This window comes from Callospermophilus lateralis, chromosome 16 (genome assembly GCF_048772815.1).
Source record: "Callospermophilus lateralis isolate mCalLat2 chromosome 16, mCalLat2.hap1, whole genome shotgun sequence".
NCBI lineage: Eukaryota > Metazoa > Chordata > Mammalia > Rodentia > Sciuridae > Callospermophilus > Callospermophilus lateralis.
Window position 1 is genome coordinate 70,212,825 of NC_135320.1, and position 72,089 is coordinate 70,284,913.

Below are 72,089 nucleotides of genomic sequence, written 5' to 3' on the forward strand. Positions count from 1 at the left end.
ATATACCCCAGGGGAGAGAATCCTGCTAGATTTATCCACCATTGCTGCTTCAGCACCAAGCATGTTGCTCAGCACAGAGTAGCATTCAGCCAACGTGCCTTGAGTGAATTAATCCAAAGTTTCTCCACCCTAAGGAGGGCAGACCTCGGGCCAGTCTTCATTTCCCTCACCTGCACTATTTGCTCTTTGCCATTGGGAAATTAAACAGCCTCTTCTGGGCCCAAGTTTTAATATATAACAATAGACAGGCTGGGCCAACATTTAAACTTTCTCATTTACTCAGATGACACAGACTAAAGGTGTATTCCCTGACCAGAAGAGTTCATGTTTTAAAAATATGACCTAGCTGATTTTATGCAATGCATAAAGAGACTTCAGAATAAGACTAATGGATGACATTTGCATAAACAGGCTATCAATATTAAAATAACATGATGGAAACTTTAAATGTAACATTAATTAGAAACCTGAACTAATTTCATTATTAGCCATTAATACCCTTGGAACATGATCACATTTCTTGAAGTACTGAAATGAAAGTTTATTTGGCATCTTTTGTGTGCAGCATAATGTGACAATTTCATAACATAAAGCAATATTTTATTTTAAAATTTGTACTTTGTTTTTAAAACACATTTCACACTGCCATTTTTATAGCTTTATCCAGGTATAATTTACATACAACAAAAGTTCCCTTATTTTAAGGGTACAATCCAATGATTTTTAGTAAATTCACAGAATTGTGCAATTGTAAATTCACATTATAATTTTAGAACATAAGGTGTTATTCCTGATGTGCTTCACATACAAGGTTCTTACTTACCTTAATTTCTCAATTCATTAAAAAGCCACAGAAAGGACCCTGAGATATTAGGTATTACTGATGAGGAAATTGAAAAAAGAACTTTCATTTGGTATTGGCTGGTACAACTAGCTGTGAGGAAACCTCCATTCTCACACCTGTTGGGTGCACATCTTCATTATATTCTTGACAAGCAAGTGCCTGGTTAATTTCAACTTGATAGAAAATGTTCAAGGTAGAGGAAAAGAAATGGAGGGATAGGAATGGGTGTAAAGACCAACTGGTTCTCATGAGCACATTTCCCCACAATGGTGTCTTTGCAGGCATTGAGACTCACAGAGAACATTGTCAGAGGATAGACCTGATTTGAATACTCACTTCCCTTACAGTAAGGTATGGTCTAAGAGGGAATTGCAATTTTTGGCCACAAGATGAGCAGAGGAAAGGATTATGGTAATCTTTTACCATAAGAATATTATATTAGTTAGGAGAGGCTAGTTTATGATGCAAAAAACAAGCCACAGATCTCAGATGCTTACATCAATAAAGATTTGCTCTCTCTCACGTTAGGTCAGTGAAGAGACTGATGATTCATTGTTATCATTCAGGTACCCAGGCTGATGCTGGCTCAGTTTCTACTTATAGAAAGGGGGTCTCAAATTGATATTTAAATATCTCAACCAGAAAGTAATTTATGTGACTTTCATTTCTAAAACCACTAGGCAGAATTAGCACCATGACCATATCCAATTTCCAATCTCAAGGAGGCAGAAAATTTTTCCTGTGTTCATAAAGAAAAGAAAAAAAAAGAATTGAAAATCAGTAAATAATTGTAAAGATTGCCATATATGTAGCATTATTTAATGAAATGAGGAAAATAATAAGTTGGGATACCAACATTCTAACGTCAGAATTGTTTTTAGTGAGAGAATCCTTCATTTGAGAAACTACCTTGATAGATATCTCAATGAGAGTTTTGAGAACTAACACACAGGGCAACAGAAGATTATCAAGAAATTATGCCAAGGGTCTAAGTTTAAAATTTTGTTATGGTGTTTAGAGGGAGAAAAGAGAAAAAAAATAAAAAGAATAAAGGAGTAGAAGTTGGCAAGATGGCAAGACTGAGATAAGTTGGATGTGAACCTTAAATGTATTAATAAAAATGACTGAAATGCTTTTCCAAAATAGTGATGTCACATGGTTCCAATCTCACCTCTCATTGGTTTTTGCTCCCAGCCTTTGGTAAGTCGGCTTCATTCACCAACACACTGTGTGCATAGACGTCTGTTGTGAAGACATGAAGAAGAGTTTGTTTCTGGCACAATCTAATGCTAAATGAAAGTAACTTACATAGAATTGGACCCTGGAAGCAGGCAAATTCCTTCCTCTTCTGCCCCTTTTTTATTCTCCATGAAAGTTGCAAAGATACAGGAAAGACTAGATTTCCATAGGCTCTGGAATTTAAGGTTAAAACCTGGTGTCTTGAGGAGCTAGGAGATCATTAGATGGTTTAATAAGACTGCATCCAGGATTTTTATAAATTTTTGTTCTTTTCTTTTTAACTTCCCTGTGCTTTTAAAATTTTTTACCATTCTTTCTATATTCATATGAATAGACACCAGCTCAGATTTGCATGACTCTAATGTTGTCAGTGGAGGAGGAATCAGGCAATGATGCCACCAATTTCTATTTCTACTTCTGGAACCTCAGACAACGTATGAATTTTAGGAATATTTTTTCAGTTTAAAGAAAAAAATCTATGAAACGCTTTGAATGGAAGTGTGCATGGGAAATATGCTATCAGTGGGAGTGGCACTGGGGAGAATAAAGCTCTTTATCAGCAACTGTTCTTGAGGCTTAGAAAATCAATGTGGCCAGGCTGCTGGGAAATGAAAGCCCTCCCACTCCAGATTTTGCCAGGTGATTGTACCCTTTTTACAAATTTCAACTGCAATTATAAGGACGATAAAATGGAAAAATAAATATTTGTGCAATGACTGAGAAAAGACAATTAGTTTTGCACCAATGAGGAAAACTGCAGAACATCTCGTGTTCTATAATATTGGCTTTCTCCACATGTATCTTAAAATGCATGCTTACTGCACAAATGTACTTAGAAATTAAAGCAGCACAGTGTAAAGTAACATAAACGAGACCACAAAACATCAGTATTTCAAGAAGAAAAAAAATTAAATAAGATCTGGTGTGTAATAATTTCTCTAGTAAATATCAGAGTTGTCGTTTTTGTTTTTCCAAAATTCATCAGCTTCAACTATCTTCTCTCCTGAGTTGTCTCTTTCCTGCCTCAAGGTGAGCATGAGTTTTGAGTAGGCAGTGCAATTTCAGGCTTAATATACCTGACACTTCCAAATATTATTACTTTTTCAGAGACATGAAAGTCCTGTCTGGGTAGCTTTTTTCCCAGATATCATTGATATGTTTCTGGTTTTGACAACTGAAGCTGAAAGTACCTTTGATGATGATGATGATGATGATGATGATGATGATTACTTTGATATAACAGACCACTTGATGTATTAATTTTAATGGCTTTTATTTATTGATCAATGACTATGAGTTTTATATGTGATATGTACTTTGTCTAAATTATAGCATTTAATTTTTCTAACAGAGAAATTAGGGTCAGAGAAAAATCTACTAATCCCCATTTTGCCGATAAAAAAAACAGGTTCAGAAAGATGACAATTCAGCTGGTGATGCTAAGTCAACCTGACTTCGAAGTCTTTACTCTCAATCACTATGTAATACATTCTTAGTAGTATATTCCCTCCATCCATCATCAATCCATTCATTGATTCCTAAATATATATATATATATATATATATATATATATATATATATATATATGCTATTCCCCCACGGTATGCTAGATATTCTACAGGAACCAAGAAGTGGTGACAAAATAGTATGAAAAGAGCCCAAACTCCTGCCCATTAAGAGCTTAATTTCATATAGGGTAGCTGAGAGACAAGCAAGCAGACAAACAGAACCAGAGAGGGCCTCAGAAAGAGCAATGAGGGCTCTGAAAAGAAGCAAAGTACAGAATGAGACAGAAACAGGGAGGTGGCTGAGATCACGTTGCCCTTCACAGGGAGATCTGAGAAGGGCTCTGTGAGGAAGTGCTGTCTGCCAGGATGAGAAGACACCATCCAAGTGCACAGAAGGGGGAGTGGTCCAGGCAGAGAAGGCATTATCAGGGTCTAACAGGACCATTTACACATAACTTAAGCTCACTCTTTGGAGTGCTGATTTTAAAAACAAGGAAACCAATGGAAATCATCTACAATTGATGATACAATATATATATATATATCCTTTAGAAGCAAGGCCCCTGGGGCTGAGGCTGTAGCTTGGTGGTAGGGCACTTACCTAGCATATACAAGGTATTGAACATGGGTTCAATCCCCAGCACCACAAAAAACAAATAATAATAATAAAATAAATAAGAAAGAGGCTACCAGAAATGTCCTTGGGTTTTCATTAAATACAACGAGGTCACTGTTATATCCACAGGTACTGTTTTAGCTCAGCAACTCTGAAGTCTAATTAACTACGTACAACACATTTGTTTTTGAAACTTAGGAAAGCAAATCTCATGCAGAAGTTCTTTCTGGGAAAGTGATGGGCAACCCATACTTCTAAGGAGTCTTTTTACATTTTTTAATGTCTTAGTTAAGTTTCTCTTTTGGTAGCCTTCCCATTTCCTCTCATCTGCTGAATAATAAGTTGCTGAGTGTTTGTAAACACCATGCTGAAGAGTAATAACTGAAACTCTGTATGCAAAAGAGATCTGCAATGCAGAGCGACAGGATAATTTTGCCCTTAGGGTGTTGGAAAAGATATTATTTTTTTGTGCACTGTCATTACTCCCGCAATTAAACTAAGCCAGAAAGATTCGCCTTCTTGTGACATTTCTCAGCAAGACAGGAAAATATTTGCATGCATGTGACAAAGTAAATGTTTCATTTAAAACATCTAACTGTTCAGAACAATAAGTTTCACTGTCTGTAATTCGGGGTCTAGAGAATGAGTTTTTATTTTAAGCCATGAGAAACTACAAGATCATATGTGATGTGTAATATTGTTTTTGACTGACAGAGTCAGACCCAATAATCCAAGAAGAATCCTTTTCCAAATTTTCAGTGTTGACACTGAGGGTGACTGGGAGAACAATATTCACTTTTGTTCTTCCTTATTTTTTGTCCAGGCTTTGCTAATAAATATTACAGAATTTAAGGATAAACTATTGGCAGTGCTGTGACACATTTGCGGGTTGTTATTGCTATGGCCTATCTCCCACTTCCAAGAGTATTCGTTTTCAAGGGCAGTTCTTTCTTGCATTATAAATTCTCAGAGAGCAGAAGTTACAGCTGTCTAAATTGCGAAAGCTCAGCATGGACTTGGAGCTTTATCAAGAGACACTGGGGTTGGGAGGAAGAGGAGGATAGAACTGAGGTGGTAGTCATTGGGAGAGCACTGAGCTCAGTTGTCTCCCAAGGCTCCTTGCCCTCACCCTTCACTTTTTTCCAGTGAAAAGCAACTTCTGTGCACTTCAGCCTTTTCCTTTGCTAGTAAACAAGATAGGAGGTAGGAAGAAATGTTGCCCTTGCTAATTCACGGGGTGTTATGGAATAGCAGCCACAAGCATCAAACCTCCCTGTCCCAGGGGGTAGAGGGCAGACCTGGAAGTCTCCCAGAAACAGCCATAGGAAAGAAAATAACTTCATTATTGATGCTACCTCAGCAGTCACAAGATGGTAGCCTTATCTAAAATCTGGCAAATTTGGTTTAAAAACATCTGTGTGTGTGTATTTGTGTGTGTGTGTGTGTGTGTCCATAAATATACAAAGAATTTTGTAAAGATATTCAGAACAGTCTTTAAAAATTGACTTATTCCTGGATCCCAGGAAGAATCTTAAGAGGAGGACTTAATGTCCCTTGTCTACTTTCTTGAATTTTGAACATACTTTACCAAGCCTGCATTTTACTTGAAAAAATATTCTTTAGCTATTATTTTTTACTGACAGCATATTTTATTTATTTTATCAATAAATGGCTTATCAATCTTTAATGCAATAAAATATGTGGAAAGTGTTTTGCTTAGTCAGAAGGAGAAAGGAGATATTTTCTTGATGAGACTCTTATTAGGATTTGACATAGTAGCTAATGACCACGAGGACTAGAGTGGGAAGTTCTGAAGCTTTTATTCTGGCCAGTCAGTCATGCAAGGGATGTATTTGGGCAGACAGTGAATCCATTATTTCCAAACTTTAGGACTAAACAGCTTACCACTTTAATTAGAGGCCTGGTCTTTATTAAAAAGTTGAGGAAATGATGATTTACTAAAATGTGGATTAAAACAACTGTTCCTCATTTGTTGACAGCAACTTCTTTAATAGTAAAGAATCGCTGGGCTTGGTGGTGCACGCCTGAAATCCCAGCGGCTTGGGAGGCTGAGGCAGGAGGATTGCAAGTTCAAAGCCAGCCTCAGAAAAATCAAGGCACTGTGAGACCCTGTCTCTAAATAAAATACAAAATAGGGCTGGGGATATGACTCAGTGATTGAGTGCTCCTGAGTCCCATTCCCAGTACCTGCTTTTCCCAAAATAGTGAAGATTCTAAGAATTGATGAAATTTTAATATTCATTGAGACATTACATTATCCATAGAATTGATTTCTACGTATGTTTCCTTCAGCAGAAAAAGTTCAAGAGACCTCTGAGTTTACTATGCCAGCTTTCTTGGGAACTAACCTGTGACAAGGAAAGGGAGGTTATGCCAAATCCCATTCTAACCAACTCTATCATAAACTTCTTATGTTGGCTGTACTAATTTGCATTTCCTCCAACAATAGCAAAATTCACAATAGCCAAGTTATGGAATCCACCTAGGTGTCGTCAACAGATGGATGGGTAAAGAACACAGTGGAGTTTTATTCAGCCATAAAGATGAATGAAATTATGTCGTTTGCAGGTAAATGGATAGAACTGGAGAACATCATATTAATCTAAATAAGTCAGTCTGAGAAAGAGAAGCATCATATGTTTTCTCTCATATGGAGAAACTATAGGGAAAATAGAAAGAAAAAAAGATCTCATTAAGGTGGAAAGTAGACCATTATGATAGAGAAAAAGGATGGGGGAAGGGAGGAGAGGAGGAAAGGGAGATACTGATGAGTGAAATTGGTCAAACTGAGTTGTATGTATATGTGAATGTGCCACAATGAAATCCTTTATTCTGTATAATATGCACCAATAAAAGCTGTTCATATTGTTTATCACATTGACTTCTGTTGCATAAATAACACTTAAAATAGGATAACATTGTCATTGTGTCTTGGAATTTTTTTGTGGTAGCTTAATATGAACATTCATAATGATTAAAATGAAACTTTCATTTCTTGAATGATGAAGAATCCCATCTCTGGTGAAGACACAGAATAATATGACTCTGGATGTTCAAAGGGAATATTATTCTAGGCACATGAAGCTTTTAAGAAATCTATTGCTAAATACAATATTTTCAACGAAGTTTTGTGTTTGCTCATGATTAAATATTTGTTCTCTTTCAGAGTTAACTGACTGCAAAGAAAATGCAAGCCCTGTCATCTGTTGCCTGGCCAACATCTGGGTGATTGGGTGGAGAGCTTAGGTTTGCACTAGGTAATATAACGCCTCACTTGTCTTCGTTGGATACAAACTCAAAGAATCACACTTTGCTGATGGTGGTGATTTATTACAATTGGATTAACAGCATTTTCAAATGTACACTCACTGGAAGCAAATTCACTAATATCAAAAAAAGACATGAATTAGTTGCAATGCCTTATGGTTGTGCTTCCAAGCAGAAAAGACAACTGCTGTCCCTTGCTGCATTTTGGATTCCATGTGACAAGCAATGGCTCAGTCTTTCAAGGGGAAAACTCTGAGGAGGCTTTTGTCTTGTCTCTGGGACTATCTCCTGAGAGGCAATCCTGTCAGCCAGGAGTCAAATAAATTCAGGCTTCGAGACTCAGAGGAGGAGCTGAACTGTGCATTTGCTCTCTTGGCATGCATCCTGGGCTCTCTGTGAAGATCTTTCTCCTTAAGACAAATTATGGGCCCCTAAGACCTTTCACTAAAGGAAATATTACTCATGCAAATTAAATAGTGCATTCTAGATGAGGTGAGAGGTCTCTGTTACTAGTTTATATATTTTTTTTAATTTAGGAACTTAGGCCTTGAGTTTTCAGTGAAGCTCTGTGCTATTTATAGACCATAGAGCTGGAATATTAGAGACTATGCATTTGTCTACCTTTTGCATTCAAGTGCTTTGTAATCACGGTTTAGGTCTTTGTAATCCTTACCTGCTGGTATAAATAAAAGAGACAGACGTTGTTATGAGATTGTGAAACAAAAATTCTGTTGCATTAAAGTTTGTAAGACATATTCAACCATGTCTAGCCTGCTGAGTGGTTTTAAGGGTTAATTAGTTCAAATTTACAGAGTGCTTGGAAAAGAAAGTGCGGTACACAGAAACTAATTAATAAAATATACACTTCATAAACATGTCAACCATCTCACCCTAATCTTCCCCTCTCCAAAATATTGCTAGTTTATTTTTGTATTATGTATTTGCCTTTATGAGACCCAATAAAATATTTCTCTTATTGTTTTAATATCAATATTTTATCAAGTATTTCTTTTCTCAATAAATACAAATTGCATTTTGTTGGAATATTTCTGCAGCTCAATCTCTTTAAAAATAAAAATGGTAAAATAAAAAAGTTATATGGTCCTCATTAATCAAGAAGAAAATAAAATCAGATGGCTTTCAGTCCATTTTCCAGTAATGTATGAAATATTGGAAATGGTTGGTGTTTTATATATGTTTACTTTAGATTTAAATGAAATTTTTATAATGCTGTCTAAAATACAACCCAATTAAATTTCCAATGTCTTTGTTTTCATATGTCTGAATAAAACATTTGAAAAACTTACGCTGTAGAAATATAACCACCTTGCTAAGGAAATTCTGCAGGAGTTGGAAATGGTATCTTTCTTATGTGTGTGGGGGTACATAAGTCTAGACTCTTTAGTAGAGGGTTGTTCTGGTTGAGTTTGAAATTCTTCCCCTGTTCTCCTAATGGCACTCTACAGATAAGGGGTGTTATGCACAGGCATAGAGCTATCATTTGAGAAAGTTGAATCCAGAGAATTTGAGAGAGCTACTTAAACCATGCAGCCAATGGCAGATTAAAGTTCCCAGGACTTCTTTTCAATAATCTCTACTTTTCAATAACCTCTTCATTAATGGATAGCTCCATTCATGGGTAATTCTTAGCTTTTTTGTTCAAGACTGGGGACAATTTCTCAGGAGCAGCCAAGATAATTTACTTAGACATAGCAACACAGCTATGTAAAGCTGACTACAGTAGAGACTAGACTAAGACCAGTTTGTACATATCACCTCCTTTTTCTTCACAGGAACTCTGGAAGATTCTGTTACAGCTTCCATTTTATAGATGGGAAACTGAATAACTCAGAGGTCACTTAACTTATATCTAGGAAGTTGTCAAACCACAAAAGGGGGAAAGAAGTAAATGGGATGAAAGTCCACATTATTATTTAAAAACAGGCATACTCTGTGTCTCTTTTGATAAGAGTCATAGGCAAACAGTGGCATCAAGAAACATTTTTGAAATGTGGTTTTAAGTTTTGGGAGCATGAACAGTAAGAACTTGGCACTCATGTCTAGGGATGATCACAGTCGCTTTGCATAAATACATACATCCTTTCTGCCAGTGAAATATAGAACAATGCTTAAGACACTTGGGCAAATTATTTTCACCCAAGTATTAGCTACTGTTTATAAAATCCTGTGAAGACACCGTTGCTGACAAGAGTTAGCACTGGGGAGCCAAACCGGTCCTTCCCTTATGTCAGTGATGTTCTTGTGGCTGACAGAATACTTATTCTGTTCTAACTGGTAACTGTTCTAAATTGTGCTTTGCCCCTTCCATTGTACAAACTTGTGATGGAGAGTGGGTGGGAAGGACAACCTGTAATTCAGGGTGGTTTGGAAGCCAGTTGCCTAGGAAACTGAGATGAGCAGCATAATGCTCACCCAAACCAACTGTCAACAAGAGAGGGGATTTTCTGATTTGATCCAAGCTGCTTTCCAAATATATATACCTTGTGCCTCTAGTGGAGCCTATAGGGTCATTGGCCCTTGGTGGGCATATGGGAGTGGGCCATAAGTTAGTGGATAGGAAATTTTTCATCAACTATGCTGACAAAATATTTGGGAGGGGGCATTATGCTGCCCTTAAAATGAGTTTGTAAGAGGATAAGGTGATCAAATGAAGAAGAATTTACATAGCATAACACAGGCAGTTGGTGATCATAACTTATGTGCATCCACATTTATAGCAGCAATGCTTACCTTTTTGTTTTAACATAAAAGTTTCATTTGCTGCAATCCACTGCTCCCTGCTCTTACGCTACGCACACCAGATGCTCTGGTTTATAGTAATTATCTTCAAGAGTAGCACTTAGACATTCATAAATCCTTGATGAAAATGATATCTAATTTCTCAAAACTTTTAAATGATGCATATTTAATTTTTAATTTGGAATGTTATCATACATGTTCACACATATATTTTGTAAGTCTGTATGTACATATTTTAGTTGAACCATATTAAATTGCTGATATTTGAGACTGTGACGATAATAGCAATTTTGTATAGTTCAACTCATAAATACATAGAAGAAATTATAGAATAAGATTTTTGAAGTTTTTTTCCCCCAATTTTTCATGGATCTCCTAATCCCTCTTTCCCTTCTCTACTTCATACTTCCCTATATCCTATCCTATCCTACCCTCACTCTCTTTTTGCCCCACAGGCAATCCACATTATAACCAACTATATAACTTCTACACTCATTGTTATAATTTGGGTCTGGAATGTTCCCCAAAGGCTAATGTGTTTAAGACTTTGATGCCCAATGCAACATTATTCAGAGATGGGACTTTGGGGAAGTTACTGGGTATGAGAGCTCTGATCTCATCAGTGGATTAATCCATTCAAGGATTCATAACTGAATGGATTATTGGGAGGCAGTGGAACCTACCTGGAGGGAGTAGGCCCTTGAGGGCTTACTCTTGGTGACTATGCTTGTCCCTGGCCCCTTTCTCTCTGTTTCTCTGCTATATGAAGTGAACAGCCTTCTTCAACCATGCCCGTCCACCATGATGTTCTGCCTCACCTCAGGCTCAAAGCAATGAAGTCAGCCAACCATGAACTGAAGCCTCTGAAACTGAGCCAAATAAGGCTTTCCTTCTTTAAGTTGTTTTGTCAGGTACTTTTCACATGGGTGGAAAGCTGATTCACACACTCACAGACTCAGATAAATATATGTCTATGTATCCATGTTCATACTAGTGACAAAAGCTGTGATATGGAATCTCTGACTCCAAGATTGATTTGGGGGTTTGTTTGTTTTGCCTGTTATCTATAGCTAAATAATCTTTTTCCTACATATGAATATTGCTTCTCTTTCCTCTTTCCTCCTATCATTAATGGATTTCAGCCTGTTTTTTAAATATTCCCCTTATTGTTTTTTAACATTAATTCACTTGAATTCTAATTCTCTTATATGTGCTAGAAACTACTTACAAATGATTCAAGCTGTAAAGCATGGTACCATTTCACACAAGTGGGTTAATTCTTCTTTTCTGGTTTCCTAATTTTGCCTCCACAGAGTAACCTATTATTTTGCAAAGTTAAGGATAAGGACTTTGAGAAGGAAATACTTTGGTTGGTCTTCTGTAAAAGACCCAAAATTTCATGCCATTTCCCTCAAGGACAGATGGCCTCCCCAGAGTTATTTCTCTGGTTCCCCACCATCAACAGAAAGTTAAAAGTCAGTTAGGCAATAGGGCCATATGATTACACCTGCTGATTTATGTCATATGTGATGGTCTTTGAAGTCTTATGATTTGTAAGAGGGGCAGTTCCACCACAGCAGTGACAGGAGCTCTTACATTCTTCCTCTTAGCCAAGGGCAGCTTCTCTTCTCACTGCCAACTTCCATTACATTGAGCCCCATTCTTCTGATAGGGGATGATATTTATCTTCTTAGGCCATGGTGAGAGATCTTCACTCAACAAGATGGGAAATTTTCTGTGACACTGGGCCACAGGGTTATTCTGGGACTAAACTACTGTTTTCAACAGAGGGAGAAGGAAAGGAGGGCTCAGGGTCAGGGGCTCACCGCTTTTTCCATTCTGCCCTAACTTACCTCTCTATGCATCTGTGCAAGTCTGTGGTCACATACAAATACCTGCTGTTGACCTAGCGCTTGTCAAGGGGCTATAGCTCCTTCTCCTGTGTGGAAACGAAGCCTTTTGTAATGAAGTAGAATGTCAATTACCAGGAGCTGTGAATTGAAGGTCTCTTGGGAGCAGCTCAGAAAGCTCCGTTCCTGAGAGCTGTGATTGGTAGGCCTGATAGGGTTTCCTGGGTGAGTCATTTATCCTCAGTAGTGTGGACCCTGGCCAGGGAGAACCCGATTCACTCCAGTTCTCCTGTGAGTGAGGGATGTTATTTACTTGGAAGCAGAGTCTACCCTTCTTCTGCCTGTCAAAGGGTTTCAAAGCTGCTGTACCAGGAACAGGTGCAGAACACAGACTACAGTGACTAGTGACCCTTGTCCTCCCTTTCAGTAGAAAAATTCCTAAATAGTCCTAGGGGCAAAGAAGCAAATCCTGACAACTGCTTGCAGATCATCTTAGAACTCAGTCCCAGAAGAAGTGTTTTTAGGTAGGAGGAAAGAGTGAGGCAAAATAAATAAATAAATAAATAAGGAAAATAAAATTAAAAAAATCCAAGAGACTGGTGTACAGAAGGGTAGCTATTTGTAGCTCACTCAGGTGTGCTCTGAAGGTCAAATCCCTACATCAGCATTTGGTAGGAAACCCTTAAGCTTCTCTACCTTTTAAAAAGCACAATTTAATCTCTCCCTCCTCTCTCTCTCAAACACACACACACACACTTCATATGATCCCACCTGCAAGTCTCCCAGGGGCAGTTTCTATGGCCAGGTGATGTTCCAAGGAGGCTGTAATTTCAGTAAACCTACCAAGAAGATTGACGTGGGAGGCTCCTTAATTTAAGTCCTGGAAGGCTTTTTCTATTTTCTTTGGGAAGTGTGTGAATAATTGCAGTGCGGCTTTGCGTCTAAAACTGGACAGTGAATCAAACAACATCGTGGACAACAACAGCTCTTATCTTGGCCACCATGGAGTTTCTTGAAAGAACTTCCCTGGTGAATGACAAAGCCCCTAAGATGTACGCCTTCACACTAGACAGGTAACAGACATCTCTGTCTGCTTCTTCACTTTTCATGCCTTAAATTTTCAACAAATGCCCTGTTGCTTCTGAGTGTTTTGCAACTTGGGGGCATTTGGAAACATTTTAGAAGCAACTGATTGACTCATATAATACATACTCTGAAAAATACAATACTCTATATAGTTGACTTGATTCCTTAAATATCTATTAAGTACATGAAGAAAACATTTTTATTAAAGCATTTTTTCCCTAGTTTTTTTTTTATTTTACAGAAAGTAGACATATACAATCTGTTTGCTTTTCCTTCTCTCAATTACTCTCCAATTTTAGATCATAAAATGTATTAGTTATATTTAGAAACAATTAAGTCTTTACTACACTGAGGGAAATTATGGTTATATTGGTCATAAAATTAATTATTTTATATCAATAGATATGTTATAGCAAACATTGCAAAATTTAATGTTCTACAGTTTCAACTCCTTTTATTGTCTCCCACAGAGCTATATGCAGTATATTTGTCCATTTTTTATACATGTTCAACAAATATTGATTGGATATACATGTGCTAAATTTAGGATATATGATAGAAAAAAAAACTATTCCTGGTCTTAGGTTTCTGTCCTCTTGAAACTTTTAGAGTTTATTGTAGAATAAGCATAATAAAGGGCAATTAAAAATAGCATGCTGGGGACATTTGATGAGATTACATCAAGAGAGCCTAGGTCTTGGTTGAACTTTGGTTTCAGAGAAATTTTTTTTTCCTCCAGAAGTTAACAGTCTAAAGATTAGAAAATAAAATGGAATTGGAGTAAGTTTGGGGGTCCCTGCATAGAATGCAGGATCAGAGAATGTATATCAGATTGAGACCATGGCACAATAAAGAGAGACATATAAGAAAGAGAACTTGGCGTGTTTGGGAAGATCAATCATAATGGGGACTCACAAGAAGCACACTCAGTATATACAAATAAATGAATTAACATCTGAAATGAATTCATCTTGGGAACAGAATTTAAGAGAATACTTACTCATAAATAACCTATGTAAACATGTAATGCTTTTGTTTGTTTCCTGGAACCAAATTATAAAGAATAGCAATATATGTTTGATAGCATCAAATATTTTAATAACTGCAAAGCAATTTTTTTATAAAGGACATTTATAAGTTTGCTTTTTAAAAAACTATATAACAAAGAATCTAGCACCTGTATTATCTCATATTGGAAGAGCTATTTCTTAGACAATAAGATGAGATGTAATTTTATTTTGATCAAGAACACTAAAACAAAGCTTTATGTTAAGTTAGGTAGAAATTTTGGGTGACAAATTTTTAACACTAAGGATATTGCTAACAGAGCATCTCTATGTCATTGAAACCACAGTATTTCTTTTCTTGTTAGAATAGACTATTAGCACTCTGTGGCATGCACGTGCGCACACATACATACACATACACTCACACAGCCATTTATTGTTATAGTTCTCATTCACCTCATCAATGGGCATGGTTTTCAAGACATAGTATTTTTGAAGTCATCTTTATTTGCTGGTCAAATAAAAAGATTAAATCTGGAGATGATTTACCCTGCTCCTTCTTTTTACTAGGTAGGCAATGAGTACCAGAGATAGCAAATGCTTTGTTTAAGGTCAGATGGCTCAGTCTGGCAGAGCTGAGATGTGGACCCAGGCCTTCTGTTTGTCAGCCTAGGACTCCCCTTTCATTTGCACCTGCATGTCCATCACATGCCCTCTGCATCCTTCACCTAGCTCCTCGTGAGGTCCTGTACACCTCAGTTCTCCCGCTAATTTCCTTTCCATACCTCGTCCATCTCCTTTGTCATGTATTTTCCCCTGTCTCTATTTCATAAATGACTTTGCTCCTTCATATTCCTTCTCTTTTCTCCTTCCTTTCTTTTCTTCTACTCATCACTAGATTGCTATTTAAAGTTTTACCTACTGTTAATTAATCTGGAGAAAACCTTACCCTGTAATTCCACAAAAGGAGTGTTTCATGTACTGTTGTTATCCAACAAACTATCCCCAAACATGGTGGCTTGAGAAACATTTCATTTTACTACTCACAATTCTGTAGTTTGGAATTTGGGTGGACTCCATGTGGAATCTCTTGACTTTGCCCAGGAGCCTGCATTCTGCTGGTGTCTAAGCTGAGCAGCAAGGTCCAAGATGGCTCCACCTGCATGCCTGGGATCTAGGTGCTGACCTTTGCCTGTGGTCTTGTTCTTCTTTCCATGGTTTCTTTCTCTTTATGGTGACTCTCTTTATCAGATAGCCTGGAATTCTTTATATGGCAGTGCAGGATAGCAAGAAAGCAGCTGTGGATACTGACAGCTCTCAGATAGGCTAGGCCCAACCCTGGAAGAGCATCATTTTTACCTCCTTAATGGATTAAAGCAATTCTCAAGATTCAGATACCAGAGGTGGGGCAAAAGATTCCAACTATTGATGGCATGTACAGATAGGATGAAAAGTCACTGGCGTTCATTTTATACACATTTTTACTACAAGAAATCTTAATAGTGGGCCCTGTAGGTACCATGAACACTATTGTGCACTCTTCGCTTTCTTCTCAATTCCTGTTTCAGTAATGGGACTCATGGTAGCAAAATGATATTTGTGTAAAATTGACATACACAATCGATATGTTTTCTTGGCCCTGGGTGGGAGGAATAGGGTTCCTCTTTTTCTTCAAATCATATATTAAAGCAATGTAGGGAAGCTAGGGCAGGGACAGCTGGTAGGGATAAACTGCTGGAATCTTTTCAACAATGATTTAACTGGTCAAAATTTACATATTCTATCTATCTTATCTATCTTAAGGACATGCAAAAAATTGAATATTACTTATTCAAGAAAACCCACCAAGTCTCAGTGAGAAGTGAGAGTCAGGGGCATTTAAATCAAGACCTGTGTATTATCTCCTCCCTTCCAAAAGTGCAGTGTGATGGTAGCTGTGCTTTGAATAGTTGTAGCCAAAAGACAGAGATACCTCTCCTCCTAGCTTCTAATTGAAGGCTATAGTTCATTCTTGCTGGAAAAAGCATTTTGAATCACTTATTGCTCCAGATTCATGTTTCAGAACCTTTATGTAACATGTATGTGGCAAAAAAGGAAGATGGTTCCCTTCCTTCACCCAACCCACACTCATAGGGTAAAATGTCTACTCAGTAAGGTTCAGAATACTCCTGTCCCAGCTTGCTCATAAAATAGAAGTTCTGTTTTAGGCAGCACAAGCAAAGAACACTAGGGGTTAACATCTTCATTTAGCACTCTACTTACAGAGTAAGTGTCACTCCAAGAGAACTAGGTCACTCTCCAACCCACCTGCTCTTGGTGAATGGTGCAAAAATAAGGCACAAGAATAAAGAGCCATGTATCTTTCCATTAGATGATTGATGATACACAAGTTGAAATAATACTGGAACAAAGAATAGGGATTTTCAAGCATAAGAGTGCTATTGAAAACAACAAAGACTTTCCTGGTGAGCAATTATGAATAGGCTGATTGCTCCATTATAGTAGCAAGTTAAAGTAGAACAGATAGATATTTAACAGAAGTAGATAAGGTAGGACAAAGGTAAGAAGAGCCCTTCTGGACTTGGTGCTAACCTCAAAAGTTAGCCTCAAATACCCCTAAAATAGTCTGTTATTAACTAAATGTTTAAGTTCTCCCTAAATTCATATGTTGAAGCCTGAATGACCAAAGGGGCTAAATTGGAGATGGGGCTCCTAAAGAATGGATTAAGGTTAAATAAGGTTGTAAGAGTGGGGCCTTCATCTGAGAAGATTAGTGTTCTTATAAGAAGAGAAACCAGAGAGATCATTTTTTTTTCTCTCTGCGCATGTATACTGAGGAAAATCTCTATTGAGAATATAACCAAAAAAGTAGATATCTATAAGCTATCAAGAGAGTACCTTCTGCAGAAACTGAATTTGCTAGTACCTTGATCATGAGGTTTCAGCATCCAGAACTTTGAGAAAATAAAATAAGCCACCCGATCTATGGTATTTTATTATAGCAGCTCAGGCTGACTAATGCAGGGCACAAATTTATTAGAACATTTTGTGTCTCAAGGTATTGTTGAAAACTGTGGAGTAGTCATCAAGCAATTAAAGAGGCCAAAATCTGAGTGTAATACCAATATAGGCAGAGTAATCAGAAGCTTAATACTGAGGCCATAAGAAGAAGCAGTCAAAATGAACACAACCAAAATAGTCACCATTCCCAAGGGATGAAAGAAGGATAAGGATGACTGTGCATGTGGCCAACAATATATCTAAGAGGCATGATAACAGAGTCTGCACATAGAATAAAGCCAGAGAAAATAGATTCCACTATACTAGACAAGCCACTAAACAAATAAATAAGTAAACAATAATAAAAAGTCAACAAGGAGGCTGGGGTTGTGGCTCGGTGGTAGAGTACTTGCCTAGCATGTGAGAGGCACTGGGTTTGCTTCTCACCACCACATATAAATAAATAAAATAAAGGTCCATTGACAACTAAAGGAAATGTTTAAAAAAAGCCAACAAGGAATTGGTATTCAGAATTACCACAACATACTATATAAAATTTCCAGTTTTCAACAAAATTTCATGAGATGCAAAAAAACAAGAAAGAACAACCTATATTTGGTAAAGAGCTAAGCAATAGAAACTGTCTTTAAGGAGGCCCAGATATTAGACTTGGAATTCAATGATTTAAAACAAATATTATAAATACACTAAGACCATTAAAGGAAATAATGTTTAAGGAATTAAAGATAGATTGATCACAGTGTTACATCAAATGGAGGATATCAATTAATAGAATATATTAATTTAAAAAATATATAAAAATGTAAATTCTAGGATTTACATGTATAATAAACGAAATTTTATAAAATTGATGAAGGGGCCTAACTGTAGAACTCTTCTACTGGCAGGATGCAACAGAGAAAAAGAATCAACGATCTTGAAAATACAGCAATAGATACTATGCAACAAAGAGAACAAAGAATAAAGATTGCAAAGAAGTTAATATAAACTCAGGGAAATGTGTTATGGAATCTAACACATTAACATAAGCATAATAGGAGTGAAGAAGAAAAGTGAAAAAGGAGAAGAAAAATACTCAAAGAAATAATGCTTGAAAGCTTTCAAAATTGGGTTATGTCATAGTTTCTTACTACAAATCCAAACCATAGGTGACAACATAAAATTTATACAAATAGGAAAGCATTGAAATAAAATATTTCATTCTACAAATAATACCATCAAGAAAAATAAGCCATGGGTTAGGAGAAAATATTTGTAAATTATCAGATTAAGGCTGTGTATCAGAATAAATAAAAGATTATTATAATTTAATATTTTAAAGATAAATAAATGAACTTAAAAATGTGTGAAGAATTCAGATAGACATTATACACTTATTAAATAAATAAATGTATAATAAGCATGCTAAAACACATTAAATATGCTCAACATCATTAGTCATCAGGGAAATAATAGTCAAAATCACAGTGAGATAATTACTTCATAACCACTAGGATATTTACACTAAAGAAAAAATAAAATAAAACAATAACAAGTGTTGGCAAGGATATGGAAAAATAGGAGTTCTCATATGTTGTGTGTGGGAATGTAAAATGGTACAGTGCTTTGAAAGACAGTCTGGTAGTTTCACAAGGTGTTCAACATAGTTACGTTATGACACAGGAATTCCATCCCTAGGTATTTATTCAAGAGAAATAAATAACATGCATAAAAATTTCATAGGAGTATTATTCATAATTATTCCCCTGAACCACCAAAGGAAACAATTAACAAATATATGAAATATTATATATACATTCCAGGGAGTATTACTTAGAAATAATGAAATATTGATGTAGTGATTTGCTGTATCATGGATGAACCATGAACACATTATGCTGAATGAAAGAAGCAATTCACTCCATTTATGTAAAATGCAAATGTATAAAGACAGAATGTAATTAGTGGTTGCCTGAAGAGATGGATGTCAGGAGACTGGAAAATTACTGCTAATGGATAAAGCGTTTCTTCTTTTGGGTGCTGACCATCCAACTCTGAATATGCTAAAAATCATTATGTTATATATATTAAATGGGTCAGTCCTTTAGCATGGTAGGTGAATTTTATCTTAATAAAGCTGCTAAAAGGTGGATGATTGGTTAATTTCCAGGACAAGAAGTTATATCTAATTATGTGAACTTGTCTGTCCCCCTGTATCCCCTAAACTACTTCTTTCTCCCCTCAAACTGCTTCTTTCACATCACTCATTTATTTCACAGACATTAAGTGAGATAGAATCCCAACACATATGTACGGGACATCCTCTGTGTCTGAGAAAGGCTTCCATGCTCTAAAAGTGCAGGATTATCTCAGGGCAGACAAGGAGAGTAGTTAAGCAGGGGAAGCAGAAGCCAAGATACGCTAAGGAATTAGAGAAATGTTCTCTCCCTCTGTGGCATTTATTCTTCTTTAGGAATGGAGAGTTCATCTCCAAGCTTGCTGTCACTGGAGTAGGCTAGAATAATGGGTGCAGACAAAGGGGAAACCAAAAAATTTTGTTTTTTGATTATTCAAGGCTGTTTGAGTCAGCTTTTTTGCTGCTGTGACTGAAAGAATTGCAGAGGAGGAAAAGTTTATTTGGAGACTCACGGTTTCAGAGGTCTCAGTCCATTGACAACCACCTCCATTCCTTGGGGGCTTGAAGTGAGGCAGACAGAACATCACGGCAGCAAAGTGTGGTGGAGAGAAATATCGCACATCAAGATCAGACAGCAGAGAGATCCCACTCTCCAGATATAAACTATGTACCCCAAAGGCTCGCCCCCAATGCTTCACCTCCTCCAGCTGCATACTTCCTGCCTTCAATTCCCACTCAGTTAATCCTATCATGGGATTAATTTGTTGATCAGATTAAGGTTCTCATAACCCAATCACTTCACTTCTAAGTTTTTATGCTTTAATACATGAGCTTTTTAATACATGAGCTTTTTGGGGACCCCTCACATCCAAACTGTAATAAAGGCTTAATTATAAAAGTGCTTATTCCAAAAGTTCTTTTCAAACATAGTTTACTGTATTCTTTTGGAAGAACAATGGCAATAATAAAATGCAGTTCCATTATTTAAGAACAACTTTAAAAAATGTGCACTTATCTTGTTCCAGACACACTTGAAGTATTTATATGAAACAGCTACATCTCACAGCCACCCTGTGAGAGATATGCTATCATGAGGAAATTAAAGCACAGAGAGGTTAAATAATTATTATACAGTCATAAGATTAGTGAATGGTAAGACTGGGTGGGAGTTCATCTTAGGTAGTGGGATGCCAGCACCCAAGTCCTCAGCCTCCACACTACTGCCATCTACTTAACCCCATCTTAGGAATCTGTATGCCCATCTTCTTGATGCTCTAAATAGAAACTTATGAGACATCTTTAAGTCCCTCCCTTTTCTTGTTCCCTTTAACTAACATTGTATGTTAGCAAGCCCTGTTGATTGTATCTCACTCAACTGTGTTGCATTTTCATTGTCACCACATTGTCACCAACTGCCAGTGTCTGGGCTGTAGTCATCTCCTAAAGGATCTTCTTGGTTTGCCCCTCTATACTCCAGCCACCCAAGAAGTACCCTAAAGTGCTTTAGAAATGCAGACCACATAAAGGTACTTCCCTGCTCAAAACTTTCCATTTGGCCTCTTCCCACTTCCCTCTCTCTGCTTCCTGACCACCACAAGCAGAAAAGCATCGCTCCTCAATACCCTTCTGCCATGATATTCTTCCTCATCTTGGGCCCAGAGCAAAGGTGTTGGCTGAACATGACTGAACCTCTGAAACCATGAGCCAAAATAAACTTTTTCTTTTCTACATTGCTCTTGATAGGTATTTTGGTCATAGTGATGCAAAGGTGACAAATACGATGCTGTAGGAGTCAATGGTGTCTTTTCCTTTCTGTTCAAGCTAACCTTTTGAGCAAGAGAGTATCATTCTGCCCTTTGTGCATCTGCACCAACAACACCCTCTTCTGGTGATATTTTTTGTTCACATACGTCTTCTGATCATACTGTAACTTGCTGATAAGACATCACCTCTATAGAGGGGCCTTTTTTTACCTCTTCCTTTTGATAGCTATTGCATGGCAGTTGACTACAGATAACAACCGATAACAACTGTGTAATGTATTTCTAAAAGCTATTAGAAAAGATTTTGAATGTTTTCAACATAAAGAAATAATAAAAGTTTGAGGAGATAGTTATGTTTAACCTGATTAAACATTATGAAATGTATTCAAGATTCAAAACATCATGTTGGCCCAATAATATGAATAATTTTTTTGTTTTAATTATAAGTTAAAAATATATTTAATTAAAAAACCAAGTGTCTTCCTCTTCACTCTCGCAGTCTCTGTCCATTATACATAGCCTCTGTTACCATTGATGTAGTTGCTGTTTGTCTCTATTTTCTGGATATATTCTGATATTCCATCAGAATCTTTGCTTGTTTCATAGGATACAGTATCATTAATCCCTCTAAGAGTGAGGGCGCATCTTAAGCATGCAACAAGAGTCACTGAATGAATGAATGAAGTGATGGAAAATGCATGGTGAGATCAAGGCCTTTGTTGCCTCTTCTAACAGGAATAGTGATTTGAGGTTCTTGGGAGAAGTAATATGAAAATTAAAAAGCAGGTGTAGTTATATCGCATATTCTCCATATATGGAATGAGAGAGTAAAAAATAACATTACCAACTCCATTTCAGAGATATAAAAGCAAAGGACTTAACTTCTATCATCAAACAAAATAAAATAAAAAATAAAAATAGAAACCTACCTAAGATTATACAAATAAAGCTTCATTTTCTAAATCCTATTTAAACAGATTAATTCAGTTCAAGACTACTTGCATAAAATTTCTAATGTTTCTTTTATCTCTGCTCCTCTCTCTACCTTTTCTTCTTGATGCACTTTGGCCTATTATTCCTACTCTTCAAAGTTTTGACCACATTTGAATGCATAAGAATCTACTGGGATTTATTCATTAATAGCAAATTTATATTTCATTTTTTGATGCCTCATAGCATTTACTATTTTTATAACCCTTTAAAATAATACTTCTTAGAATTCCCATTGTTTTTTCAGATCCAGACCCTGTTCTGCATCTAGAGACATCTAGATCATGTTGCTTTAATGAAGTGATGAGGAATGTATTTTAACTTTGTTTTTTAACTTCTTGTGGGGTCATGGACCCTTTTGGGAACCACTGAAGACTGTGAGCTAGTGCCTCCCACTGAATACACACACAGACACATATAAATATCATATCCAATGCTAAATCCAACCAGGCTGACTCTGGTAGCTGAGAATAGGGTAAATTCTACCCATACCACATGATTGCAACTCAGTGGATATGAATGACAGGAACATAGCAGGATCCTAACAGATATGCAGCTTCAGAACCTGATTCCTAGTTCTACATAGTTACAATCTTATCAGTGTTAAATCTTCTATATCATTACTTTTAACCTTATATTTAATACAGATGTGTCTTGTAAACTAAGCTCCTCCTTTCCTTCTCACTCCTACAGTTAGAGACCATGAATTCAAATCTAACCTACCGGTATGATTACCAGCAATTTTTCTCTTAGTTTTGTGTTTTTTTGTGAGTCCAGATTTTCTATAATGAATATGTCTGCCTATCTATCTATCTATCTATCTATCTATCTATCACTTATTCATTCCAAAAATATGATATAATGTTAATTAGAGGCCACTAATAATAATCAGCTAAACTCAAACCATCAGGTTTTTAATGGTAATAAGCCAAATGAAATCACTTCTCAAGCAGAAACTAATTTATTGCCCTGTTCTTTCTTTCTTTCTTTTTTCTTTCTCCTTCCTTCCTTCCCTCACTGACCCCCCCCCCTTCTTTTTTTCCTTTCAGATCCAGAACTGTGAAGTTCTTAATTCCAAGAATCTCATTAATATTTTCAAATAAGTTTATTTTAAAATTTAAAAATCTTATTAGTTTAAGATTGGAACTGACATCTCCATGAGTAAAAACGGGTTTTAGGCACACTGACATTGAGATAGGGAAGCAGCCCGTGGAATGGTAGAAGGACAACGGGTTTGGCCTTTCTGCCCAATCATTTCCTCACCATTGAACCTCCGCCAGTTACTTAACCTCTCTGAACCTTAGTTACTTCAGCTGAGAAATTCTGCAGTTGGATTAAATGCTATCTATAATCTTTCCATTTAAGAAATTCTAGGATTCCATGAATGGCTATAATCACACTTTATGTTCGGGCAGAACTGATACTCAACTGCCTACTTGGAGAAGGGTGAGCAGGTTTCACTCTCAGCATGACGTTGATTGGTAGAGATTGTCTACCAAATAGTGGTGGTAAGAAAGTTTTTGAAGGTCCCTACGGACTCAGAAGGACAAATAGTAACTTGGGCTGTCATGTGCCTGAATCCTCAGTCAGGCTCACATAAACATAGCATGCAATGTCCCCTGGTAGATTTTATTATCGCCCAGTTCCAAGTGGAATAACTGGGGAAGTCTTGCATTAAAGTCGATCTTCTTCTTTTTTCTGTCCTTTGATGTCTCTTAATCATTGGTTGATATGGATAAGAAAATGTTTTCGCTGAAACATTGTGGATACAGAAGGGAATGCCTTGCTTGCTCCGAACACTCGATACTTTCTCGTAGCGGGATCTGTGAACCAAAACTTCCGGGCTGGTTTGCAAATGTCCTAGCAGCAGCTCTGAGAACAGCAAGGCTGCCTGCGAGGGGTTTGCAATGATGCTCACTTCTTGCTTCTGTCAAACCCAACCACAGTGCGGAACTCCAACAGAAACCTGTGAATAAAGATCAATGTCCTGGAGAGAAGCCAGAGGCACCTGAGGCAGGAGGCATTTATCACTGCCACAGCAACTCCAAGGCCACGGAGAGCAGGGTGAAGGAGCAAGCGCACGCCAAGTGGAAACTCTGCGCGGCCTCGGCAATATGCTTCATCTTCATGATTGCGGAGGTCGTGGGTGAGTACTGCCCGGGAATGCCGCCCCGGCTAACCCAGCAAACAAACGGAATCCTGCATCGTTAGTGGGGGGTTGCCTAAGTTCTTTCTTAAGCGTAAGATTTAATATTTTCTGTAAGAATAGAGTAACAATATGCTTACCACAGATAAGTTGGAAAATAGAAGAAGGCAAAACAAAATCATTATTTTAACCCATTTGAGTGTTAACCTCAATAACATTACCGAATATTTTGTGCAATATATTTTTTTATGCGAGGCTCACAGGTTGCTTCTTTTACATGATGGAGAGCATATTGAACGCCTTTCGCTATGCTTTCACATACTGCTCCAAAACATTTTTATGCCTGAACAATATTCTATAATATGCTCACTGTAATTTACATAACCATTTCTCTGTTGTTAGACACTTAGGGAGTTTTTTTCTTCCTTGTGGACAAGACTGCACTGAAAAATCTTGAATAACTCTGCCTGCCTTTCTGTTAATCCGTTCAAAGCAATTTCTTGAAGTAGAAATCATTTGTTGAAGGCCATTGTTTTAAATCAGCTTTTTCACTGCTGTGGCCAAAAGACCTGACAAGAATAGTGTAGAGGAGGGAAAGTTTATTTGGGGCCCATGGTTTCAGAGGCCTCAGACCACAGATGTTCAATCCATGGTCGCTTGGAGCCATCCTTTCTGGGCTTTTCATGAGGCAGAACATCATGGAGGAGAGCACACTGCTTACCTCATGGCAGTTGGACAGGAGAGAGGAGAGAAAGAGAGAGAATATGAATATGAACAAAATCCACTCTACAAGGGCGTGCCTCCTGGGATCTATTTCCTCCATCTAGGCTCCTCCCCACCAAAATTCTATTACCTCCCAACAGTCCATCAAATTATGAATTACTAATCCACTGATAAGGTTAGAACCCTCATGTTCCAATCACTGCCCAGAGGTACCCCTTCTGAACTTTACTGCATGGGGAACTAAGCCTTCCACACATTAGCTCCTGGAATCAACATGAGATTCCAGATCCAAAGCATAGGTGTCTTTTACCTTTTAATTTTTGCTTTGCCTTCTAAAAGTTTTAAATTTTACATAGATAGTATATAAAAACTTCTCATTCTGATTTCTTTTACTATATTAATGTTTAATAACCCTTCCCCTTTTATTGAGAAGATAAATGACATGTTTTAGTAGTTGTTCAAATTTTAGCATTTAATTTTGAAATCAATGTGAAAGCAAAGTAGATTGAAAATTCTTTTTTTTTTTTAAATAGCTAACAGTTCTTAGCCTAACTTATGGTAAAATAATTTTCTTCATTAATATTTGATTGTTTATTATCTGTCAAACTTTTATAAATAGTAAAGTATATATCTAAGGTCATTCGTTGATCTGAGTTCCTATTCTGTCAATAACATGAATTGATGTAGAATTTTTATATTATAATATCTGTTGTATCCTCCTGTTCTTAAGAGGAAAAAATAACAGCTATTTATTCCTGTTTGTTATTCTAACTAAACATGCATCATTTCTTTCAGTTCTCCCACAAATCTAATTATGATTTTATTGAATATAAGTTAATTTAAGAATACAAATGTTAGTGAATAATTAAAATTTAACTGTAGTTTTCTCTGTGTTGCTCTTTTCCTAGGTTTTTAAATTTTAAAATTATGTGTGCTAAAATGGAAAACAATTTTAATGATTTTCCATCCATAAAGAAACCAAACAACTTATAAAATATTATGATTATCTCTTTCTTTTTAGATAACACCATATATATATATATATATATATATATATATGTATATATATTTCATAACTGTGGACAATATTCAATTGCTCATGTAAGAGATGACAAAATGTAAACTAAGCTACTCCTTCCCTTCTCACTTCTACAGTTAGAGACCATGAATTCAAATCTAACTTACCTAAAGTCAGAAGTATGACAGTAGGGGAATGACACGGGTACTGACAATTATCTGGATTTTGAAGGTATCGATATTAAGCTGATTTTCCTAAAACATTGCTCTTATCATGTTATTACTGTGTTCAAAATTCTCCACGTGGCTTCGCTTCGTCTAGTTCAGTGGTTCAAAGACTTTTCCCTGTTTCAGCAAGCAGAGGGAATTTTGCTGAACACTGGCCTAAACTGATAAGGGTGCTTATAGCTGGAACAGACTGGTTTACAAGCTGCCACTGCGTTAGATCTCATTTGGCATACCCAAGTAAAAAGAAATCAATATATTGGAAAGCTCTGGCATATGGAACAAAGTGAAAAATTCTTTCTTTGGTTTCTCAAACATTCTACAATCTTTCTGCCAAACTGACTATTAATTCTTACCCCATCCTTACCTGACTACTCTGTTTTAGTCAGGGCACATATTCATTCTCTTCAAAATACCTATAGTACCTTGGAGTCCCAATAGCTTTTGCTTTGTTGTTGTTGAATGCAAAAATCCTATTCTTATTCTCTACAGTAGTTGAAATCCTGGCCATAATTCAAGACTCTGATCCACAGTTCACCTCCTCTCCAAAGCTGTTCTTGACCCTATCGGAGAAAGCAATTATTACTTTTCAGACCACTTTTGGGAATCCATGAAGTCTTTCTGCAGGATGTGAGCTTTGAGAAAGCCCTGGGTAGAGACTGAAATGTGGACAAACAGAAGATAAGAAGTGTTTTTCAGATGGAAGGGCCTGAATAAACAGTACCCTATTTACTGCTGTAGTCCAAGAGGTGATAAATATGAGACCTTACCTTGAAAAATTTCTAGTGGATAGATGGGAAAGAGGACAGGGAATGATGTGTTAGAAATGTGGGTGCCATTGTTTGAAGTGGACCAGCATTTCCAGTTTATCAAGCCTTCTCATCCTCTTTATTCTGGTTGTAATTCTGGTCCTTTTGGCTTGAGTACTTCTTGCTCACAGGAAGGACTGTGGGATGCCAAACTGGCTTAGTCAATCTCTGGGTCTTCATAAAGGAAGGCTGAGTAAAAACTCTCTGCCTTTCTTCTATGACCACTAAGCTAAAGATATAGAGACCTGGAGCTTCCAGAGACCCACCTTTCCCATGGAAAGGGAGGAAGTCTCTCTATTTTAGCACAGTTAAAGGGTAACAACTGGAGACAGGGCAGAGTTCTAATGACATATTTTGAATCTTAAGAGATGGCTATATCTGATCTGATCCCACACAGATTTTTTTTTATCATTTAGGTGAGCCAATAATTATGATATCACTGTTGTTTAAGCTTGTTTGGATTAGCACCTATCTAAAGGCAGTGTTAAGTGCAGTAGTTACTGGAGGGTATAAACAGAATGGTAGTTGGAGGGTCAAGAAAAATTGAGGCCCAGCTGGGGAATGAAATTTATCCTATAAGCCCCAGGGAGAAATTGACATTTAGAACAAGGAGAAGTAAGTCATTGAGCTGTGTTTAGGGAGATCACTTTCACAGAGTATAAAGCAGAAGGAAGAAAGAACTAAGAAGGGAAGGATTTGAGCATAATATGTCCACTCTTCATGGGCCTTTGAACTTTTTGAGTCAGGGCTGTTTTTGATTACTTGTAAAATTCCTCACTGTAGAAAAGACATAAGGAGGAGTTATGCTGCAGATGGAAACTCATATCTCTGAAAAGATGAACACCCAGACACTGAGAACTCAGAAAAATAAGCTCAAGTGTGTCATTGCTGGAAAAAATGAGGATGGTCAGGGAGAGGCATCAGAAGCAGGCCTATTCAGGGCTGAACAGGGTAGAGAAAACAAGAGATAACATGACAGGAATACAGAGCTGAGAGCATGCTGGGGAAGATGATAAGTATCTGAGAGTAAAAATTTTCTCACTTACTAAGAAAAAGATATAGCTGGGTGGGATGAGAAACGACATGCTTTTGGATAAGGGTACAGCCAGGGTGTCTCAGTGGCTCAGGTCACAAATATTTTTCAAGGTTCCTAGTATTAAAAACTTAAGAAATGTTAAAACGTGGCTATAAAATCTGTGGTAGATTTTAAATACTCGTTAAACAATAACTCAATGAGATTTTGATACAGTATATTATATAGTACAGTATAATACTTCTATCCATAAGATAATTAAAGTAGATTTTAAAATGTCAATTAATAGTATGTAATGGTGTAGCCCAGTAATGAGACACAAGTTTAATGTTGTCAGATAAACAGTTGCCTTTTACAGTCCTGTCAGTCCTTTTACAGTCACCTTTTACAGTCCTCTGTTCTCCGTGGAAAATATTATGGGGATTGTTATGGGTTATATATGAGGTATCCCCCAAAGCTCATGTGTGAGACAATGAAGAAAGTTTAGAGGTGACATGATTGGATTATGATAGGTTTGACCCAATCAGTGCATTAATCTGCTGATAGAGATTGGCTGGGTGGTAACTGTAGGCAGGAGATGGTCATTGGGGGTGAAACTTTGGGGTTTATATTTTGTCCCTGGTGAGAGAGAGCTCTCTATGATTCCTGGTAGCCATGTCTTGAACTATTTCCCTCCACCACACACTTCTTCCGTGATGTTATTATGCCTGTTTTGGGCCCAGAGCAATAGAATTGGCCATCAGTGGACTGAGACCTCTGAAACTATGAGCAACAAATAAACTTTTCTTCCTCTAAAATTGTTCGTATTAGGTATTTTGGTCACAGAGGCAAAAAAAGTTGACTAAAACAAAAGTTGTTCCCAAGAAGTGAGGTTGTTGGTGTGACTAACCTAATCATATGGTTCAGAAGCCTTTAGAGCTGGTTTATGGGGGAGGAATTTTAAAAAGTTTAGAGATGCAAGCTGGAAAAGCTTTAGATTGTTGTAAGCAGAGCTTAATGTGTGATTCTGATGGGAGCTCAGAAGACCAGAATGCTGTTAGGTTCGTGGACAGTAAAGACTGAGCTCAAGAGGTTTCAGAGGACAAGAAGGATTCTACTGGCAATTAGAATAGACGACATTCATGTTACATTCTGACTAAGAGATTGTCTATATTTTGCCCATGTGCTGAGACTTTATGTGAGGCTGAACTTAAAAGCAATACACTTGTCAATTTGGCATAAGAAATTTCTAGGTAGCATAGCATTCAGACAGTGACATGGATATTGCTGGCAGTTTTTAGTGAAGCTTACTGTGCTAATCAGGAGCAGAAACAGAGAAATATTTGGAAAACTTGCAGTTTGGCCAGAAAACTGTGAGTACAACTGGCGTTAAGGAAGCTGTGATAGTTAAAAAAAAAAAAAAAAATAGAAAAGATGGCATGAGAGCATCTCAGGAATTGGGAAGACCACACCAGTCTCTGGATCAATAGTATGAAAGTAAAAATTCCTTTGAGAAGAGACCAGTGGGACATACTGCTTATTCAGGAGGGCCTAGGAAGTTGTATCACCATGCTCAGCCATCCAGGCACCCAAAGGCTGCTGCAGAGGCTGCTGTAGCCAGACCAGGGGTTGGCTACTTCTCAAGGTGGCAGCAGACCTTGGCATCAGCCAGGTGGTAGTGGTTCTTCAGGAATACAGGATGCTGGACTTTGGGGGTCATGGAAATTTCCACCAAGATTTCAAAGAAAGTCTTTGGAAGCCAGGCAAAGTACAGCAGGGTTGGGGTTCCTGCAGGAAGCACCTGAGAGTGACGGGTGAAGTGAGAAGGATGCTGAAGCTACAGTGGATACCGCTGAGATTAGGAGATGCCAGTACCATGGGATGTCTGCTGAGGATAACTGCAAGAATTGAGCAGAGATAAGCCAGGAAGGATACCACTGTGGGTCACAGCCAGCAAGACCATAGGGGCAGAGCTACTCGAGCTCTGTGAAGAGAACATCGTGATGCCACGTGCCCCAGATGCTGGATAAGGAGCTATAGGCTTTGCTTTCCCAGCTAGATTTCAATCTTGTTTTGGTCCCATTTTTTTTTCTTTTGATGCTCCTATTTCTCCCTTTTTGAATGGAAATGTTTATTCTGTGCCTTTATATATTGGATATATGTAACTTGCTTTTAATTTTTACAGGGACTCGCACTCAGTGGAGGTATTGGACTTGGACTTTGGGGAAATACTGGAAGTGTTAGACTATGAGGGATTTGAAAACGGACTAAATGTATTTTGTGTTGTGAGGTGGGCATGAGATTTGTAGGTCAAGGGCAGAATGTTGTGGTTTAGATATGAGGTGAGTCAATGCAAGGAAATTCAGAGGTAAAATGCCTCCCTTGCCTTGTTGTAAGTGCCCTGTTCTGCATGTCTTGTCAAGAATTCCATAAATATCACTACTACGGCCTTAATTCGTGCCTTTATCATATTTTTTTCTGTGGCTTTTCCTGTAGCATTTTAACCTCTAGCTCCTTATCTCTCCAGTCATGAGAAGTTTAACCTAATCAGTGCATTAATTCATTGATAGGGATTAACTGGGTGATCACTGCAGGTAGGTAGGGTATGGCTGGAAGAGGTATGTCATTGCGAGTGTGCCTTTGAGGTTTATATTTTGTCCCTTTGAGGTTTCCTGACTGTTATGTCCTGATCTGCTTTCTTCTCTCATACCCTCTGCCTTGATGTTCTGCCTCGGGTTGGGCCCAGAGCAATGGAGTTGGCCATCTGTGAACTGAGACCTATGAAATCATGAATGACAAACAAACTTTTTCTCTTCTAAAATTGTTCTTTTCAAATCTTTGATTCATAGTAGCAAAAACAAACAAACAAACAACAACAACAAAACAGACTAAAACATGTCTTGTCAAGAATTCCATAAATATGACTGCTACAGCCTTAGTTCATGCCTTCATCATATTTTTTCTGTGGCTATTACTTTAACATTTTAACCTCTAGCCCCTTAGCCCTTCAGTCACCTTCCATATTCCATATTTGTTGCAAAGATCTCTCCCAAATTGCAAATGGAATCGTGTAACAACCTTGGCTCAAAATCTGAAGTAGATCCTCTTATCCCATTGAATAACATTCAACTTCTTTGGCATGACATACCCCACACAAGTATTCCTAACCTGCCTTTCAAGTCCCATTTCTAGTCTTGCCAATACTTCATATCAACTGATTTCCATAAATATGCCACATTCTTTCATCTCTGTATCTGTGACCCTGTTCTTGTATCTTCCTGAAAAGTGCTTTTCTTCTTGCTAATGCTTATTTCTCTCTTCTGTCTAAAGTTCCTCAATATTTCCAGTGCTCTCTGGTTTCCTGACTCTTTAGCAGGTCTTCAGTACACTGAGTGTTAGATCACTGAAGAGAGGTACTGTGATTTATTTATCTTTGTGTACTCTGTCCCTGGTATCATGCACAGTAAGGCCCAATAAATACTGGCTGGAAGATTGAATTAATTGTCAATAACCTCCCATGCTTTCAGGAGCAAGTGCAAGTACACTCATAAACTTCGTCTTGCAAACAATTTGCTCTATTGGATGCAGCAGTGGTTGTCCACAGTTTTCTGGATGGTTCTCATAAACAGCTCTGATTGTTGCAAAATGATTCTCATTTCCAGGCTTCCATATTAACATGCTTCTTCCAAAGCAACTTCTTTCTCATTGTCTCCTGACTCTGCACAGCCTGTTGAAGAATTCCTATAGGACCATCTCCTTGACTTAGACTACAATTTCTGTGCAGCACACAGGATCATCATCATTCATTGCTGAGATTGCAGCATGCTGCTTATCTGCATGGAGTCATTCTCCAGGCAAGAAATAATGCATTATTAACACAGCTTTATTATCAGGACCAAGTTTGGCAGATAGAGCAACATTAGAGGATAATTGGAAGGACAGCTGATTTGTTAGCAAAATGTTGCCTTTTGGCTAATGAATCATTCCGATTTTTGCACTGACAGCTCAGTAACAAGCTTGAAGACTACTTTGCTTCAGACCATTAAACTTTGACAAACCAGTTATTAAGTACAGCTAGAACCAACGGTCTGTGGGGATTATTGCAATTATGAGCTATCTCTGTAATTTTTTTTAATCATTAGGCAAGACAAGGTGAGTCTGATGATGGAGGGCCTGATGACTGACAGTCCCTTGCTTTGTAGTACACAAGGCAATAAACAGCTGTAGGAGGACTAATCAGTCAGCAAAAGCTCTTTTCTGGGAAGATGTAGTAAAAGCAATAAAGGTTATTGCTCTCAAATGACAAATCCTGTTCAGGAAGAGAAGGACAAGGCTTTCCTTTAATTTCTACTTTGGAGGCTGAGGTCTTTTCAAAGGAGAATTAGAGGGATAAAGAGGAAACATCCCAAATGGATAGAAAAAGCAAGGCTGGACTCGTGCTGGGAGTCTTGCTGGGCTCAATTCCTATGCTATTTTGAACTCTTGTGGCATTCAGCATGCTCATTGGACAGTACCCGCCCTTTTCTCATTCTGCTCCTTCCTATGTGTGAAAGGGATCTTGAACTCAGGTGGATAATAAAAAAACCATTTGAACAAAAAGAAGTGGCAAGGACTATGGTAAAACTACAAGTCGATTAATTATACATCTGTGGGCCAGATGGCAGCATCTGGTCTGCAGATAGAGGTCCAGGTCCTCAGCGGGCACTTTGAGACCCTTTGAATCTGCCTATACCCCACAAGCATTACCTTTCTATAATCTCCTTTTTAGAATCTGTATGCTGCAGTCTAACTGGGATGTTCTCCACATGTGCCCTACACTTCCCAATCTCAAATGTTTTAATTTTCCCTTGAAATTCATTTTTATGTAATTGAATCGTATTGACTTTATGGGTCCATTTCTTTATCTGTCAAATTATGAAAAAGGAATAAATTAAAACAACTTGAAGATGCCTTTCTCTTCTAAAGTTGGGTGAGTCAGTAACATTTTTCATCAGCTATGGTTAGAACTGCTGTGAATCTAGCTGCATTCTGGGCCTTATGATATTTTGCATTCCTTAGGTGGGCACATTGCTGGGAGTCTTGCTGTCGTCACGGATGCTGCCCATCTCTTAATTGACCTGACCGGTTTCCTGCTCAGTCTCTTTTCCTTGTGGTTGTCATCAAGGCCTCCCTCTAAGCGGCTGACATTTGGGTGGCACCGAGCAGGTATAGTTCTTCACTTGAGCAATAATAACCAAGTGGCACTACAGAGTCAAACCCAGGGTTAAAATGGAAGGTAAAGAGTGAAGCCTTGTTCAAAAGTCTCTTAGGGATACACACCTTTGGGCCCAGGATAAAACGGATATGGGAATGTAAGCTGCTAATATTAATTCAACTAACAACCAGATGAATGGTGCTGCCTCTTGTTTATGAAACAATTGGAACTCGTGTGTCATTTTAGTAGCTACCCCAACACTAGGATCTCAGTATATGTTAGCAATGATAATGTTATTCATTTAACTACTTGTATTCCTGGAAGACAGGATTAAGCTAAAGTTTCTGCCATATCACAGAACAAGACTCAGAGAGCCTAAGAGAGTTGCAGAGATTAAAGAATTTCTCCCTAGGAAGTCAGGAACACATCATGGGCCTTCCTGCTCACAGAAAGCATTTAGTCATTGCTATGGTTTGAATGGTGCCTCCAAAATTCATGTTGCAATGTAATTGTCACTGTGACATTGTTAATAGTGGAACCTTAAAGAGACGATTACATCATGAGGGTTCTGTTCTTAACTAGTAGATTAATGCCTTAATTGCAGGAGAGGGTTCCTGATGTAAGGATGAGTTTGGCCCAATTATCTCTGTCTTGTGTACGCTTTTTTGCCCTTCTATTATCCTGTGATGCAGCATGGAGGCCCTTGCCTGATGCTGACACCTTGCCCTTTGGACTTCCCAGCCTCCAGAACTGTGAGAAATAAATCTCCTCTCATGATAAATCACCCAATCCTTTTTGTTAGCAGAAAAAAAATGCACTAAGACAGTCATCAGAGAATGTCTGACTATATTGCTCAATCAGTCATCACCAACAACAACAAAAGAAAAAAGAGGAGGAGGAGCAAGAAATGAAATTTCACTTTGGGGAGCTTTTCCTTCCACTGAGTAATTGCTTCCTTTTATCGAGGAACTGGCCTGGCTCATGGCAAAGGTTTACTTTCTGGGACCTTCTAATTTTGGCTCATTTTTACAAATTCACCCACCATTTCTATCTCCCCAACAAGAGCAATTCTACTTCTCCTCCTCTGTCCTGGGAACCAAAAGTTATAGCTCCATGTTTTTACATTGCTTGAGAAAATCAATATAAAGGAGAAGAGGGCAGAGCAAGGGCATCCATGTTGCTAGCCTTCACTGAAGTGTGCCCGTGGATGAGGACCACAACTCCTAGACTAACTACAGACTACAGGTTTTCAAGTTTAGAGTGATAGGAAGTTCTAATTTCATATTAAACAATTTACCATTGCAGATATTTTGGGATTGCTTTCCCTTTATCATTCAGAGAGAGATGAGATAATAAAAGCAATAAAGAGTTTGTCACTGTATAATCTGAGAATGCTTCCACCGTTCCTGAACAGAGCCACACTTGAAAACCATGAACCCATCATTTGTCTATATAATTTTTTGCATGTATTTCCTTCTTACCAATTCCATTGATCATAGTGGTTTTGTAAATGTAGGATAGTTTGTAAAGACAGGATGGACTCAGAATTTAGATCATTAATACTTTGTCAACTTGGTCATGGAAATCCATGAATGTTGATATTCCAAGACCAAGGCTGTTTAAAAGAACCCTCTGCTATAAGAGAAAATATTTCATAATTGAGTATAATATGGCTATTGAGAACTTTAAATATGCTTGGTACAACTGAAGAATAAGAGTGGTTTTTATTTTAAACATTTTAATTTAAGTAGCCACACATAATGGATGGCTATCATGTTAAGTAGACATATAAGTGAGCCCATCCTAGTCCACCCACAAATTGGTCTGACCAACCTGATGGCCTTACTCATCTCATGGTTTTCTTAGCAACCATGGTACCATTAGTCAGTGGTTCCTGAGGTGCTTTTTAATTTAGTTTTATTTTAACTAGTTCCTTTTTGGATTTCTGTCCTGTTGAGACCTGACTCTTGTTTCTTGGTGTTTGGGCTTTACCTCACTGTACCTCTCTGTTCCTGGCTTTAGAGTGAGACATGCTCTATTTCCATATCCTGATTTGGTTTCTTACAGATGGGATGTTTGGGACTTGATATCTCTGAATCCAATCTCTGTTTCTAGATAATCATAAATTCTTGAGAGTGGTCCTCATTAACTTCTGCAAAGGGAGTTTTAAATAGTCTGAGCAGACTAATAAAAAAATAAATATTTTTTGAGTGTTTGCTATATGTCATATTGGTTTCTCAGAGTTCCCTTATCAAAGTGCTTCAAACTGGATGGCACAAATAAAAATTTATCATCTCACAGTTCTGGAAAACAGAAAGCAAGGATCAAGACATCAGCAAGATTGGTTCCTTCAGACTGTGAGTGAAATCTTTCTCACTGAGCTGCAAGGGTTCCTGGGTTTGTAGATCCCTGCTTTAATCTTTACATGTTATTTGTCCTGTGTGCATGTCTGTGTCCAGATTTCCTCTTAGAATAGGTATAACAGACATATAGGATTATGGGACTACAATATGGCCTCATTTTAACTAATTATATCTCAAGGACCCTATTTCTAAGTACACAGTTTGAGGTACTAATGGTTAGCACTTCAATGGATGAATTTTGGGGGGACACAATTCCACCCATAGCATATATGTTAGACATATATGGCATTATGTTTTTAATATTTATTTTTTAGTTTAGGTGGACGCAATATCTTTATCTTAATTCTATGTGGTGCTGAGGATCAAATGCAGTGCCTCATGCATGCTACCTGAATACTCTACCACTGAGTCACAACCCCAGCCCCATATATGGCATTGTTTATAGATAAGGAAACTCAGGCTCAAATAGGTCAAGTGACTTGTACAAAGTCACATGGTCAGTCACTGACAGACCATCTGCATCTGATACTTGAACTCATGCCCTAAATACCTACACCAGCCTTTCCCATAGTATGAGAAATATTCCATGGATGGTTGGATAATAGATGATTTAACTGTCATATGGACAATAATTACACATCCTAATATGCATCAGAAAATAAATTAGCACATCAAATTCATAATTTCATGGATAAATTTGTTTAGGAAGAAGCTGAGGCTGCAAAGTTGATATTATTCGAAGAAAACATGAAGTGACTAATGAGACAGGTGGCATGTGAATATGGAAAAAGCCATAAAGGTTGTATATAAATGACAGAGGTCTGGGAAATAATAGCTGCACACTGGGTAGCAGCGCTTTACCTCACCCAGACTACAGGGAACTGACATCTGAGATTAATTTAAAGCAGGTAAGGATGACAGTATGGAATGTACCTGACCAGTGATTCACAGAATATTTCTAGACCCCAGTGGGTCTTTGGAATCCACTAAAAAGGCTGAGTTAAAGATCAGGGTAGGTGTTCAGCCATGCCTAAGTAAGCAAAGGTACTTTCCTCTGTGGGTAGATTGAACACTATCTTACTTTAATATTAATGTAACTGTCTCCGTTCTGATGCTTCTTTTCCTTGCAGTAGCTCTTAAAAGGCAGTTGGAGTGTTGATAAGGCTCTGAGCTCGCCTTTGTGTTTACAATATGTCGGGTTGGCAAATGAAACTCATTTTCATCAAGTACGATTTTATTTCACTAAAGGTGCCGGTACTGGCAAGTTGTAAATGTTTTATGGTAAAATTAAGAGTTTCTAAACACATTTTACTCGTTGTGTCTCATTATTTCATCCCCTAATAAGTTTCGATCATTTTAGCACCTGTTTAAATTAAAATCCCTGAGGAAAACTGTGAGGGCAGGCAGCAATTAATATGTTCTAAAGATGCTAAAATTGCTTAGAAATGTGGCTCATAATGAACTCAGACACTGGTGTTTTACGAATGCAACATTATAGTGCCTCATGTCAGCTCTAAAATCCACCCACACTTTTGCTTCATGAATCACTGAGTGAACTAGTTTGAAGCTTCTTTCTCTAGGGAGAAAAGCAATCTTATGACTCGGGTGTAAGTAGGTGATGTGTGGGTCCTTTGTGAGGAGTGTCCTTGTGTGTTTACATCCCTAGAGATCCTTGGTGCCCTGCTGTCCATCCTTTGCATCTGGGTGGTGACTGGTGTGCTGGTGTACCTAGCCTGTGAGCGCCTGCTGTACACTGACTACCAGATCCAGGCGACCGTGATGACCGTCGTTTCAGGCTGCGCAGTTGTGGCCAATATTATGTAAGTCGCCCCCATGCAAAGAGCCCATATGTTTTATTGTCAACCCTGTCTAGTTGAGGACTCTTTTGGAAACTCATCTACTTGTGAATATGATCACAGATCTGACACGGTGTTCCAATGGCTCCAAAAGTGACATTAAGGCTACAGACTAAAGAGATTTTAAATATTGGCTTCTATGACCTACCCATTTTGAAAGTTTCCACGGCGCCAGAGACAGAGCCAGGATCTTTTGATACACATTATCTGGCTTAGGGTTCACAGCACCCCAACTTCACTGATTAGGAAATTGCACTTCAGTGGATGAAATAGAGCGCCAGTTATGGAGAGTCAGCGTTTGAATCCAGAACCACAGACCCAGAATTGAGCTCCAAGCCATTCCGTGCATGTTGATGGTTCCATTGGGGATATGACTTTCTCCTCTTTAATTTTTTTTTGGCTGAAAAAGATTATGAGTTCCCAGAAAGTTGAGTTAAAAGGCATCTTAGAGTTTATTCACTTCAATTATCCTTCTACTTTTTAGTGCTCTTTTCCAATATCTCCATAAAATTGCCATTAGTTTTGTATATTATCACAGAACTAATAAAAGGGAATTTATTTTCCTCAAAACCAATATTTTTATCTTTGCTTCACTGTGCCTGCATGAAAATTCTTCAAGGTACGTTAGCTAGACTCTCCCTTTAGTTTCTACCCATTCTCTCATCCAGACAACCTTAAATCAATCTTATCAGAAATATGATTGAAAATCTCTTGCGTATAGGTTTGCTCTTCCCAAAGTTAACTAATGGATTACACATGACAGTGGAGTTTGTATCCCAGGGTTTTGATAGTTTTGGGTTAATTTTCCCCTTCTTACTTAATGATCTAATTCTAAAACTATCTATCTATCCATCCATCCATCCATCCATCCATTTATCTAGCTACCAACAATCCACTACCTATCTACCTATCACCTGTAGAAGACAGAAAAATGACATTCCAAATATGCCCACATCCAAATCCCTGGAATTTCTGAACATGTCAATTTACATAGCAAAAATAATTTTGTAAATGTAAGTAGGATTCTCAGATGAGGAGATCATGCTGGGTTTTCCACATGGTCCCATGTAGCCATGTGGGTCCTAAAATGAGGAAGGTAGAAGTTCAGAGAGGAGAGCAAATGCTACACTGCTACACTACTGGTGCTGGCACTGAAGCTGGAGGGAGGGACCTGGGACCATGGGATAGAAGTGGCCTCTAGAAACAGACAAGGCAAGAAAATAAATTCCTTCCCACAAATCTATCAGGAAGAATGCAGTCCTGCAACCCCACTTAGACTTCTGATTCCCAGAACTAGAAGATAATAAATTTGCATTGGTTTAAGGCATGAAGGGTTTGTGGTAATGTTACAGAATTAATAGGAGGCTCATATACGGGTTGAACATCCCTAATCCCAAAACCCCAAATCTGAAATGTTCTAAATGCAGAAACTTCTTGATCACCAACATCTTCTCAAAGTTTCATATTTTTGAGCATTTTGGATTTTCAGATTAGAGATGCTTAATTTATAAAGTCTATGCAAATATCCTAAGATATGACAAACTCAAAAAATCCGAAATGCTACTGGTGCCAAACATTTCTGGTATTCAACCACGACTACCTACTTGTCATCTAGCCATCTTGCAGTGCAGCTTGATACATGTCATGAGGTCAGTTTTTACATGGGAGTGAAGAAGGCAGCGATGGAAGAATGGTGCTTTGAACAGAGGATTCTAAGAGAGGGCACAATGGAATCTCTGGAATTCAGGGACAAGTTGAGCACGTTCAGTTCGCAAATGCTGCCTTGTGTCACTAAGTCTTACATCCTGGGGCTGCGGTCCCCCACCTCTCAGTTCATGAACTATTGTTCCGTCTCAGAGCTAAACGATCAACAGAATAACGTTTAATCTGCCATCACTTGCTAGATCCTCTCTCCTACCAGTTAACCTGAAACTGCATTTCGCATTGGCACTGGAAGAAAGAGTGTGGGCAGATCAATGCAAAGCTATCATTTTGAGGAGATAAATGCTCTAGAGCACATGTACTGCTGACTGGGGGTCAATAACATCATCTTTGCATAAAGAGAACAATATGTCCTCAAGGCAGCAGGAAGAATGAAAGTATTAATAATTTCCCGAGAGTCATATGTCACATAGGTTGTGTCAATGCTACACAAAGATGAAGGATATTCCTAGCCAACTGCCACATCAATCTGAGACTTTAATGATGGAGTTCGACTTTCAAAATAGATATCATCCAAGTTTTCTTTTTACTGCGACTGCTTTTGAACATGACCTTAACCTTGCAAGTACTTTTCATTCTTAGAAAGACAAGGGAATTGAAAAGCCCTGCCTTCTTTGTGCAAACAGATAGTTATTTATGGATAAAGGTGCTGAGTGATTGTAATGTTTTCTCCAAGAACTGAGATTGCAGGTTGCAAATTCTTCAAGATGTTGTAGTGATTGAATATGGAGAAATCAGAATTGCAATTTGCAAATAAATTTTGGGGCCCAAAATCCGGACAGAAAATTCTAGTAGAAGTGGTGAAGGGGTTCTGTGATGAAGGGTGTAGACAGAGCTTTAAGGCTATTGCAGGCTAATTTTTTCTGCCTAAAATATTCCTTCCTTTCATAACCTTTTAAATTCAGCTCACTTGCTGTATCTCTCTAAGTCAGGCTCCTCTGTTGGCATTATCCAAAGCAGCAATTCTTAGTAACCATATTATAATTAGAAATTTCCATTTGTGTTAGTTTGTGTGTGCAGGCACGTGTGTGTGTGTGTGTGTGTGTGTGTGTGTGTGTGTGTGTGTTTAAAATCTTTGCTGTCTCTAACACAGTTAAAGCTGCACTAGGAAGGGAATGCATATATTTTTATTCACTATATAACTGAAGTATTTAATAGCACTTTGTGCATGAGTTCTTAAGAAAGTTTTACCTTTTTAAATAAAACAAGTAAAAGGGTGAAGGACACTGTGATGATCATATATGGTAAATCTGGAAGAGTGTCTGTTAGCTGCCAGTCACATTGGGCTGTCTAACTTTGAATTGTAACTCATAGCTAAGGTGTTTCTATCCAAACACAACAATCTGAAAACTGTGCCTTCTGTAATGATCACATTTTGGCACACAGCAGTCATTCCACCTTGTGGTGATGGCTTAAGACTGCAAAAAGACTATATATATATATATGGTGTCCCAAGCAATAAGAGGTTTTTAAAAAGTCTTTATTCCAAAATGTTCCAAAAGGGTATTTGGCAAAACATTCCTTGTTGACCATCAGTGAAACAATTCTCCTTTTATATCTAGTATAAACTTTGTGAATGTTATAGATAAATAGAATCAGTTGCATAATTTTTAGTGACTACTACTTTATCACCTTGACTTGGACAAGAGATGCTACACTTTGCAAGACGTTGTATATGTATGTGTGTGTGCACGCGTGATGTACATAAACAACTACTTTTACAATATATTAATGTATCTTTGCTTCTAGATAAATAACTGTATATACATACACAAAACACTCTCACCATATGCCATTAAGAAATTATTCAAATTTTAAATGCTCATAGAAATGAACAAAATTAAGTAAAATAAAAGTTTAAAAAAAATCCCATGATGAGATTCTTTCACTATTATTTTGTTTTATTCCTTTCCATTGCTTTTTGAATTTGAAACCAGTATATTAAATCAAGCTCTCCCAAGCTCAGATTTAAGTATAAATCAGAGGCTGACATTTAGTAGATGAATGAAATTTTTCCTTTTTATTGTAAAATGTTTGATTTTTATCAAAGAAATGTTGCTTTCCCATTTTAATGTGAAAGAGAATAACATTAGGTGGATGAATGAGAAAACTGAGGTAAATTTTTATGGTTTGTCCTTGTGTGAAAAATTTAAAACTCTGTGATACATCTGTATTCAAACATAACTCCAAAATGATACATTGTAAAGCATACCTTTTTTTTAACTACCTGCCATTTTGAATAATGCGTGTTATTGCCAGCTCCTTTGTTCTGCTGCCTAGGTTTGTAAGGGCTAATCTCACGTGTACCAAGAACATTGTTGTCTTTCAGACTAGCTGTGGTTTTGCACCAGAGACACCTTGTCCACAATCACAATGAAGTACAAGCTAACGCCAGTGTCAGAGCAGCTTTTGTGCATGCCCTTGGAGATGTATTTCAGAGCATCAGTGTGTTAATCAGTGCTCTTATTATCTACTTTAAGGTGAGTGTAAGTGAATGTACCCATATTGTAGTAATTACATGCATTAGCACAGAGGCTGACCCTCCAATATTGCAAATACCAACAACCTTATCTGAGTTTACCTATACAAACTGCTTTGTGAGATCAAAACAAACACTCAAAGTCTGAAACCTGAGTCTTTCCCAAATTCCTAAGAACTATGTCTTTAACTATTGGGCTGCCAATCTTTCAAAAAAGCAGTTCCTTTTGCCATGCCGATAAGGTAGACAACAATGAAACTATTAATACCTTAGAGTTCTTAGGTAGTAAGCAACAGAAAAGATCTCTGACTCATTTAAGAAAAAAATAAATAAATAAACACGTGTATTGGCTGAAATCTATTGAACATATTTCAGGACAGAAATTAAGGTAGAAATATGGGCAAGTTTTGGTATCTAAATTTTAGAAATAATAACAACTTCTGTCTCAGGCACCATGCTAAAATAAATGTGACTTGACCAATTTTTTTCTTCCTGTTCTTGTCACTGCTGAGGATTCATATTTCTTGGAAGGGGAGTCCAGTTGACCCTAGTTTGAGTCCTGTGCTTGCCACCTGGTTGGGGAAGATTAAGCACCTGATGATTCATCTGTCCTACCAATATCGCTCATGGGCAGAAGGGTTTGGTTCCCCCAAAGCAGGATTCTAATTCAAGAACCCTCTCACCTTGAACAAATAAATATGCTCTACAGATTGCTATCAGTTAATATCAAGAATGAACAGGGGTGGGTAAGGGAGGGTGGGGAAGGCAAAGAAGGAAGGAAGCTTTTAGCTCTTACCTTTTGCATCATGATGGTCCAATTTGCAGGGACTCTTTACTGTTTTTCCTAAGATATAAAAATATGTAAGCAAAATCACAGACATATATGAATTTGAGAAAATGTGCCTTGAAAACTTCAAGACTAAGGCATAAATATTTTAAACTTGGAAGAATTAGTGGAGTTTGAGAGACCCTTTACAAAGGTTAGGTTGATGCTGAGTTTCTTAGAGAGTGGAGCCTGGACTTGCCTGTGGCATTGAATTTCATCAAGGGAAGAACAGTAGGTGTTTTACCCCAAAGTTATGGGATCCAGTAGAGAGAGAGAGAGAGAGAGAGCAGGAGTAACACCTTTGCTTAGACCCTTAGGGCTGTGTCACAGATACCTATCTCAGAGTATGTGTAATAGAGGAGAAGGAAAGAAAGAGACTAACCCCAGTACACCAAGACCAAGGGCTGGTTGCACTTGGGACAAATGCAACCTCTCAGTAAATGATATCCTTTCTTGTTCTCATCATAATTAAGGCTGAATAGTCATTGCACATTGTGGGTATCTTTGTGCTTGTTTTTTACACATATACAGAATTTAAATCAGACCTCTTAAGAATGTCTTTCACTTTCATTTTTGAATAGTCTTTACTCTTTGGTAACTGGTAATTTAGAGCTGATAGGACAGATTGAGTCTTCAAGAAGGACATCTTGCCTTTGTGTTGGGTTTCCAAGTGTCAGGGGGACAAATGTGTGACTGGGAAAGAAGGGAACAGGGAACTGCAGCTATTTTATTAATCAAGCTTTCTCCAAGAGAACTATGAATTCAGTTAACCAAAATTGCTGTTTTTTAGCCAGACTACAAAATAGCTGACCCAATCTGCACATTTATCTTCTCCATTCTGGTGCTGGCCAGCACTGTCATGATCTTAAAGGACTTCTTCATCTTACTTATGGAAGGTAGGAGGGATCTCATGATTATTCCTAAGATCAATGCTTTTTCCCCCTATGATCACACAAGGGGATGACAGCAAGGTGTGCTCACTGTTTATTTGTATTATGGGAAAAATTAAAAGCTGATAAGGAATTTTTTGTGAAAATGAACGTTTGATTTTTATTTATATGGGAACAGATAAAAAGTGGCTTCTACTTGTATCTCGAGCAACTGTTAAATATCCCACATCATAAATATGGTAAGTGTTTTAATCAGTGTTTTTGCTGCTGTGACTAACAGATCTGACCAGAACAACTGTAGAGGAGGAAAGTTTATTTGAGGGCTCACGGGTTCAGAGGTCTTAGTCCATAGAAGGCCAGCTCCATTCCTCTGGGCTCTAAGAGAGGCTGAACATCATGGCAGAAAAGTGTGGCAGAGGGAAGCAGCTCACATTGTGATTAGAAAGTAGAGAGACTTGCCAGATAAAAATATATATACCCCAAAGCCACACACCCCCCATCCCACCTCCTCCAGCCACACCCTACCACTTCAGTTACCACTCAGTTAATCCCTACCAAGGGATTAAATCACTGATTGGGTTAAGACTCTTACAACCCAATTATTTCGCCTCTGAACCTTTTTGTACTGTCTCACATGTGAGATTTTGGGAGACACCTCACATCCAAACCATAACAGTAAGTATAAGCATTAATAGTGGAGAAAGATATTGCCCAAATATAATTATATTCCTAATTATATCTGGAGAAGACTTAAGAAAGGACAATAAAAATCTACCTCTCAGGCAACATTATATCTGAACATTTATGTCTGATTGTGGCTTGAAATACAAGAACACCAGGGTGACTTGACTTATTTGTCAAGTGCTTACTGAACTCTGACTGCTGGATCATGTGCTCAAAACTAGAGCTACAGAGATGAGCTAAGATGAGACTTGTTTCTGTCTTCAAGAGTGAAACTTTAGCGAAGGGAGAAAGAGATAATTCAAATAATCACTCAGAAATGGAATTGAAGTGCTACTGAGAAATGGTGGGGGAATTTGAACAGCTGGGGGAGAGAGACAGGTGGTCCCCGGGGTGTGCTGAAGAGGTGATGTTTTTTGACTTGCTCTCCCCCTGGTAGGATCTCATGCTAATTAACCTCATTCAACACAGCCAGAGTCTAGTCCTGATGACTCTCCTGGCTGGTCTAGCTCCTGGGGTCTTCTAATTAGTCAGGAAGAGATGAAATGCCTTCACTGTCAAGAAATTTTTTGTATGACTAAAGCTTATTGGCCACCTCTCCTGACATTATGCATTTTGCTGATTTTCTTTTCCGTTGGCAAAAGTAGTTGAAGAACTGCTAGTTTTTGACCTTTCCAGGCTACATCTTTACTGGCAGTTAGGTTGGAGAGAGATTGTGCAATTGAAAAGGTAGAATTGCAGAGACCTCGGTTCAAATCCTAGCCATGAAAGTTTCTAGCACTTTAGACTTAATTCTGAACTTTAGTTTTCTCAACTCAAATCTGGGAATAATATTCACCTTGCAGTGCTGTTGAGAGGATTAGATGGATCTATGGCATCATTTCTGGAACACAGTGGGAACTGGATGTGTACAACTTCTTAGCTGGCTTTTTAGTTTGACTAGAATATAGGAACTATAAAGCTAGGTTGTGGAAATGAACCCTATACTGCATATTATTCTCACATCAAGAAAGTCCCAATTCTTGGCCACAAGCTGTGGCCATAGACCTGGTCAGTCATTGATACTAATGACCTCCGAAGAGCTAGATAAGAGAGTCTTGATCAGAATAAATTCATCTTTGTCACTGGAAAAACTATTTGATACTAGGTGAAATGGGAGAGCTACTGACTCACAGTGATGTTATCTTAGTGTACAAGTTGAGTAGCCATTATCCAAGATACTTGGGACCAAAGTGTTTCAGGCCTTAGAGTTTATTTTTAACATTTGCATAATGAGATATTTGGAGATGGAACTCAAGTCTAAATGTAAAATTCACTAATGTTTCACACACACCTTGTGCACATAGCCTGAGGTAATCTTATGGAATAGTTTTAGTGCTTCTGCATTTTGACTGAGACCCATTCTTGTGGCCTCATGTTGGTTCTGAAAAAATTTTGGATTTTGGAAGATTTATGGTTTGGGGTTTTTAGATTAGGGAAGTTCAATGTACTAAAGTATATTAGAGGCATAAGGTACCTGATTATATTTGCAAGGTGATTTATCATCATTACATTGACAGTTTGTAATGAACACAAATGATGTCATATTTTCTATTCTACTTATTAGAAAAACAGATATTATGGAGGATCTTGCTTAAAAATCTTGATAGACTGAGCCAGCAGTTATCAGACTTTGGAGGCATCAAAATTACTCAGAGGTGTTATTGAAGTGCAGATCACTGGACCCAAACCCACAGCTTTTGGGTCAGTAGGTTTTGTGTAGGAGAAGGGGCTGAAAGAGCAAGAATATGAATTTCTGCCAAGATGTTGATACTGCTGGTCCCAGCACCATACTTTGAGAACCACTGGATGAACCTTATCATATTTTGGGATTCCTCCATGAGGAGAAGGATGATGATAGCTCTGGGAATTAAAATCTCAATCAGATCTGGAGGTTTGCATCATATCAACTATCCAGATAATTAAAAGTATCCAAACATAGGCTGAACTTTTCTTTTTGTCCAGCTCATTTTGAGTCACGGTAGACCAAGTCCCAGAGTGCAGTCACCTTCAGTAACACTATTGAGTGCACATTTAAGGATTCTACTCCTAGTGGGCACCATCATTATTGGCAGATAGTGCTATGACACTAAAATGGATAATGGAGATGAACATTCACTACCCATTTTCTAAACTGAGTAACAAATGAACTTTCTGACTTTGAACTTGAGAATATTTGGTCTATCAAATCACAGGTGCCTCTATTTTCTTTCCTGAGGGCCAAGTACTAAGCTTCAGCAATTGTCACTATTATGGAAATTACTGACTTACAGAAAGATCAGAGAAAAACTGAAGTACAATTTAAGAAGATTGTTTTCCACCCCTCCTATCTCAGAAAAACTCTTCCCTGGAAATTATCTCTCTTAAATTTTTAAAGAAACAGTACAGAGTCTGAGCTATCTTAGCTAATTAATGAAAATGGCAGGTAACTCTTTACTGGAAGACACCTAATTTTTTAAATTAGTTTAATATAAAATAATTCCATACCTGGTAAAATTTTAAAATAAGACAGAAAAGTATAAAATAAGAAATTGTTTCCCCATATTTCCACCTCTAAATTCTCAATCCTGTGCTTTAGGGGTCACTTCTATTAATAAGTGAACATACATTCATACATCTTTCCCAAAACATTCATTCATTTGCTTGCCTTTTTTAAAAATAAAATATGAGATTAAATGATGTTATTTATTTGTTCTCTATCTTGCTATCCTTCACTTTGAGATATTTCATATCACCACATAAACAATACCCCATTTTTTCATATCTGCAATTACTCCACTGTATGAATGAGTGTTTTTCCTTACAGTTGGCATTACAAACAATGTTATGGTTACCACTATTATACTTGCCTATTTTTAAACACTTGTAACAATGGAATAATTCATAGAATTAGTATTTTTGTTTCAAAGTTATATGTATTTTAAAATTGGATAGATTGGCTACTTTTACCCAAGATACCACATCAATTTCTTTGCTACAACAGTATGTGCAAATACTCACGTTTTCACATCCTCATCATCATTGAGTATTATCAAACTAGTGATTCTTTTCTCATTTGACAATTGAAGCATTATATATTATTGATTTCATATGTAATTCTTTAATTATTATGGCATTGAATGTTATTTTCAGATATTTATTAGCCATGGAAGTTATCTTTTTAACATCTATTTTGGATGTTTTCCTGGATACATTAATATTTTTTCAGACTTTTCCTCAATAAAAGAAGTTTCTAGGCTGTGCTGGAGCATCTGCATCATGAGGGATATGCCTCCTGCTTGACAACCTTATATCTTAGTATAAAGATATAAGGCCTTTTGTTCTCCATAAAAGAAAAAAAGTAAATGTCAAATTATAGTGACATCCTGACTTCAGGGGTCCTAGATGACAGCAGGTCTTCACAGAGTCACCTGAAACTCCCCCCAAAAGATGACACACACTAGTTCTAAGAATGAAATTTTTGATTCCTTTGCCTAAACTCTTACCTTCGCTTGACATGTCAATGCTCAGAGATTCTGAGCTCTCTGTCACTTATCTGTGTGGCCTTAGCAATGTTCTTAAGTTTTCTAACCCCTATTTCATCAGTTAAGTGGGAACTACAACATTGATAACTAGCCCATAAATTTCTTAGGACTCTTAAATAAAATAATTGTTATAAATAAAGTGTTTAGCACAAACCTTATACATGATAGGTACTCAATAAAGACTTTTGTTATTTAGAAAATAACAATTTGCCTTAAGACTTCATGCATACTCTATGATTCATCTGAGGCAAGAATTCCTTTAGTTTCATTCTAATGCCCTGAGTCTTTTGTTGCTCATAGAGTAAAAGGATATGTTGATCAGCTCTTCATTACTTCCATGGTACAATAAAAATGGGGTTAAACTAAACTCAAATCCTAGAAAACTTTGGGTTAATCGGAAGAAAATCCCCTATGAGAAGATTCTTAAAGCTCAAAAAAGGTAGGTTAAGATTCCTTATTTGTATACATAGGTGGGTTTGTCTCTAAATGCTCATTGTAATTATCTGGTAAGTATTTTAAAAGACTTATACCCAGGCTCCAGAGAACTAGATTTAATTGTCTGGGGAGTCTTGATATATTTTAGCAGACAGCAAGACTGAAAAACATGTGCGGTCATGCTACTCAGGGACTCACAGGTGTGAGCGTCATGGTTCTTAATCTCACCTGTGTAAAAGACTCACCTGGTGAGCACTGAGGTTGGGTCTCCTCCCCAGAGAGCTGATTTCATGGGTCTTGGGAGTAACCTTGTCATCAGGATTTCTAAACTGTGCCAGCAATTTTGATGTGCACACAAGGTTCAGAACCACCTGAAGATCTGGGGGTTTCAGAACCTCACCCATGGAGCTTTCCATTAGGGGGCCCAGAACAGAGCCAAATCTTTATTATTTTTAACAAACATCTCAGGGGTTTGCATTGTGCATTATATAGAGTTGAAATAGAGGCTACAAATGAATCATTCTTAGACATATATTCTACAGATCCTCTTTGGGTCATCTTTAGCTGATAGGGATTTACTTAATATACGATTTTACCATTGTTGTGCTGGTTGGATTGGTATTTTTCCAATTTTTTTTTTTTTGGAAAGTTTTTCCAAAAAAAACATTTTTTTTAAAAAAAAATTCTTATATTGAGTTGATTTCTGTTTTCCTATTCCAACCAACCATTTCTTTCTCTCTCTGAAGTTAGCCAGAGAAATTGTCCTTACACATTCATGTTCTGTCACCTTCTATATGACAGGTCTTGCAACATTTGAAAAAAGTGATCACACCTCTCCTGGGCTTCTCTTCTCCAAGTTAGAGACACCCAGTTCCTTTGCCCAAAAGAAGAGCTGGTTGACTGCCAGATTTCCCACCTTCCTGTATTCCTCACGTGGTTTCTTTAGACACAAAGATGACAGTCAAACTATTCCATGTTCTGACCCAGCCACTGAATGCAGACTAATGTAGTAAACTAATGGAAAATTTACAAATCAAATCATAAGATGGTATTACAATGTTAGGATCCTCTATTAGCACAGTCCATTGAGTGACCTGGTAGATAACCAACATTTTTATAGCGTTACAATTTACAAAAACCCGATACCTCTTGAAGGGCTCCTCAGAGAACTCTGTGATCTACAAATTGTTCTTATCATCCCTATTTTACTACAAATATGCCGAGGATCAGAGAAGCTTCATAATTGGAGTAAATTCACAATAGTCGTAGGCAGGATGCTAACCCAGGATTCATTGAATATCAAATCCCACGTCGCTTCATTTTGCTTTCCAGGGTGCACGCGGATAATTAGGAAAAGCACAATTAGTTTAATAATATACTAAGGATGATTACTATTTTTGATTGTTGCATAGTAAATCCTGCAAGGATTCTGCCTGTGAACTTCTGATTGATGGTAAACCTTTGGAAATAGTCGGATTTGTAAACATTTGAAGTAGGAAGCCAGAAAAGGGGAGGGTAAGTTGGGGAGGGCTTGGCAGTGCAGTTAGCCATCTCCACCAGTTGAGTAACGACGCCTCCCGCTCCTTCCATCAGGTGTACCAAAGGGCCTGAATTACAATGTTGTGAAAGAGCTCATCCTGGCAGTCGATGGCGTTGTCTCTGTGCACAGCCTGCACATCTGGTCTCTAACAACGAACCAAGTGATTCTCTCTGTTCATGTTGCCACAGGTCAGTGAGTTTTGTAAACATCCCTAGGCAAGATTCCATCCTTGTCCTGAAAAGTCAGTAATTTCTCTTCTCTTCCCAGGGCTGACCTTAGTATCCATTGCCTGTCAAAATAGCTGTCCAGTGGTTTGGACTTTGAAAACCCATCTGTTTATGGTGGTTGTCACAGCAACCACGATACCAATGACATTCTCCAGGCTGATTGCAGTGCAATACAAAGACCCAAAATGTCTCCTCAACTTCAAGGCCTTGGACTCTGAAAATTCCACTTCACCTGTTTGGCTTGGTGTCTGACCACTAAAAATACAGAAAAGAATTTAGCAGTAAATCTTTTTTTTTTTTTTTTTTTTTAAAGAGAGAGGTGAGAGAGAGAGACAGACAGAGAATTTTTAATATTTATTTTTTAGTTTTCGGTGGACACAACCTCTTTGTTTGTATGTGGTGCTGAGGATCGAACCTGGCCGCACGCATGCCAGGCGAGTGCGCCACTGCTTGAGCCACATCCCCAGCCCTAGCAGTAAATCTTGATCGAATCTCTGCTGTGTATAAGATGCTCTGCTCAGTGCGGATGTTGGAGGAAGAAACTGAGGCCCCAACCATAAAATTCAAACAAGCTAACAGATGTGCTGGGAGAATTAGGGCAGGTCCTTCCCTGGGTGGTTGGAGATTCTGTGGCCATGTGAGACGATTCTCAGGACATTATACTAACAGCTACTTTTTTTTAAAGTAGAAGGTGATTTTGTCTCTGAAATGTCTCGGAGCTGGGAGAAATAGGAAGTGGGAGGTCTTTCACTGCCTCAGGAGAGAGCTTAGGCCAAGGATGATGAGTTAGGCTGCTAAAATATAGCTCAAGAAGTTACTTAGTGGCAGAGGGACAGGGACACCAGTGACCGTCATTTGGGTGCTATACTTCTCAGACATTCTCATCTTCTCTGAGGGGCTCAGATCTGGCTTCGGGGAATTTACAGCATTCTCTACGCCAATATTTCACTGCAAATGAAAGAATATAGTAAACAATCAGGTTACTGGGGAAGGGACTTTATAGCCTCCTGATACCATTTGGGACAGGAAAAAAGATGGCAGTGGGGGTAGTTGCTCTAAGAGAGGTCTGTGGGGAGCTCTAAATGCTTCCTGCTTCCTGTCACTTGCCTTGATATAAATTCTAATTAAATCCCAAACTGCAACCCAGAGATCCCTGGGGGCTGGTGAGCAGGACAGTGTAAGAAATAACAGTTCTATCTTGGCTCTTTCAGGGTTTGTCTCCCCTCCATACTCAGCTCCTGGGAGTGCCAGGCTCCAGAGGTAACTAACTATGGGCAGGAAGAGTTCCCATAGTGACAGGGCACTCTGCTGCACTTGAATGTCCCCTGCCTTGTCTGTGTGAACACAGCAGAGCCAATGTGGCTTCCTCTGAGTGCTCTGCCTATGCTGCCCAGTCCCCCACTCCCCAGGCCCAAGACAGAGCACTTGAAGCTGAAGTCTTAGCCATGGCTCATGTGTGTAATCAATGCTAATCTCACCCTGGCTCTTTATCAACAGCAGCCAGCCGGGACAGCCAGATCGTCCGGAGAGGAATTGCTAGAGCTCTCAGCGATAGCTTTCCTGTGCATTCGCTCACGATTCAGGTGGAATCTCCAGTCGACCAGGACCCTGCCTGCCTTTTCTGTGAAGACCCCCGGGACTAGCTCAGTCACACTGTCAGCTTCCTCTGTTTGATAGACCACAACATGCTGCTGGGTAACTTCTGAAACATCAGAAATAAGTAACCAGAGGAAGAATTTTGAGAAAGTCATGATACGGTGTAATGCCCGTTTTATTCTGAAGATGCATATAGATCCATCCGTCAATTGGCTTATATACTCACGAGTAGCAGTGTTCGATTATATGAAAGGTGTAAAGGTTATTCTTAATTGGCACCAAGATAACAGCAATAAAAGTTTTACCTCCCTCCAATAAAGCATCCTGAAAATGAGTAGGTGAATATGAATTCAAGAAAGTCTTATCTCTTCAGTGGAAGAGACAAATAGCCACAAAATTCCCCCCAAACCTCAGGGGTAAAAGGGAATCTAGAGTCATTAGAATTTGATTTTTCCACCATCCTTAGCTAAGGTGATCTGGGCAAACATCTTCTGCTCCCATCAACATCACAACTAAATGGGGTAGAAATTTCCTCTGTTAGTCTTGGATACAAATTATGTTGTTATGTGTCTGGAACTGTTGAATTGTCTTTTACTTTTCTGCATAGAAGTCCTGGGCAAAAGAAAAATTGTGAAATTACTGCTTTTTGAGTGTTTTCATGTAGCATAACTTAATAATGCAAGAAAATGAGGAGACCCAGAGAGGGAGAGTACTTGCCTAGGTCACATGGAAGATAATTTGGTTAAGAATTAAGATCATAACTTTCAGGTTTTGAAAAACATTGATGGAGCACTAACTGTTGTTCAATTATTGTATGAACTATGTAGATATGTTCATTGCTAATTTTGTTCTAACAATAACTTTGGGAAGTTGGAATAAATGCCATTATTGTATTAAAAAGACACAAGACTCAAAAATGTTAAGCAACTTGCCAATGTTATTTATACATTCATTCAAAAAAATAGTATTTTTATGCTTGCTATGAGCTGAGACATTGGTGAATGTCTTTGTCTGTTTGCTATTGCTATAACTAAATTACACAGACTGGATAGATTATAGAGATTAGAGGTTTATATGATTCATGGCTCTGAAGGCAGGGAAGTTTGAAGTCTGGTGAGTACATATGGTGAGATTCTTCTGCTGGCAGGAGCTCTCTGCAGAGTCCCAAGGCAATAAGGGCATCCACAAGGGAGAGGTGATGAGCCTCCTAGCTCAGCTCTCTTCTCCTCTTAAAAAGTCATAGTCCCGTTAGATTAGGGTTCCACATGTCTGGTCTCATTTTAACCTTAATTATCTCCCAAAAGTTTCACCTCTAAACACCATGATTGGATTAAGATCTCACGAGAAGGATTCAGCTTCAACAAGAGTTTCGGTGGGGGCTGTTCAAACATAGCTGTGAGCCAAACCAGCATGACTTTTGCCCTCAAAGAATTCTTTTTCTTCTGTGGGGGAGATAGCCATTGCGTGGATAAACACACCCAGGGAGCAGCGATGATATGGAAGAAGAGAGAATTATGTAGATTGAGGAAAGTCAATAGTTTTTCTGAGGAAATAGCATCTAAATTGAGAGCTGAATAAAAAACGTAGCTACTATTGAAGTCAATTATAAGAGGAAACATGTTCTAGAAGAAGAAAGATATGAATAGACCCCCTGAAGAACTTGGTGCATCTGTGTGGCTGAGAAAGGCGCTTGTAGCCAAAGGGTACACTAGAGAAGGGGGTGAGTTAAAAAACATGAAGGACATGAAGCAGGAGAGATAAGTAAGGCCAGGTCAGAAAGTGGCTGGATCTATTTTGTCCTAAAGCCCATCCATACTTTCTTTGAACACTTTTTTTCTGTTTTTGTTTTGTCTTGTTTCCGACCTATAAATCGATGCCAACAATTAGTCATTGCTTCAGAAGTGCATGAAAAATGTGTATGATTGTATATTCTTCAAAAGGATGGGATAAATAAAATGTTAAATGTACAAGCTAAGGGATGACAATGTTTCCTTTATGTGTCCTGTCCATCCCTGAATGTGCTGTTCACAGGTAGCACTGGACTTGACCCTGTCTACACAACAAATCTGGCTAAAGCAAGAGGTCACCTGAAGGAATCAGAAAGGTTATGAGCTGACCTTCCAAAAGGCCTTGCTCCCTAGATTTTGGGTTATATCATTAGCATCAGGGCTCTGAAATAGAGGAGATGGAGTGGCATGGGTGGAATCTAAAACTACGGTGGAGGAATAAACTTGACAGAGAATTAGAAAACACAGTTTCCATCCCTTTCTTCTTCCCCTCATGTGTCTACCCTTAAATTGGTTCTCAGTTCTCTCAGATTCTTCATTTGAAAACACAGGGATTCCATTTTCACCAGGGGATTTTGACCAGAATTACATGGGATAATAAACACAAAGAACAAGATTCTTTGTGTGGTAAATATTGAGTGCTCAGTACGTGGTCCCTCCAGTCCAGGGTTTCTCAACCTCAGCACTCCTCCTTTTGGGGTCTGGATCTTTGTTGTGGAGGTTGCTCTGAGCATGACAGGAAGCTCAGCAACATCCCTGGGCCCCACCCACCAGCTACCAGTTATGCTCCCACCCCTAGTTGTAACAACCAAACAGATGCACAGACACACAGAGAGACTTCTGGGCTACAGGAAGAATGGGGGGTTGCTTTGATGGTAGAAATTTGGAACTTGAATGACAAGAGCCAGAGCACAAGAAGATGCAACTTTGGACTGATGCATAGGCGTGGTCACTGAGGATCCATGACATTAGGGTGACAGTCATGCTGGAGGCTCTCTAGAGAGACCAAGAACAGAGCATTCCAGACAGAGAAAGGCTGTGCACAAGGCACACGTACATTTATTCTGCTAGTTTTTAATTTGAAAAGTGAAATACAGATGACAAAGGAAACACTCAACCCTGTGACTTTTAAAAGTATGTGATTCTTCGTGTGTGTGTGTGTGTGTGTGTGTGTGTGTGTGTGTGCGGTGCTAGGGATTGAACCCAAGGCCGTGTGCTTGGCGAGGTGGGGGGGGGGAGTACTCTACCAACTGAGCTATATCCCCAGTCCTAAAAGTATATTATTTTTTGATGTAAAGTTTTTTGAGTTTTTTTTTTAAATCCTAGATATTAATGCTCTGAGAAGCAGGTGGCAAAGATCCTCTCCCATTCTGTAGGTTCTCTCTTCATGCTTTTTTTTTTTTTCTGTGCAGAAGCTTTTTAATTTTATGCCCCCTCACTTATTGATTTTTGGTTTAATTTCCTGCATTTTAAGAGTCTTGTTAAGTAAATGGGCAAAATAACTAAACAGACACTTCTCAAAAAGAAGAGATAAAAACAGCCAACAAACATGAACAAATGTTCAACGTCTCTAGAAATTAGAGAAATGCAAATCAAAACTACCTTGAGATTTCATCTCACACCAGTCAGAAAGGCAATTATAAAGAATAAAAATAATAATAAGCATTGGCAAGGATGTGGGGGAAAGGTACACTCATACATTGTTGGGCCTAAAACCTAGTGTGACCACCCTGTAAAGCAGTATGGAGAGTCTTCAAACACTAGCAATGAAACCACCATATGATCCAGCTGTCCCACTCCTCAGTATGTATCCTAAAGATCTAAAATCAGTATACTGTAGAGATATAGCCAATCAATGTTTATAGTAACACAATTCACACTAGCCAAGATGCGGAACCAACCTAGGTACCCTTCAACAGATGAATGAATAAAGAAAATGTGGTGCATACACACAATGGAGTATTACTCATCCATAAAGAAGAATGAACTATGGCATTTGCTGTTAAATGGATGGAACTAGAGACTATCATGCTAAGTGAAATCAGACCCCAAAAGTCAAAACTCAAATGTTTTCTCTGACATGTGGAAGCTAGTCCAAAATAGGGTGTGGGAAAAAAAAAAAACAGAGAAAGGGAAAAAAAAAAAAAGGTGGTGTGTGTGTGTGAAATTCCATTAAAGTATCTGTGGACTTAGAAGAAGGGTTTGAGGGGGCAGGAGGAGGAGGGCAGGAGAAGGGAAGAACAGTGGAATGAATCTGACCTAACTTTCTTATATACATAGATGAATATACCACAGTGAACCTCACCATCAAATATATCTGCAAGACATTAACTAACTAACTAACTAACTAAATAAATAAATAAATAACAGAGAGCTCAGTAGAGTGGAGGGAAGGGAAGAGAGAGAGGGAGAAGGAAGGGGAAAGGGAATGGACTTGGGACTGAATTTTAGAGCAAATTATCTTCCTTGCTTTTGTAAGTATGTCAAAATGAATCCTAACGTCATGTATAACTAAAAAGAACCAAAAGAAAAGAAAAATATATGTGATTTTTGCAACTTTATAGTGAGAACAGAAGTCATGTCTTGGATGATTTTTGCATCATCATCAGCCTCTAGCAGGATGCTGCAGACCTAGCAGTCATTAATAATGGTCAAAGCAACGACTCTGAGGCTACCCGTGAGTCTTGTCATTATTTTTCATTTATATTGTGTTTTTCTAAAATTTCGAGGCCAAGAAAACATTGACTTTGACAGAGGAGGTCACATCTGTGCCATTTTGGCAGATCAGTCAGTGATGTCGAAGAGGCTACTTAGCATTCTGCTGACAACTCGCCCTGCTGGGCGGAGACAAATAGACTCATCCCCCACCTCAATGAGCACGTTCAGACAACTAGGGCTAGAGCTGCCACATCCGCTCTCTGAATAGTAGGCACAGTTCGTGCCAAATCCTTTATTCAGTCTCAAGGGCCAACAAATGTTTCTGAATTTCCACGTTTTGTGCAGGACAGGACCTGAAGGCCAGGTGACCTGGCAACTGCACAAGTTGTAGTGCAATTGTTTGCTTTTATTTTCTCTTAAAAATCATCATTAGATTTGATTTTATGTCAGAAACACACTGCCAGGTAGTTATGGGGTGGGGGGAGACTGGTGTGTCCACCAAAGAAATTGTCCCACGACTTCTAGCTATTTTTGCTATTTCTCTGAAATTCTGCTTCAGTTGTCCTGGGTGAAAAGTCTGGATGGTAAATGCAACAAGATAATCTTGAATGAGAACTTCAAGAATTTTAAGATGAAAAATCAGATGCCACCAAGAACGTTAAGTACCATCCATCAGTTGTGACTCTCTGCCTCCCTTTTGTCCTTTCCTTGGCAGGATCAGAATTCTAGGTCATAGAAGTTAGTCGAGTAGGGTTATAGAATTCTTTTTCTGTTGTTTGTTTGTTTGTTTTAATTTTTTTTTAGCTGTTTATGGACCTTTATTTTACTTGTTTATACGCAGTGCTAAGAATTGAACCCAGTGCCTCAGATCTGCTAGGCAAGCGCTCTGCCAATGAGCCCTAGCCTCAGCTCTATTCTAGAATTCTTTACTCTGAGCCACTGTGTTCTCTCAGCTGTCATAAAGACAGGGACCTTTCCTGTCTTTCAAAGGAACATGTCTCCTTCGTCTGAGTATCAAAATCAGGTCAACTTCACTGCCCTCCTCTCTCTTTAGTATGCTTCTCCATCATCCAGCACCCAGTTAAGATTTATCCAGAGCTCTCTGGTGATGTTAGGCCCTATAAAAGAAATTTATGTGTTCCATATGTTTGGTTACAGATGGGAAATGGGGTTTCTGAAGGACGTGAAGGCGAAAATGTTTACACGTTGAACATCAGTTCTGAAGTTAGATAGCCTGAGTTTGAATCTTAGCTCTTCCTTTTATTAGCTCTGCGACCTCAAGTTAGTTACTTACACACTCTGGTCTTCTATTTCCTGAGCAACAAAACCTCCCTAGTGAGGCATAAACGTGTGTAATAAATTGGGACACCTAAAAGGGATCGACCTGTGTGTAACCTGTAGTCAGCACCTGGTATGGATCAACCATTATTTACTATCAGATACAAAAGCGAGTCTTATGGGAGCACAGAGTTTTTCCATCATCTCAAATTGTAAGAGCTTTTCAGCCATCCACACAACTCCCACAAGAATGGCAGAATTGTTAGCGAGAACTAAACAGCCCATTCTCTAGGATGGAGCAATTGAGACTTGCTGGGATAAAAATGTTGATGGAAAGAGTGAAAGCCTCGTGGATTAATTTAAATAGCCCAGCCCTTTCTGACAGTCTCTGGACACTTCTACTTGTATTTTTCAAGTAAAAGCTGAATCAGCCACTCAAAGTACACTTATTAACAAAAGTACAACTGTCTAGTTCAATGAAGGCAAAGTCATAGATCTCCTGGGTCTTAAGCCATTTCTGTGAAATATCTGTTCCTTAGCTTTTTACTACTTCCTCCCCACCCCACCCCCCTCCTCCATTCTCTCTTTCTCTCTCTCATGCAGTCCTAACTCACTCTAACCAGGTGTAGTTAGAGGAAGTGGAAATTTCCAGCACTTAATATCTGTTCAATTTTGTGAGCCAACAAAGACCTTTGGAATTCTGGTGTCAAAAGCAAAGGGATGTGCTTTCAGTCATACTTTTATAGATTCCTGGAGAATGCTGCTTCCCAGCTCTATCCCCTTCTAGGGAGATATGATCCAGAGAACCCTACACAGAGACAAGTCTCATTCTCCACAATTAGCTTTGAAGTACCTTCAGGAAATTATTTTCTCAGCTCATCTCCCTGCATTCCCTGTTTTGGATCACGGGACAATCTGTTTAAATGACTAATTTCAGCCATCACTAAAGACACGGAGCAAATGCTGTCTTTGACTACCCGCCTTCCCAAGTTTTACAGTTCTCGCTAGGCTTGACAGTGATGAAGCCATTTAACAGTCCAGTGCAGGCGGATGTTTAAAAAAAAAAAAAAAAAAGTTTAAAAAAGTGACCATATGCGGTTCAATTTCCTAACTTTCAAATTTCACACTTAACGTTTGTCATTCTGCTGGGCACCTGTTTAAATTCTATTTTAAAATGTTAATGTATGTTGTTTAGAATAAAATAAAAAAAAGAGAAAGAGAGAGTTCAGGTTAAGTCGACATTTTTAATCCACCAAAATCAAGGCAGAAAATGTTTTCCTTGACACCTGCTGTGAGAATACACTCACCCATTCTGTTATTGGAAGATAAAAAGAACCCATTTGGGGAGCAGATTTTGAAATCATGGGGGAGGGGGATAGTGGTCAGAGGCAGGGGCAGTCCTTGATGGTTATAGAAAGCAATCCTGTGCTTCTTCAACTATAAAGGCCAGGAAGTGATGACAGGTGTCAAGCTGAACTGCATCCCTCCCAGGGGTGTCAGTCAACATATCAATATAACTGCCCCATATTTCCCTCCTCAAAGGGTATCCACTTGCTAAAAACATAATTGTCCTATGTATGGCCATTAAAACCATATGGTTGCTATACGTAGTGCAGTGGTACCATCAAATGCTATTTTTCTAGTTGTATAGCATTTAGGAGTGCTTTGGGGGTACCCCAGAAGAAGAAGGGGGACTGCTGTCTTGAAGCTACTGCAAAACCATATCAATTCACCTGCACAAAACAGTGAGAATCAGATGTAAATTTGGGGCCTCATTTGAAATTAAACTTTACCTTGAAATGGGAGTCAGTAAGGATCTAATATACCATGCCTGTGTTGTTGTTGTTGTTTTTCCCCATCCCTTACCCAATTTTTTTAGATGAAGAGGGGATTTTATTTGGCATGAGATGGACAAACAAGAATTTAGCACTATTTTTCCACTCTAAAATTGCCTCTGGTACCACAAAAGTCCAGGATCAGAAAACTATGAGCACCCTGAGTTGGCTTTTTTTTTTTTTTTTTAAGAATCATACTTTCTATGAATAATTAACAGCTGTGTAGGTTGAAGCCTTTGTTTCTGCTCTTTCTCATGGTTTTCCAAGCCCTATAGCAATCTGGATGGAGAAAGGATAGTTCAGATTTCCCTGGCTCCTTAATTCATCAACAAGAAGCAGATTCCCTTCCATTCCATTTCCAATATTTTGTACACATAAAGTCACATACAGGATTTTTTTTTTTTTTTTTAGGATTGTAGATTAGATTCTCTTTCATGCTGAATAAAAAGAAAGTTCTGAGGGAAACACTGTGATCAAACACAGCTGACAAGAATATACAAGTTTTCCTCCTCCTCTTTCTTATTCAGTGATTTTTAAATGCTATAGACTTTGCTACTTATGCACAATTATGGAGGGTCTTTTTTTTTTTTTTTTCCGGAATCGGTGATTGAACCCGGGGAACTTAGACACAGAGCCACATCCCCAGCCCTTTTTATTATTTTTTTATTTTGAGGCAGGATCTTGTTAAGTTGTTTATGGCTTCCCTAAGTTGCTGAGGATGGCTTTGAACTTGCATTCCCCTCCCTTGACCTCTTGAGCCACTGGGATTATAGGCATGCACCACTCTGCCCAGCTAAATATGGAGGTCTTTTTACCTGAGTATAAATATTAGCACAACAGTAGAGTCACTACATATACATATAAAAAACTCTCTAATCCTGTACTCTGAGACTTTTCATTTATTCCCTTTAGCTATTCGAATTATTACCTAACATTTATTGATCAACTACATGTCAAACACAGTGTCAGAGATTATACTATTGCTCTAGATACATTAATTTGGTGCAAAAGACTTGCTGTCAGATCATGACTTTAAAAAATTACTGAATACTAAACCCTAGGGGGTCCTGAAAAAGGGGTCCATGTTTATGTGTTGTGCATTAACTACGAGAAGCAAACACACCTGCATTGCTTCTTCCTGGAAGAAGAGATTCCCCCAAGGGATTGCTCAAGTGCCATCAAATCATGGAATTAGTTACATTTCCTGTTTTTTTTTTTTTTTTTTTTTTTTCCTGTTCACTCACTTTCCTTTTCCAGTTTCTGTGATGTGGATATCTGCATTGTATAATAGCAAATAGTGGGTACTGGAATGGGCATTGTGTTAGGTTTGCAATGTCAGTGCTGGGATAGATCTCAGAATAGACATGGGGAAAGTCAGAAGGGAGTATGTTTGTGGGATAGAGCAAGATTATGAGTTTAGTATAAGGCAAGCTGAGTTATTGAATAAGCCATTAAGATGTTAAAAAGACAATTGTTTATATGAGTCTACATATAGACTCATATAAAGTAGTGAGTCTATATAGGCTGGGATGCAGTTCTAAAAATGGGAGTCTTGTCAGCTCCACAGGGTCACTCTAGTATCCAGGGTGAGAAAGGCCCTTTTGCCCTTTTGTCAATCACATCATCAGATAACAGTGGGAGACAAAAAAAAAGGCAGAAAAAACACTGACTTTTAAGTGCATCTTATGCTTGTAAAATTTAATACCCTTTAAAGATATTTATACATATTTTAGTTGTAGATAGACACAAAATATTTATTTATTTTTTTGTTTATTTATTTATTTATATGTGGTGCTGAGGATTGAACCCAGTGCCTCATACATGCAAGGCAAGTGCTCTACCACTGAGCTCCAAATTTACTACCTTTAAAACTGACACTGCTTAGAATCCACTGGCCAAACTAATCACATAGCTTCAACATAACTGAAAGGGAATTGGGAAATCGAGGGAAGTACATGGGTTATTGGTGAGTATTCACTGGCACTAACTCAGAGAGAGAGGAGGGAATGCTGGCGTAGGCCACAAGTGAGTCAGAGGGAAGGAATCTAGTGCGAGTAGAGGACTTGGCTCTAGAGGGGCCATTTATACACAAAGCAGAGCAAGTACAGTAACAGAATCCTGCTGGTAGATGGTGGATGTGGCAGAGGCAATCCCACATCCTCTTCTGATGGCTTCATTTTTCCAAGTCAAGTCGGAAGCAAAGCCACTGACCGAATATGTCAACAAAGGAGCAGGTATTGGGAATTTAACCAAGAGGAGCAAGAGTGAGAGTCATCTAGGAGAGTAGGGTTGAAGAGATGGTGGTAATGGAAGTCTGATGGCCTGATTGTGCCCAGGTTTAAGCATTGTCTCCCGTCCCCCAACTCTCTCATTTATACTTGGCTCTATGATGCTGGGGTGGGGACTGAGCTAACTATGGCTCTGCTCTGCTGGCTACTCCTTGTTAGGAGGCCCTAGTGGGAGATCAGAAGCCTCGATGGGCGAGAAGGGCACTTTGTTCCTTTGCATTCTGCTTCATCCTCTGGCAATCAGTGTCACCCCCAAAAGCTGATTTACCTGGAAGCAGCAGCTCATCCCTGTCCCATGGTATTTTGAGTTTGCAGTTTATTCTACACTCAGAACCAGGCTCATCACACCTCCTTGGAGCAGAGCAGCAGTTTGCTGTTCTCTGACCTCAAAGGTCCAGATCAGATGGCAGTTCCACATGGCCCTCTCTAGGCCATGACATCAGCGCCAATCAAGCAATGCCCCCTTCTCAAAGGCTGGGCTTCAGCCTCAAGGAGTTCTGTCAACTCCCCCAAACCCAAGAGTGGTAAATGTTTTCAGCAATCTTACTTTTACTATTTCAATGTTCTTTTTTGCATTTGAATTTTTTAATATCTGCTTCAAGTTTTTATATGAAGCATAAAATAGTATAAAAAAATGGGCTGTGCTCTCCTTGGAGCCTGTCTGATACAGTGGCTGTCTGAGTATCAGCAAAGGACAACCTGCGTAAGCCTTAGTTTTATTCTTGGTAAAGGAATTGGGAATACTTACTTTGGGGTCATTATGAGGATTTAATGAGAAGCTGTAGGTAAATTACTTTTCACAATGTACCACTCCTATGAACTTCTCAATAAATTCTAGTTATCATATTTTCAGTTTGCATAATTTGAAATCTTTTCTGACATCCTATCCAATGCCCTCACTTCATCCTCAGTGCAAACTTCTCAATCACTTACTTTCTGGTGCTGTTAATTTTGTTGCTTTATGTCTGTTACATTTTTATCTCTTTTCCCTCCTGAACTATGAAATTCTATTTATCTTTGAATACCTAGCACAGGGACTTAGCAAAAAGTAGTATTCAATGAATTACTTTACCTAGAGTGACATACTCTTGTTTAGAACACCTTAATAATTATCAAAAAGATATTGAAGAATTTTAATTCTTTCATATGTTTTATTGTAAACACAGACACCTACATTTAGACTCGAGCCTTAGACTCATTCCACCCTGAGCAGCTGTTTCTGATTCAGTACAACTTCTTTTGTGCTGCCTGGTTTGGAAGCAAAGTTCACTTTATTCACAATTAAATGGGGATAATGACAGCTATGTCATAAGCTGTTGTAATCATTAGATAGCTAATGTGGCCAGCACAGAGAGTGAACTGAGTGCAGGAAAACTTCTTTCTCTATGAAATACATCCCTGATCTTAACCATGAACTTAGGGAGCTCATGCATAGTATCACGGGAGGTCTGGGTTTGTTACTTAAAAAGAAAGATTGATGGCCTTATTTGCAAAACCAAAAGATCAAAATATGCCATGGAAATTGTTCTGGTTTATATCAAAGGACCCTAAAATTAGATTTATTTTATTGAATGTGGAAGGAATGTTTAGAAATGAGTAGAAGGTGGGAAAAATAGGTAGAAAGGAAAAGGAGTTTTTAAAGATGGGCTTAGGTATGTGGGGCAATTATAATTCAAATTTGTAGGACCTGGCAATATCTGGAGGATGTTTGTAGTAAATTGCATTCAGAGATAATATTTATGAAATGCTTAGTGTAGTGCCTAGAATGCCAGGGAATCATCCCAGATAATAAGCTTAAATTGCTGCCTTGTCACTCAGAGAAAATAGGACAGAGAGGAATAGGGAAGAGAAGGGAGGGAGAAAAGGGTGCCGTGGAGAGAATGGTAAGGGGTTAGAAATAATATAATAAAACCAATTCACAAGTCGCATGTATCCCTCGATGAAGGACCTTGACATAATGGGATGGAAATGGAATGCCATGTGCATTTCCCTTCACACTTGGCAAAGTCAAGTACAAATTGGAGTATATGAAATACGGTGCCAATGTAGAGCAGAATCGAAGTCACTTCAAACTGCCCCTGCTTTTTCATGAACATATTTATTTAATGATTGCCTATTTTGTGCCAGAGCCTGTAGTAAACATGGGAATTCAGGAGTGATAATAACTAACAACAGCTTATGTTCCAGTTAGGGACATGGTCAAAAAACAAATACATATATAAATAAGGCATTTACAGATAATTCTAAGCAGGAAGAATAAAATGGCACTAGATAACACAGTCACCAATGGGTATGAGATAGGGGGAGGCAAGAATATTTTCAGTGTGGTTACAGAGTTTCTTTTGAAAAGGTGGCAATTGGGTTGAGCTAAATGTTGTAAAGGAGTCAGCTACTAAAGGTGGAGAAGGAAAAGGAAGGACAGCATTGCTGAGCAGCATGGAGTGAGCTGGGTTGGAATGAAGAAAAGCCCTGTAGGTTGTGGTTAAGAGCTACATACTGGGGATCTAAACCAGCCCTTGCATATAGTAGGCAAGAATCATATCACTGAGCTGCATCCCCAGTCCTTTTTACATTTACTTTGAAACAGGGTCTTACTAAGTTGCTCAGGCTGGCCTCAAACTTGCAACCCTCCTGCCTCAGCCTCCAGAGCAGCTGGAACTATAGGCATGTGCCACCGTGCTTTGTAGAAGCTGCAATTTTATTGTAAATGCAAAGCTCTTGGCTGCATGGAACCAGCTTGGTTTCCTGAGATTCTCTAAGTTTGTATTGTTCTGGAAAACACATTTTCAAATAAATTCATCAAAGATTTACCAAGCACTAGAAAACTTCTTGTAAAGAAATGCTTCATTTAGTATTTATTACTTATTTAATATTTGTTGTTGAAATGCACAACAGAAAGCAGAGCACGCTACACAGGGAAATGGCCCACAGCCTGTGTCAGAATCATCAGGCCCCACTGATGTGGGGCTGCTGTATGTCACATGCCCCTTTAGGAGGAATTAGCATCTGAGGAGGGCTTGGAGAATGTTGATGTTGAGGTGATTACAAGCCAAACGGTTTGGTGTAGTTGGAGGCCCCGCAGGTTTCCTGGGAGTGCTGATTACACGGGGCCAGATGGTCTTTTTGGATATGTGGTTCTCAGCCACACATCCAGCCAGCTCCAGGTTCCCTGCTCAGCTGAGACTGACAGACTGCCCCCATCTCTTTCTGCACACCCACAAGCACTGTATCATCTCAGCACTTGGTGCATATTAAATAACCAAGATGGCAATAATGACTTGAGCTTGGCATTTGAAAAAAAGTCAAAAGTCTTGGGCAAGAGACAGGAGATAACTGAACTGGACTGCTGAAGGGAAAGAGGTATCCTATCCTGTCCTTGTTATAAATGATAAACAGAACAGCAATATTTAAGTGACTTTCACAAAGCTTATAAGAAATAAAAATAAGAATCAAACCTAGATGTGTATCATTCCAAAGCAGAGGCTCTAAAACTTTTTTCTCTGCTTCTTTTCTAGCCTGTTCCTCATGGTTGCTACATAAATGTCATGAAAAATAAGTTGGAGGGCATGAAAGAGCCTTCAACTCCCTCATTTGGCACCACAGAAGCAAAGTTCCTCATTAGTAGTAGAAGGTGAGTTGAGGAGTTGAAGGCTGCAACGGACAGACTGAAAATAAAGAAGAAAATGTAATGCTAGATATTTTGCAAATGTCTCCTAACTCATTACCCCAAGGAATAGCGAATTTTGCCTCATTTGAGAAAGCCAATTATACTAATAATCATGGTGGTAATAATGGCCACATAGCTTCAGAGAAATTTCTTCCCAGCTGTTGAATAATACTCAAAATATTATCAAGGTTCATTAGCTAAAGAATGGTAAAGGCAACTCCTACATGCTATATTCTAGAAACATCAAGTCCTAAGAAATTGTTGGTCTTGTGTGTGCCTTGATTTATTCTACTTAAAAATGGGAAACCAGAATTTTGTGCACCTCATTAGCTGTTGTTGAATTGGAAACTGAAACTACCTTATTTGAGAATGTCAACATCTTTCACATTCTCTTTTGGATTATCAAGCAAAACAAGTAGAGTGGGGAAATTAAAGCCTTCATACTCTATTTTCAGTCACCGTATGAGGTAGACAGAATCCATTGATTCTAGCATATGCAGCAGCCTTCATCATTAGCTAGAACTGAGCAAAGGAAGAACTGATTAGCACAGAGAGAAACCTGTAGAACACACATCTCACACACACAAAAACACATTCAAGACTGTCACCAAAAAGAAGATCATCTCAATAGACACAGGTATGATATTTGACAAAAATCAAACATCCTTGCATGGTAGAAGGTATTCCATGAACTACAAACAGTGGGTAGACTCCTCAACCTACTAGAGAAACATCTATACCTAACATCATAGTTCATGGCGTAAGACCAAAAGTTGTGTATTTTAGCTAGGGCACCTGGGAAAGAGAAAGAATTTTAAAGACACTTAGATTAGAAAGGGAGAACTAAAACTATCTGTATTTGTCAATGATATGATCTCATATGTAGAAATCCTAGGAAATAAATGAAATAACTACTAGGGATAATAAATGAGTTCAGTAAGTTTATAATATATAAGATCAATACACAATATTCAATAGTATTTCTACACAACGAACAATTTAAAAATGAAATTGTTTCTTAATATTTTTTAATGATTTTTATTTAATGAAAATGTTTTTTAATTTATAATAACATGAAAAAGAATAAAATAGAAGTAAACAAACAAGGGTTAATAAGACTTGTACACCCCAAACTGGAAAACACTATGATAGAAATTAAGAAAGGACTCCTGACATTTTTTTTTTTTTGCTTTAGTGAGTTATGGAAACTTATATTTACTTGTTTAGGAATTAATATTTGTATGGAACTTCAGTATACTTTTCATTTTCAGCCTCAAAATCTGTTATAACTTTTTGCTTTGAAAGACCACAACATTATCTAAGTATTGAATACTTAAGTATTCAATTCTTTTTTCTTCTAACTTGGATATAACTGGTGTCAAAAGAATGGTAGCACCTCACTCACATGCTGATACTGCAACAAAATGCTCTGTTCCCTAAGATACCATGGAGCACAGTATTAACACCTGTAGGGATGAGAAGGAAGCTTAAAGGTTCATCATGATTTCTCCCTATAGTCCTCTACCCCATGCATATATGTTACATTGTGACACCAGTAACTGAGTCGTACAAGAACAGCATTTTCTGGGATTGAAGCTATGCCGCTATAGCTTCACACCAGGGTTGTTTCTCTGGTTCAGGGTAAGGGAATGTCCAAGGGAACTGCACAGAAATACCTGTAAGAGATGCCTAAAATGAAAGGGATGGAAATTCAAATATCTCATGTGAAACCAATTAGAGAGAGAAGATAATGATTAATGGATATAAGACACATTGAACTAGCAGCTTGCCCTGCTCTCCTCATAAGGACACAAGGCCCACCGACTAAGCAGCCCATCCTGCTTTCCTCATTAGGGCAAAAGTGCTGTTGAACCGGAAGCCCCCTTTCTCTCCTTCTAAGGTCACAAGTCCCATTGAACCAGTAGCCCACCCTCTTTTCCCCATCTTATGTAATTACATCATCATATTTAGACACTCAATTTTTAGATACAACACCAAAAATACAAACAACAAAAGAAAAAACATAGACAACTTTTACTGCAACAAACTTAAAACATGTGTTGGTGAAAATGATACCACCAAGAACAAAGGCAAACCCATAGAGTGTGAGAAAAATATTTTCAAATCATCTATCTGTTAAAGTTTTTAAATCTGGAATTTATAAAGAATTCTTATTTATAAAAAGACAAATAACCCAATTTTATGTTGGCAAAGGATCTGAATACACATCTCCAAACATTTACAGTTAGTCAATAAGACAAGAAAAGATGCTGGGCATCAGTACTCATTAGGGAAATGAAAGTGAAAACCATGAGGTACCACCCAACACATGCTGATGGCTATAATAAAAAAGATAGACAATAACCTCATACATTGCTTGTGGGAATATAAAATGGTTCAAAAACAATTTGGAAGTTCCCTAAAAGGTTAACCATAGAGTTATCCATAAAAGCCTGCCATTCCACTCCTATGTGTGTACCCAAGAAAAGTAAAACCCACTTCCACTCAAATCCTTGAACACAAATGCTCACAGCAGCATTATTTGTAATAGCCAAGAATTAGAAACAACCTGAATGCCCATTAGCTAGTGAATGTCCATAAAATGTGCTGTATCTATATGATAGAATATTTTCACCAGCAAACAGAATAATGTACATGCAACAACATGATGAATCTTGAAAACATTACAGTAGGAGAAAGAAGCTAGTCTCCAAAGACCATATGGTCTATGATTCCATTTAAATTAAAGGTCTAGAATAGGCAAATATATAGAGATAGAAAGTATATTAATATTTCTTTGGATGAAGGAAGGAGAGTTTTGGGTAGTGAAATGAGAATTTTACTATTTATAGATATTAAGTTTCTTTGGGGGAGTGATGAAAATATTCAACAATTAGATTTTAGTGATGTTATTCAATTCTGTGAATATAATAAAAACATTGGATTGGAGGTTTGAAATAGTGAATTTACGATATGACATATTTCATCAAAGCTATTAAGAAATTAAAAGTTCCTCAATGTTGCTATAGTTTGGCTCTTGACTGTCTCCCACAGGCCCACGTGTTAAAGGCTTGCTCCCCAGGGTGGCATGATTGGGAGGTGGCAAAACTCTCAGAAAACGGGGCCTAGTTTATGTAGATTTTTAGGAGAGGCACATGTGCTTGAAGGTCATTGTCACTGCTCCAATGCAAGGAAGCTAGTGGGGGGTTCTGGGGAAGCAGAGCTCAGTCTGTTTCTAGCCTTCATTAAAGGTAGGCTGCAGTCACTGAATGATTCTGATCCACCCAAGGGGCCAAGATCTGGGTTTGACCTTGTGCATCTCATATTAAAATTAAATTATTAGACTGTGATATCAGGAGCAGAGTACAGGTCGTCCGGAGAGGTGAGAGGAGAAATCTTTCACAAAGTGAAGATTTTATTAATCGGAGGCTTGCCATATGGAAGGAGGTGTGGTGAGGGCCTCTGACAGTTTAATGGAAGTTGCTGAAATATGGACGGCCTCCCACTTGGCAGAGCCTTTTAAGTGCAAAATGTCTAATAGGTGCAGAAAGCATTTCTAGAAGGTAGTGATGCTCCCATTTGTCAAAAGGCCTTCGCCAGTTGTATGCACCCAAGGCAGAAAGATGCCCTGGGATTTCTTCTTGAACTCAGTTTGCTTTTGTTCACTGACAGTCAACTGATGAAATATGTGTGGGACACGCTTTCCAATCCACTGTCCTCTGGAACACAAAGCCACTCATTAGAGGCGATGGAAGTTGAGCTGGGTTCTGGGGCCCGAGTGCCTGGGTGTGGATCCCAGGTCAGCTTTTGGCTGGTTGCCTGGCATCCGTTTCTAAACCTGTCTAATGCTGAACTTTCCCATTTGTATAATAGGTATGATCAGATTACCCACCTGGTAGTGTTGTTGCAGTTAACAAGGGTAAGGCGCCCAGAATAATTTCTTGCTCATTATTATTATGTCCTTCTCCAGCTTAAAAGGCTTCATGTGACTTCTTGGTGCCCTTGGAATGAAATTTCAGCTGCAAAATAGGCAGACCGTGTTTTCCCTCATAATTCAACTCTCCGACCTCCCCAGCTCCTCTCTTCCTGCCCTCTAGCTCCATTCCCCTTCATTCAAGTCCCAACTGTTGTCTTCTTCCTGTAAGAGTCTCACCTTCATCCATGGAGAACAGAGCTAAATTCCCATTTAAGTCCTTATTGAAATGCCACTGAATTAGGCCAGGCTGAAACCTCGTATGTGGCACCCCCACAACATTCTGAACTTGCCCTTTGTGGCGCTAATCACATTTACAATCAAACGTTTATTTCTGCATTTTTAAAATCATCTCCCCACGCTGTATACATGGTGAGTCCAGGGATGACATTTAATAGAGACGGAAGAGATATTGGCTAAATGAATGAAAGTCTTCGGAACATGGGACAATACTAGCATGATTTGTTACGCATCCCAGTAGCTGCTTCTGAACTTACCTTCTGACTAGATTCCATTGTCCTCCAAGTCAAAAGCTGATGGTTCAAACATTTGGAATCTGATACAAAGTCTGTAGAAAACATTTAGTTTTAAAAAAAAGATAGGCTATTCTGTGATCCACACAGCCACCCAGCCTGGTGAACCCCAGAGTCACTAGTGTAAGTATTACACAATACAAATGAACTCACCTGCTTGGGAGGTGCTGTTACTCACAGTTAATCTGAGTGCTGATAATGCCCAAGGTCATAAGTGCAGCTCTTGACCTGTCTGTGCTACATTTCAGATAAGCCATTCTGCCTGCGACTGCATGTCACCTGTCACTTTGTTTTGCTCCTTTGCCCCAGTGCTGTCAAAGTGCTTTCTGATCAGAATTAGCCTATCTCACGTTACGACATATGCCAGGGTATCTTTCTGCCAGGAGAGGATCTCAGCTGCATTATGCAGCTTTAGCCGGGTCTATTGCTCTCCTGTATCAGAGCTCCAACCTGCCCTGTCCACTGCTGGTTTCTTGGAAGCCACGGCTTGAGCATCTGCAGGTGAAGCCACTCATACTCCTGGTCCAATGGTATTAACCCCGTTCTTGCTTGACATGCAAATTACCATGATTTTAGTCTCTCTAGAAATAACACAGAAAAGTAGTTGAGAATGTGATCTTTGGGGTGGAAAGAACCTGAGTTCAATCCTGCTTCTGCTATGTATTAACTATGTGGTTTTGATAAACTGAGTCAGTTCTTTTTTTCAGCTTTTAAGAGTAGCTTACAGTTGTCAGGAGAATTTAGTGAAGCAGTATATGATCAACACGGTGACTATTTCTATTACCGCTGTTAGTACTATGACTCCTGCTAATAGTACTATGCTTCAACTACTACTATTACTATTATGATGATTATTTCAGATCACCCCTGAGCTGATTGAATTTCACCAGTCCACACCATCTATGGCAGATGTCCAGAGACTGTTGTCCTACATTTAAAATTACCTGAAAATGTCCAGGTAGGCGATTCTGTACTTTTTGGGAAGCCTGTAGGCAATTCTTCATAATCTTCAAACTGGTGGAACAGCTGAGGTTCAAATGATGTTGAAGGGAAGAAGGGCAGATGAAAAATGAGGACAGATAAAAGACTTGTAAATTGAAAGGTAGACTTGAGAATCACATGGAAGACCTTGCTATCCATTTTGCAAATTAGTTTGCTTTTTAATTTTCCAAAGAGCTGGGCTTTGCTAACTGGAAATTCAGTAGGAAGCAAGACTTTTGTGAATTTCTCATGCATACTGAATAGTTATAATAATGAATTTCATAATATATCTAAAACACGGTGTAATATATCCCTATGTGCAAATAGCGAGGCTCTTTTGACAGGCTTTGATTTTTCAAAATTACTATGGGTACTAGACGACTCTGCCCCTTGACTATTGGGGATGAGGGAGAACAAAGGCAGAGGCCCGGTGGGCTCTGTGCAGATGGTGCCTACCCCACACTATCTGGCGTCCTCCCCTGGGTGCTGGGTTGTGCACAGGCAGGACTTCAGGCTCAATTGTAGATCCAGGTATCAGACCCAGGGCAGAGTCATATATGAAGCTTCCTCATTTCCCTTCTTTGGACTTGGGGCCCACTACCATGATTTTCACTTACAGATAAATTTTATGACAACAGTTTCAGCTTGAAACTTACATTTACCAATATCTACCACTACCTTAAGTAATTTACAGAGATGAACTTATGATACTTGTAAATATGGGTGTGCATGACAATATAGGCACATGCAAGTGTCTATATATCTATGCACATGCAAATGTAACACACATACATGAAGCATGGATACATGCATGTCTGTGTGTATAGACGTCCAATGTGGATAAATTTATACAGCTTTTGTACACTTTATAAATTTTATAACTCACAATATTTCTCAACCAGTTCAGGGAGGAGAGATTCCACAGACAGCCTCCTAGGCCACGGCACCTAACCTTTCAAATTTTATGTATATGACAATTTGCATGTCTATGTAAATCATATTTATCACACTGTGATGATAATCCTAATGCAAGTGTCAGAGGCCTCCCATCATCACTGAGGAGACTCAGGTGTCCACTTAACCCTGCTTCTCAGGCTTATCCCTTGGGGGTGTCTGTGCTGGGAGCAGAGACGAGACACACGTTTTCCACTCGTAGGGAAAGTGGCACCTCTGAGGCTGCAATCTGTTCTCTGTGTTCTTCTTCCTCCTGGCTTACTGGCTTTTCCTGGCTATCAGGATTGTTTTCTCAACCCCAGCAGCCTTCTGTGGATTGATACTTAGAAGCTTCCAGCATGCTGAATGTGAATCTGCTGTCTTTGCTCTTTTGACACCAGGCAAAGTCAACATGTTTGAGACCAGATGGCGTCTGTTCAACCCCGGGCACTTAATGTAGCGTGGTACCCCAGTGTTGACCCAATGTAGTTAATGGGTGCTTTCTGAGATTTGTCTTTGGAAAGAAAAATGAAGCATTTGGGGAAAGCATATTTGTAGAAGTATAAAAATCTGACCCAAGATTTGTTTTTCTAGACTGACATAAAATATATGAATATTGTCGTTTGAACAATATTAGTCATTTATTAAAAACATAAAATGTGTCATAGGGTGTATTTGGTTGTTTTATACGTGCTTGTAATCCTTAAATTACAGACTCTTTGCCAAGTTCTGTATGGTCTTGCATTCTGGCTTCTGTTGACCT

The 72,089-nt window shown here is 38.4% G+C and overlaps 1 protein-coding gene across 1 annotated transcript; it reads left to right on the plus strand.

Moving 5' to 3' along the window:
- The first annotated feature begins 13,108 nt into the window (after nt 1-13,108).
- Slc30a8 (solute carrier family 30 member 8) lies at nt 13,109-51,440 on the plus strand. The gene is made up of 8 exons (XM_076836240.2): nt 13,109-13,179; nt 24,036-24,235; nt 33,080-33,226; nt 37,245-37,398; nt 41,486-41,636; nt 43,252-43,357; nt 49,624-49,758; nt 51,295-51,440. Exons 1-8 carry the CDS (start codon nt 13,109-13,111, stop codon nt 51,438-51,440), a joined length of 1,110 nt encoding a protein of 369 aa, XP_076692355.2.
- The last annotated feature ends 20,649 nt before the right edge of the window (nt 51,441-72,089 follow it).

Bases quoted from the DNA above. Each gene is read 5' to 3' on its own strand.
- Slc30a8 (XM_076836240.2), top strand. From the start codon at position 13,109: ATGGAGTTTCTTGAAAGAACTTCCCTGGTGAATGACAAAGCCCCTAAG. The intron at 24,236-33,079 runs GTGAGTACTGCC...TGCATTCCTTAG, and splicing joins CATGATTGCGGAGGTCGTGG to GTGGGCACATTGCTGGGAGT. The intron at 33,227-37,244 runs GTATAGTTCTTC...TTACATCCCTAG, and splicing joins ATTTGGGTGGCACCGAGCAG to AGATCCTTGGTGCCCTGCTG.